Source organism: Mytilus edulis, chromosome 3, assembly GCF_963676685.1.
Source record: "Mytilus edulis chromosome 3, xbMytEdul2.2, whole genome shotgun sequence".
Taxonomy (NCBI): Eukaryota; Metazoa; Mollusca; class Bivalvia; order Mytilida; family Mytilidae; genus Mytilus; species Mytilus edulis.
The window spans coordinates 101,596,197-101,657,144 of NC_092346.1; the positions used below are offsets into that span (position 1 = coordinate 101,596,197).

General features: G+C 33.1%; 3 protein-coding genes and 1 long non-coding RNA gene across 4 annotated transcripts; 2 read left to right on the forward strand and 2 right to left on the reverse strand.

Moving 5' to 3' along the window:
- The first annotated feature begins 6,154 nt into the window (after window positions 1-6,154).
- On the forward strand, window positions 6,155-7,415 carry LOC139518010 (uncharacterized). The gene is made up of 2 exons (XR_011663259.1): window positions 6,155-6,417; window positions 6,793-7,415. It is a non-coding gene; the product is annotated as an uncharacterized lncRNA (long non-coding RNA).
- A 565-nt stretch (window positions 7,416-7,980) lies between these two features.
- LOC139518009 (leucine-rich repeat-containing protein 74A-like) lies at window positions 7,981-9,904 on the reverse strand. The gene has a single exon (XM_071309633.1). The coding sequence runs from the start codon at window positions 9,782-9,784 to the stop codon at window positions 8,198-8,200; it is 1,587 nt and encodes a 528-aa protein (XP_071165734.1). The 5' UTR covers window positions 9,785-9,904; the 3' UTR covers window positions 7,981-8,197.
- Window positions 9,905-15,370: 5,466 nt separating this feature from the next.
- LOC139515543 (uncharacterized) lies at window positions 15,371-31,476 on the reverse strand. The gene is made up of 10 exons (XM_071305120.1): window positions 31,331-31,476; window positions 27,726-27,826; window positions 23,679-23,769; window positions 23,166-23,254; window positions 20,906-20,979; window positions 19,532-19,618; window positions 18,727-19,232; window positions 18,294-18,545; window positions 16,869-16,922; window positions 15,371-15,961 (listed from the first exon to the last, which is right to left on the reverse strand). Exons 1-10 carry the CDS (start codon window positions 31,436-31,438, stop codon window positions 15,401-15,403), a joined length of 1,923 nt encoding a protein of 640 aa, XP_071161221.1. The 5' UTR covers window positions 31,439-31,476; the 3' UTR covers window positions 15,371-15,400.
- A 2,815-nt stretch (window positions 31,477-34,291) lies between these two features.
- Window positions 34,292-60,720, forward strand: LOC139518011 (uncharacterized). Its single transcript, XM_071309634.1, has 19 exons — window positions 34,292-34,391; window positions 35,903-36,129; window positions 39,832-39,991; window positions 40,962-41,064; window positions 41,600-41,721; window positions 41,986-42,106; window positions 44,401-44,470; window positions 46,396-46,599; window positions 48,888-49,023; window positions 49,466-49,597; window positions 51,573-51,713; window positions 52,521-52,595; window positions 53,148-53,282; window positions 54,497-54,733; window positions 55,340-55,462; window positions 55,887-56,159; window positions 58,541-58,783; window positions 59,399-59,515; window positions 60,122-60,720. Exons 2-19 carry the CDS (start codon window positions 36,091-36,093, stop codon window positions 60,232-60,234), a joined length of 2,544 nt encoding a protein of 847 aa, XP_071165735.1. The 5' UTR covers window positions 34,292-34,391; window positions 35,903-36,090; the 3' UTR covers window positions 60,235-60,720.
- Window positions 60,721-60,948: the final 228 nt, after the last annotated feature.

Here is a 60,948-nt window from a genome sequence, read left to right on the forward strand (position 1 = left end):
ATTTCATATTATCGAGCCCAAGCCATGTAAATTGTTTATTTTAGATTTTCATAATTTGGATATACGTTTAAATATGTCATAAACCAAAAAAGAGAATTTAAGTCAAATCGGTGAACATGAATTTGACAGCTAGTGCCCCTTTATTAGTAATACTAATCAAGAACTGAGAAATAATGTTTATAGCAACGTAAGGGAAATATAGTTTAAATGACTTAGATTTTTTTGTAATTACTGTAACTTGTTGTAGATGTACAAACATCCCCGAATTTGATTTAATACAGTTGTTTCTGTGTTTGAGTTACTTTATTATAAGTTCGTATAAAAAAAAATCAACATTTTAATTGATTCGAATATCATACATGGATCATGTTAGCAACATTTGAATTTTTAATAAATGTTCTTTGGAAGAATTTAGTTAAATATTTTTTGTGTTTTTGAGTTATGTATGTCTCATTTAAGTGTTCCTAAACGACGTTCTATTATAAAAAAATATATATATATATTGAAATGAAGAAAGCATTTCAACGAGGTGAAATATTTTTTTTTATTCTGAACTCATATTTTATGAATTCTTATCAATCAAAAATTGATATGTTATAAAAACAGCAAAACGCAAACATATTTTTCATGTGCAGTGAATGTCAAAAACGTCAATTTTACCGGATGATTGACACTTTGGTAGACCACTATGTGACCTCTTTATTTTGGTGACTTTTACATCAATCTTTATTTTACATATATTGAAATGTTCCTATAGTACAAAGGAATTTGAGGATATCGTTATTTTTTTCTAACGACTGATGTAGTTTTCACTGTATTTTATGATTAAAAAAAATAAAATCTTAAATAATTCAACGAAAAAACGAATACTGTTAACATTTTTACATTTCGGTAGGCACACTCTCAAAGCCGATCGATATGCGATACAAATCGATAACAATCAAATTAATCGCATGAAACTTTTTTTTCTTTATTTGAAATTAATCATACTTGCTTCATTTTATCCATTCTAAAATGCATAACATATTAATTTGAATTGTTTTCTATAATCAATACCATTAGTTTTTACTTTTGTTAAAAGTTGTTAGAGCCCTGTTTGGGATTCATATATACATGTAGTTTGTATTTTTTTTCTTCAAATGTTCTAGATAAGGAGGCATGCTATATTTTCTGACTAGATTTTTTGCAAAGTTTTACTCAATATTAATTATTCCTTATATAACAGCTTTTATATAAACGTTGTTGTGACAGTGTAGGAAGGGCTGGGTTTCGTATAATGAGTCTCATAGCTTTATACTATTCTTATACTATTGAGTCCCATAGGTGTATACTATTGAGTCTCATAGTTTTATACTATTCTTATACTATTGAGTCTCATAGGTTTATACTATACTTATACTATTGAGTCCCATAGGTGTATACTATTGAGTCCCATAGCTTTATACTATTCTTATACTATTGAGTCTCATAGGTGTATACTATTGAGTCCCATAGCTTTATACTATTCTTATACTATTGAGTCCCATAGCTTTATACTATTCTTATACTATTGAGTCTCATAGCTTTATACTATACTTATACTATTGAGTCCCATAGGTGTATACTATACTTATACTATTGAGTCCCATAGCTTTATACTATTCTTATACTATTGAGTCTCATAGCTTTATACTATTCTTATACTATTGAGTCCAATAGGTTTATACTATGCTTATACTATTGAGTCCCATAGCTTTATACTATTCTTATACTATTGAGTCTCATAGCTTTATACTATTCTTATACTATTGAGTCTCATAGCTTTATACTATTCTTATACTATTGAGTCTCATAGCTTTATACTATTCTTATGCTATTGAGTCTCATAGCTTTATACTATTCTTATACTATTGAGTCTCATAGCTTTATACTATTCTTATGCTATTGAGTCTCATAGCTTTATACTATTCTTATACTATTGAGTCTCATAGCTTTATACTATTCTTATACTATTGAGTCTCATAGCTTTATACTATTCTTATACTATTAAGTCTCATAGCTTTATACTATTCTTATACTATTGAGTCTCATAGCTTTATACTATTCTTATACTATTGAGTCTCATAGCTTTATACTATACTTATACTATTGAGTCTTATAGCTTTATACTAATATACTTATACTATTGAGTCCAATAGGTTTATACTACTTTTATACTATTGAGTCTCATAGCTTTATACTATTCTTATACTATTGAGTCTCATAGCTTTATACTATTCTTATACTATTGAGTCCCATCTTATTTTATCTTAAATTGAAGAAAGATAAAAAGTGTCTTTGTATGCCCCACCCACGATAGTAGAGGGGCATTATGTTTTCTGGTCTGTGCGTCCGTTCGTCCGTCCGTCTGTTCGTCCGTCTGTCCCGCTTCAGGTTAAAGTTTTTGGTCAAGGTAGTTTTTGATGAAGTTAAAGTCCAATCAACTTGAAACTTAGTATACATGTTCCTTATGATATGATCTTTCTAATTTTAAAGCCAAATTAAACTTTTGACCCCAATTACACGGTCCAATGAACATAGAAAATGAAAGTGCACGTTTCAGGTTAAAGTTTTTGGTCAAGGTAGTTTTTGATGAAGTTGAAGTCCAATCAACTTGAAACTTAGTACACATGTTCCCTATGATATTATCTTTCTAATTTTAATGCCTTATTATATTTTTTATCCAATTTCACGGTCCATTGAACATGGAAAATGATAGTGCGAGTGGGGCATCCGTGTACTTTGGACACATTCTTGTTCTCATCTATCATAATCCTGCCCAACATTCAAACTGGAACCACGTAAATTGAACACTTTTCATTTTGTTAACTTGGGTTTACACTCTAATAACTGTGTTTTTACACTCTGATAACTTTGTTTTTATGTTTTTACATTGTGATAACTTTGTGGCTTACACTCTGATAACATGGGTTTTACTCTGATAACTTGGGTTTTACTCTGATAACTTGGGTTTTACACTGTGATAACTGGGTTTTACACTGTGATAACTGGGTTTTACACTGTGATAACTTGGGTTTTACACTGTGATAACTGGGTTTTACACTGTGATAACTGGGTTTTACACTGTGATAACTTGTGTTTTACACTCTGATAACTGGGTTTTACACTGTGATAACTTGTGTTTTACTCTCTGATAACTTGTGTTTTACTCTCTGATAACTTGGGTTTTACTCTGATAACTTGGGTTTTTACACTCTGACGGTAACTTTACACTCTGATAACTGTGTATTTACACACTGATAACTTTGTTTTACACTGTGATAACTTTGTGGCTTACACTCTGATAACTTGGGTTTTACTCTGATAACTTGGGTTTACACTCTGATAACTGTGTTTTTACACTCTGATAACTTTATTTTACACTGTGATAACTTTGTGACTTACACTCTGATAACTTGAACACTTTTCATTTTGTTAACTTGGGTTTACACTCTAATAACTGTGTTTTTACACTCTGATAACTTTGTTTTTATGTTTTTACATTGTGATAACTTTGTGGCTTACACTCTGATAACATGGGTTTTACTCTGATAACTTGGGTTTTACTCTGATAACTTGGGTTTTACACTGTGATAACTGGGTTTTACACTGTGATAACTGGGTTTTACACTGTGATAACTTGGGTTTTACACTGTGATAACTGGGTTTTACACTGTGATAACTGGGTTTTACACTGTGATAACTTGTGTTTTACACTCTGATAACTGGGTTATACACTGTGATAACTTGTGTTTTACTCTCTGATAACTTGTGTTTTACTCTCTGATAACTTGGGTTTTACTCTGATAACTTGGGTTTTTACACTCTGACGGTAACTTTACACTCTGATAACTGTGTATTTACACACTGATAACTTTGTTTTACACTGTGATAACTTTGTGGCTTACACTCTGATAACTTGGGTTTTACTCTGATAACTTGGGTTTACACTCTGATAACTGTGTTTTTACACTCTGATAACTTTATTTTACACTGTGATAACTTTGTGACTTACACTCTGATAACTTGGGTTTTACTCTGATAACTTGGGTTTTACACTCTGACAACTTGGTCTGATACTAGTAACTTCGGTTTTACACTCCGATAACTTGTGTTTTACACTCTGATAACTTGTGTTTTACTCTGATAACTTAAGAGATAACTGTATTGTATTTGAAGCTTTAAGGACGTCCATCGGTAGTTTTACTGTCGCAAATTTAGTTTACCTGGCGACGCGGAGCGGAGACAGGTAAACGGGTATTTGCGACAGTAAAACTACCGATGGACGTCCGCAAAGCTTCAAATACAATACAGTTATCTCTATTCTAATGCAAAACAAGTTCATAATTAAATTTCAATCATAATTTCAGTGTAAAATCTTCATTAAAAAAAATTCCGCGAAAAAATGTTATCTTCTTTGGTCCCTGCACTACGTGACGTCATAGGTATGCTTCCGGCGTAAAACATAAACAACGGGCGTTTTCTGGCTTCTGTGCCGCTTTAGAATGTAATAAAATTTGATAAAAAGAAGATTTTTAGGCGCAAGAAGTGAGTTTATTGTTTATTATTGTAGAAATAACATGTCAATACATTCCGAAATTCAAAATGTCGGCTTCCTTAGTTACAGACAAGGAGATAGAGAATTTTACGCTTGCTGTCATCCAATCAGAACAATTGTTACAAAATAATTGCATTAGAATTGTGTTTTTACACTCTGATTACTTTGTTTTTATTTTCTGAGTAACGTTACACTCTGATAACTGTGTTTTTACACTCTGATAACTTTGTTTTACACTGTGATAACTTTGTGGCTTACACTCTGATAACTTGGGTTTTACACTCTGATAACTTGGTCTGATAACTACACTCTGATAACTTTGTTTTTACTTTCTGATAACTTGGGGTTTTCACTGTGATAACTTTGATTTTACACTCTGATAACTTGGGGTTTTCACTCTGGTAATTATTTTTTATACTTATTTCTTGGGTTTTTACATTCTGATAACTTTGTTTTGATAACTTGGGGTTTTACACTCTGATAACTTGGGGTTTTACACTCTGATAACTTGGGGTTTTACAATATGATAACTTGGGGTTTTACACTCTGATAACTTGGGGTTTTACACTAACTTGGGGTTTTACACTATGATAACTTGGGGTTTTACACTCTGATAACTTGGGGTTTTACACTCTGATAACTTGGGGTTTTACACTATGATTACTTTGTTTTTATACTCTGAGTAACTTTGTTTTTAAACTCTGAGTATTTCTTTTTATTCTGATAACCTTATTTTTTATTTCAATTTGTTTTCATTATTTATAGAATTACTAGTCGAAGAATTCAAATAGAGAAAAATAGTCAACCAATGACCGAACAACACATTAATTCACGAATGCGCGTCACGTAGCGCATGAGTTTAAATTATCAGTGTTGGTCGGTCACGAGTTGATTTTTATTCGATATCGATTAGTTACTCTTTATTTTATTACATTGGCAAATGTTTTTTTCTGAAATTAAAGTAGAAAATTTAAGCCTTCACAATTTGATTTGCAATAAATGTGCTGCACGTGTAAGACATAAAAGTGTCCTGTGAAAAAGTGTCCATGAGTTGAGAGAAGAGAAGAAAGGGGGGGGGGGGCTAAAAAAAAAGGTAGGATGAGACACCTGCAAAAAAAAAGTCAGGATGACAATTTAGGTAAAAAAAGTCAGGATAAACTAAAAAAAAAAAAAGGCAGGACCGAATAGAGTGAAAAATAAAAAGGCAGGACAGAGATTACAACTAAAAAAAATGCAGGACAAAAATTTTCATCCTAGCCCCCCCCCCCCCCCCCCCCCCCCCACCCCCCCCTTTGAGGACATATTTTCATAGGAAATTGTGTCCAGTACACATTTAAATAATTAAATATTGTCCATGGACAGTTTTTACTATGAAAATGTGTCCAGTGGACATTTTTTCATGGGGGACATTATTAAATCACGTAGAATTGTTCTAATTTTTCGAGTTTGTAAGGGTGATTTTTTTTGTCACTTGATTCATCACTACTATACGCGTACATCACATGATGTGAGGTGATTTGTAATACATGTTTTAAGGCTATGGTTCATATACACGTTTCCCACATTAGGTATGTTGGAAAGTCATTTCCTGTTCACCCCAGTCGTTAGAACAAAGCATTGCTCCGGTTCAAACCACGCATACTTATCACTTATGTAGAATTATATATTTGACAGTTTTATACTAAAGAATTTGCTGATGTCATATGACTTTTGACATTAATATCAATTATCATGTGTAATTAATAACTTTGTTGACTTGCGTTTTTGTTGTTAAATAAATCTTCTATGAAAACATAATGTTTTTTTAATTTTGTTTACTTTCTCTGTACGAAAGCAAAATGGTAAGTCATAACTGATTTGTCCAATATCTGTTTTGGATAAATTTTGCTTTGAAATCATGTAGAATATCTACTGTGTATTTCCTGCGAGATAATATATATCTGTCTTTGTCCTTGGAATTTCTTATTGAAGAAAAGATTTCTTGAAAATCACATAAGCATAAAACATCTAGACAGCTATAACTTGCGGTTTTCTGTTTTAAAGGAAACGGAAAACAATAGAAACAAAGAAAATAGCAACGTGTACTCAAACAAAATAATGTAAGCTTATTTTATAAAATGTTTTAAAAATTTATTTTGCTACATATCTGAAAAAAAGCCACCATGATTTAACTTTTGTGACATTGATATTATATTTTATCCTCTATCTTATTTCAGAAGACGGTATATTGTGTTTTACCTCTTTTATTGACTTTAATGGTAGTATCAGGGAGATGGACCAGTAATAGTTATGTAGCAGTATGGCACGAGTGTAGACGTGAATGTATCAGTATAACTTTGATCTGTGAGTGGCCATGCCGTATTTACTCACAAACTAGAATGGACTTTAAATATTGTGCACTGGAATGTAAATTGGACAGACTCGTTTGTATGGATGAGTGTGGTCGTTATGTCAGGAGATCACCCGTGCGGCGTAGAAACACGAGGAACTTTCAGTCAAATCGTAGAAAAAACTACGCCACAGAAAACGAAGAAAATGAAGAGTCTTCGCCAAAGTATAATTTATACCAATATCTACTTTCAAGCTTGGAATCATAAAAATATATACAGATACAAACTACTAATGCAGGTTTCATTTTGGTGTTTGAAGTTGCGTATTGAAAGTAAGAGTCTTAAAATATGACATTCTCAATTACTCTGAACAATTGTGAAATTTGAACTTTACTTCCTAGTCTATTATAGTGAAAATCTTTGCAAAAGGATGATACATTTCGTTTGTATTTTGATTTGTGTTCATAAGCTAAAAAATGGTCTCATAAAAACAAATACTTTACTTGTTACTTGTGTTTCATCCTTTTTTTTAGTTTCTGAATAATAAAATAGGTTAGATAGTTAGTTCTCTATTCTAGCCGAATACATCAGGCCTTGAAGGCATAAAACTTTGCTCAGTGCTCGGAACACAAAAATCATGCTCGAAACATGAAATCCAGCAATTTGATTGGTTGATTTTCGAGTCTGAGTACAAAAATCATGCTCGAAAGTTTTATGACCGTGAGGCCTGTTCCTACTCCAAAACGTTGCGTGTTTGACGACAACAAATACCAATTTCTAAGTCTGTAATCTGATTCATTAGGAAATGAATTCACGACTTCCAACTTCTGGGACAAGCGCTCTACCACGAAATCACGAGGCGTAAAAAACGTTAAAAAAAGAGAAAATCTGGCAAAGACAAATGTTACCTTTTTTTCTTAAGAGGTATTGCCCAAATCTAGTCCGAAATATAGGAATAATTGCGTCTCAATGTCGATTTTCGACCATTTTGCGAAATTTGTACATTTTTGGTGAAGCATCATTCGAAACTGTAGTAGATGGAAAATGTAATCAGCAAAGTAAGTTATATAAGAATTGTACATGTATATACATTTATGCGTTGCTGCAATCTAATTAAAATACACATATGGAGTATAACGAAATTAAAGTTCTAAGATTAGACTAAAACGAAATCAGAGTTCTATATATATATGTTCTGTTCTGTTCTGTTCTATGGGGCTCTATATGGAAGATAAAGAGAATCTTCACGCCAACGTAAAGTAATTCTCGTATTTTTCAATACGTAATTGTTTTAATCCAAGAAAATGCTGACATCAATTGAGGTTTGGTCAGTACATTCTTCAAGTAAGATATTGAGAAGTTTAGTCTGATCTTCGGTCAGTAAAAGTCCAGCTGATTTCAAACAGGATAAAAACACAGGAATTTCTACTTTCTTTTTCTCGTCACATTTTCCTTCTAAGAACTCGTGCACCTCTACGTTGTTCTTGATACAGTAATTATATACCAGATCTAAAATGTTTGAAGGGTTGACAGTTTCCTTCGGAACATCAAAATACAGAGCATCGTCCTCGGATCTCATCCTCTTCTTAATAATAAACTTTGACAAGATTGGCCCATGTATAACTTTGACGGGTCGTATTTTAACCAGTTCTTTCGTCATATTTAAGAATTCTTTGTCAACTTCAACACAACTTAAGTCAAGTTCTTCAACGATCGAATTAGCAGAGCTGATCCCCTGTAATATAGCCTTTGCACCCTCAACACCAAATTTGTTATGTCCTATTTTGAATGTTTTTAACACATCATTAACCTCTAAAGCCTTTCCAATTACCAATGCCCCAGGATCTGATATTCTGTTATAACTAACGTCCAGAATTAAAAGTGTGTGATGTTTCTTAATAATGTCAGAAATAGCAAATGCAACATCGTCATCAAAGCCATTCATTGATAAGTTAACTTTTCGAAGGCCCATGTTTTCCGAAATTCCCTCACATAGCTTTATTGCACTGGTGCGTCTAAAATGATTCCAACTTAAATTCAAATTGTCAATAGTCTCGTTTTCTGAAACGGCTGGTCCGATGATACTACCAGCTTTTTCAGAAAATTCGTTGTGACTTAAGTTTAAATGTCTGATACGGTTATTTTCGTTTATTGCGTCCGCCATAATTTTAGCATCATGGTCTGAAATTTCATTTCCGGACAAATTTATATTTTGAATTACAGTGTTTTGCATAAGCATGCTGCAGACAGATTCTATACCTCTGCTTCCTAGACGATTATCGGACAAGTCAACATCGGAAATGTAACAATTCTCCAATAACATCGAAGCAATTGCGTCACCGCCTTCAGCTTCCAACCAATTATCATGAAGATCTAGGATGAGGGTTGATGTATTGCTCTGCATAGGCAAGGCTATTGCTTTTGCGCCTAGTTTTCCTAGACCATGATGCCTCAATTTCAATTCTTTATCATTCAAATGCCGTAAGAAATAAGAACAGGGTACAACACCCAAATGTTTGCATGCGCACATATAAATTCCTCGCATATCTGAATCAAACTCTGACTTTTCTTCTTCAATTTCTAAGTCCGTATCAGGATCCTGGTCTTCTTTTTTCTTAACTTCCCTTTCTCCTTCAGTCTCTTCATCTTCACTGTCATCGTTTTCATCTTCACTGTCATCGTTTTCATCTACACTATCCTCGTTTTCGTCTACAATATCCTCGTTTTCATCTTCGTTTTCTTGTTCACCAGTATGCCCTTCATTTTCTTGATCTGTGATGCTTTTTACTTCTTCTAAACCATGTTGCACATCTGTTACGCTTTCCTCTTCCAAAACTGGCATCATTTGATTTGCCTCATCGCTGCTAGTAGTCGCCATGTTGTTGAATTTTGATAAACTGGTTGCCCCAAAAACTGTCTTGCAGAAACAACGGTGTTAACGTTGTGAGTCTATTTAGTTGCTAGGTGAGATTTGACGTCTGTGGCGTCATAATGCGTAGCTCCTTGTAGCTCCTTGTAGCTTTTCTTAATTTGTTTTAAAATTACATAGACATTTCTTTGGTCAGTTGACCGTCTATGTTTTCACTTTTGTATACTCTCTCCTGTATTTTGTTAAGCCAGATTATTAATTGCCATCCTGTCTTGACCAAATATGATTCTTTTTTGGTTTTCAACAGAGCAGAACATATATTTTTAAATAAACGTTTCCGCCTTCCAAAATTAATTTCAAACTATTAAATTAACTGTATTTTGTCTTATTTTTTTCGCGATTTAAGAGCAAAGCACCTTTTCGTCGCTGGTTTAAATTTTGCGTTTTTGTCATCTACTGGTCGATGATTTAACGGAGAGACTAAGCCCTTTGAACAAGCATATTAACATCGCAGTTTTTGTATGTGCATTTCCTTATCAGATCTTATCAGGAACATCGTTATAAAGTTGTCGTATGTTATATCTTACTGTTTTTCGTTATTTGGAGAATTGGAATAATGATAGATCTATAATTATTTTGGATTAATTTATCGAAACAATTTATATTAGAACCTATACGATTTAAAGCATGGCCCCTGAATATTCTACAGAAGATTACTATTTATTGTTAAAGAATGTATGATGACCTAGAGACCTGTGTCTTCTGATTATATTTTGTCGGATGCATAGACGTTTGCTCAACATTTCTTATTATTCATACATACAAAACTCGAGATTTTCGTTGAAAAAGAGCCTGAGGAGGGAGGGGGCGGGCGGATCAAGATAAACAAAACTGAGGAGTGAATGTTAACTAGCTGCCACTTTTAAATTTAGATAAACCATTCGCCAAATAATTATATTGAACTTAGACAAGAGTGGCCCATGTATATACCTTTGACGGGTCGTATCTTGTACAGTTTGTTCACCATGCCAAAAAATTAGCATAGCAAGATAAACAGAAGCAAGACATTTAGTCTAGTGCAATTTATGGGATGGTAAACAAGATAATAGATTGCAGATGTCGTTAAACTACACATGATTATAAAACAAGAGTGCACACGCTGAAATGTCTCGTCTTCTTTACTAATCATTGATTTTATGTTGATAGTTCTAAATATAAAGCTTTACTACAACTATCACAAACACTATTCATGATTCAAGAAAATGAGACATGAGGACCTTACAAGTTACACACATACCAAATATAGTTATCCTATTACTCATAACAAGAGAGAAATTAACATTACCATAAATTACAACTTTTTTTCAAGTAGTCGCTGAACCATGAAAATGAAGTCAAGGACAATGGACCTGTGGCAGACGGTAACATCGTAACACCAGGCATCTATATACAAAGTATGAAACATTCAGGTCTTCCACCTTTTAAAATATTAAGCTTTTATGAAGTTAGCTAACACCGCCGCCGCTGCTGGATCACTCTCCCTATGTCGAGCTTTCTGTGACATAAGTCGCAGGCTCGACAAAAACTGTTAACACATACACGTTTGATAGGCCTGACAATTTGTTTGTGGATATTGATTTGCTGATCATTTGTGAAGAAGTTGACTAACAATTTGAGTATGTTGACTTATCTTGTTAATCATTTTTGCTATTTAAAGTTTCTATCTATCTAATTGAATAGAATAGAGTATTTTTTATTTCCCAAATGAAAGGGTCCATAAAGGGCATATAATCAGTTACAATTGATTACCATTATAAGTTATATGGTTCGCTACTGACCCCCTACAGATCCATAGAGGGTTAGTAAAATCCATAGGTGGTGAGGCCGAAGGTGAAACTAATAGTAATCACATGTTTACTTTGAAAAAAGTCAGCCTGTAACACTGTAGTTGTCATGGTAATAGCTTTAGACTTGGACAACAAATGAACAAATGACCATACAATCTTAAGAAATTAACCATTTTAGTATCTTATCCTATATAAATTGCTCTGCCGGGCGCAGCTGGATACGACCGCAGAGGTCTTACCCTGAACAGTTGGGGCAAACATGGACACAATATTCGCACTTATACAGGTCTGAATTTGGATTGTAATTAAATATTTGACAAATGATAGGTTTCTGACACAGATTAACTGTTTTCAAAAAACTTAGAATTGGTTATATGATTTGAATTTATATTCAATTTTTTGCTTTTGTGCAACACACTGTGCCTGTGTCAATTGATCCCTCCCAAAAAACACAAAAAAAAATAACCCAAATATTTTTGCTTTTGTGCAATACACTATGCTGTTGCATATTCAACCCCAACCCCCCTATAATTTATGAAGAAATTTTGTTAAATTCTGAAAAAATTGCCCCCCCCCCCTTTTTCCCACAAAAAAATATATCATTTCCCTCAAGATAAGGTCATAATCTCAAATCAAATTTCATATGGAGTTTGCAACCACAATTACCCATTTAATACATAATAAAAGTCTTAAATAGAGGATTTAAAAGCAGTGTAAGGGAGGTAATCCAACATTTTTACAACATTGTACCATTTTTTTTTTTATTATCTCCCTTTCTCTGCTTTTAAATTGTCCATTAACCAGAAAACCCAGAGTTTTTAGCCCTTTTTTGCCCCTAATTCCAGAACGGTTTGAGCCATAACCCCCCAAAGCAAATCCTAACCACACCTTTGTTGTATGGAAACTTGTGGTGTAATTTTATAGAGATCCATACACTTAAACACAAGTTATTGTCTGGAAACTAGAAGAATGCCTTTTTGGCCCTAAATTCCTAAATTGTTAGGACCATAACCCCCAAAATCAATCCAAGCCTTCCTTTTGTGGTTATAAACCTTGTATTTAAATTTCATAGATTTCTATTTACTTATACTAAAGTTATTGTCTGGATGACTACGTGGTACCAATATACGACCACAAATTTTTTTTTGCGATTGTATAAAAACCAGTACTAATTTCAATAACTGCAAATCGTGAGTTTTTTTTAAATGCATATTCTACTTGATATGAAACAAAATACATAACAAATCTGTTCAATTGGAAATTTGCTTTGAATGAGTAGAAGAAATAAGAAAGATTACTCATAGTTTTCACTGCAAATGAAGAAAATATTAAATATTTAGAAGTGATATGAAATATTTCCTTTTATAACCACTAGATTATATAGTTCCAACATGGATCACCATCTCCAACACTAGGTTCATCTCACAAGTCTCTCTGTGAAACAACAAGATCAATAGATATATTCTTTTGATGTGTTTGAGCTTTTGATTTTGCCCTTTGATTAAAACTTTTATCTAGAAATTGAATATGAGGGTCGGTTGAAAACATAACTTTACAACAAAGAATGGTGAAGTTGTGATCATCACTTCGTAAATATTATGGACGCCATCAAAAGTTGGTTGACCGTTATGGAATATTCGTTATACAGATGATATCGGATATGTTTCTTAAATAAGACTATTTACAAGAATTGTAACAACATGAGCAACACCACGGGTGCCACATTTGAAGCCGGATCTGCATCCCCTTCCAGTGCACATATAGTTGCCCATAGTTTTTGGTTGAGTCCGTGTTGTTTTTGTTCCCCTTTTTGTGACATTTTGTTCACGCATCATTTTTGTCAATATAATGGAAATTGATGCGACTGTCGTACAAGTGAGAGGTTTAGCACTATAAAACCAGGTTCAATTCACCATTTTCTACATTTGAAAATGCCTGTACCAAGTCAGGAATATGACAGTTGTAAGTTGTCCATTCGTTTGATGTGTTTTATCATTTAATTTTGCCATTTGATTAGGGACTTTCAGTTTTCAATTTTCCTCAGAGTTCAGTATTTTTGTGATTTTACTTTTTTTTTTTATGTCTGCAGGATGTTTTATCCACAATTAAAGAACCTTAGTGAGCACGCCCACAAACCCCACGTCCCCACATTGTCATTGGAGAAATAAAATATGTGTAAGAAAAAAAAATTGTATAAGAAAAAAAAATTGAGTCATAATTTCCTGTCAATATGCACATAGTTTGTCCTTATTATCTACAAAGTTTTTATGAAATTATGTTGTGTGGTTTCAGAGGAGTTGCGATGACAAACTGTTGCAGAAGTATATTGAAACAAATAAGTTCAAAGGGGTGCAACTCCTAGAAAAAAATTTGAATCATAATTTCCTGTCGATATGCACATCTACAAAGTATGTCCTTATTATCTGAAAAGGTTTCATGAAATACTGTTGTGTGGTTTGAGAGGAGTTGCGATGACAAAAGGTTGCAGTAGTATATTGGGCAAATATGTTCAAAGGGGCGTAACTCCTGGAAAAAAATTGAATCGTAATTTCCTGTCGATATGCACATCTGCGTAGTATGTCCTTATTATCTGAAAAGGTTTCATGAAATTCTGTTGTGTGGTTTGAGAGGAGTTGCGATGACAAACTGTTGCAGTAGTACATTAAAGTAAATAAGTTCAAAGGGGCGTAACTCCTAGAAAAAAAATTGAATCGCAATTTCCTGTCGATATGCACATCTACGTAGTATGTCCTTATTATCTGAAAAGGTTTCATGAAATTCTGTTGTGTGGTTTGAGAGGAGTTGCGATGACAAACTGTTGCAGTAGTACATTAAAGTAAATAAGTTCAAAGGGGCGTAACTCCTAGAAAAAAAATTGAATCGCAATTTCCCGTCGATATGCACAACTACATAGTATGTCCTTATTATATGAAAAGGTTTCGTGAAATTCTGTTGTGTGGTTTGAGAGGAGTTGCGATGACAAGAAACAGGACTGACGGACTGACGGACGGGTCAAAAACATTATACCCTCCGCAACCCGTTGCGTGGGGTATAATAATGAATGCAAATTTATATACATTTAATTTGTACGAACTAATGAAAAAAACAGTTATTGTGATTTAAAACTAGCCTACTATCATCATATAGATCCCACATCAGGAAAAACACCATCACACTTTGACAAAGAACATGACATCTGAGAGTCCGTCATATTTACTAATTTACATGTGACCTCAAACAACCTTGAACCAAAACTTTAACTTTATACATGTACTGGAATGATGGACCCACAGAACAGAAAACATATAATTGGCCCTCTACTTTTGTCAATGGAGCATAAAAACAGACCCACAGAACAGAAAACATATAATTGGCCCTCTACTTTTGTCAATGGAGCATAAAAACAGACCCACAGAACAGAAAACATATAATTGGCCCTCTACTTTTGTCAATGGAGCATAAAAACAGACCCACAGAACAGAAAACATATAATTGGCCCTCTACTTTTGTCAATGGAGCATAAAAACAGACCCACAGAACAGAAAACATATAATTGGCCCTCTACTTTTGTCAATGGAGCATAAAAACAGACCCACAGAACAGAAAACATATAATTGGCCCTCTACTTTTGTCAATGGAGCATAAAAACACTTTACTACAGATTATTTGGTCAAAGGGGTGTTGATTACAATAATGTTATGCTTTGCTTTTATTTAGTCACCTGTTTCAAATATATCATTAAAACAAATAAGCTTGAATTTTATTCATCAAGAATAATTCATGAACAAACACTTCTTTGATATAAATCATAATGAGAATCATCAGTGTTATTGGAACAATTTTCCCCTATACATAATCCAGAACTCATCTGTGAATCCCCAAACAGTTCTGCATGATCACTACTGGCTATCACTGGGATATTATAAACTTTTTCAGCATTTGCATCTACCTGTTTGGAACAGTTTGTATTTTCATTGTTAGTTTCAACACCTTTTTCAATAAGTTCATCTTTTGTATGTCTATTCAAAATGTCAATATTGATAATGCTTTCATTGAGTAGAAGTCCTTCATTGTTTTTACTGATTTTTAAATTTACAGTCTTTCTTCCTGGCAATTGTTGTTCATGTACACCAGCCTTAGATATACAGAGATGAGATTCTGTCAAATATTGCACACTTCCTGTCACATGACCTGTCTGTTTCTGTTCTTCCTCATGAGCACTCTCTGCTTCTGATAAACAAATGCGATCTTCAATTGATTCACATTTAATTAATTTAGGATCGATTCCAGTAACTGATGCAGCACAGCTTTTCTTTTTTACTCCTTTTCTACTTTTTTTCTGAAAAAGATTTTTCTTTTGTAATCTTTGTCAACAAAATATGCATTAAAAGGACTAGGTTTACATTTTCCCAAACTTTGGTCTTGAACTTGACTTTAATTATTTCTTTTATTAAAACTGATGGAGATTATATTCTTTAATATAACTAATAGTGGAGGTACTCCTATTCCAGGAGAAATATATAGAAGAACAAGATGAAATTCATGAAAATTTTGCAGACTGATTCAAGGATGATTCATGCAAATTTTACGTTTTAAAGAAATTAAAAAGAGTTATCAAATGGTTTAATGCAGGTGTGGGTTTTCAATGAGTATCATTCAAGTATTTTAGATTAATATTGTTTAGAAACAAATTAACTGATGCCCTGTCTTAGATTATTAACTTTTGGCCTACAGTGATTTTTTATGACTCTGATTAATTTCTAGAAATTTTTAATGTATTTCACAATGAAATTTTGCTATCTGGACCTTAAAAGGCTCATAAAACAAGATAGTTGAAAACAAAAAACAATTCTGAAATGCTTAGTAATTTGATTACCAGGGCGGGTCATCAACAAATCTCAGGTGAGCTGTTTAATCCCTGGATTAGGCTGGCAAAAATTAATGTCAGTCGACAGGTATAAAAAAAAAATGAAAAAAATTTGTCACAATAATAATTCTGGAAGAACCATAAATTCAAAAAGAAAATGAACAGAATTGAAAACACAAAACAATTTGGTAATCTTAAATGACTACTGTTTATGTTTGACCCTGTGTTTTTCATTTACTGTTAGCAAGTTTTGTGGTCAAGTTATGATGGACACTCGGGACTATGCAGGTGATGTGTTCCTTGTTTTTGACCTATGTTAAACTAAAAACAGAACCTATCCTAATTTTCAAGATCCCCAATCTCACAACTCTATACTAACCTTAGGAAGTGTGCCTTTTATTTGGTGTAGGAGGGTGTGTTTCTGACACTTTTGCTGAAATACAAAATCAAATTATTTGTCATAACAGTCTGTTTTAAGAGGATATAGATATCTCATTTTTGTGTGTTTAAGAAATCATCTTTTTATAAGAATGTTTCATAATTTGACAAGTTCAATGAGTAGGTTTCTTTCTTTTTTTTTTCTTTTTATAATTTCCACATTAGCTTTCTATATCATCTCTGACAACATAACACTTTTTTTTTTAAATATAAAGCTTGAAACATTGAACCATTTTATATCTAATGATTTTCAATGAATTCATTTGAATAGTGACAATAACAAAAATAAAGTTAGAGAACAGAAATGGAATATTCAGTAATTTTTCCATTTGCAAAGGGGCATAACTCTAGAATGATAAAAGTGACGCAATCAAAATTCTAACTTGATCTGTGTTTTGTGGTAATAAATACTGTGGATTCATTTATTTTTGCTGGTAGCGATTTTCGTGGATTGACGAAAATTTGCATTTTTGTGGATATTTGATTTGGTGGTTTTGCCAATTTCTGCATACAAAGCATATATAAAAATTGTAAATTGTTGAACATTTAAATTCGTGGTTAACCTGTACCCATGGAATCCACGAAAATTGGTATCCAACGAATATTAATGAATCTCCAGTTAGCATTGTGTATAAGTTTCATAACATTTTGATGAGGCAAGCTAAAGTAAGAAAATGGAAACCAAAAATTTAGCAATTTTTTCATTTGAAAAGGAGCATAACTCTTAAACAGTTAAAGTGATGACACCAAAATTCAAGCTTGATTTGTGTTTTGTGTAATAAGCATTATGTATAAGTTTCATAACATTTAAGTGAGGCAAATATAAATAAAGAGATTGGAAACCAATTTTGGGAAGTATGTACCAACAAGGGTAAAACTGAATGCCCCCTATGCTATAGTGGGGGGCATAAAAAGAATTCAACCACAAACAGTGCTTACTTTAGTGGAGGTTCTATCGCAGCCTTCGTATTGACAACAGAATCTGTGTCCTTCATGATAAGATTTGATGTGAGCTGTTAAATTCTTCTGTTCTAGATAAGTTCTACCACAGTTAGGTCTAGGACATACAGTACTTACTTTAGTGGAGAAGTTTCTATCACAGCCTTTTCGTATTGACAAGAGAATCTGTGTCCTTCATGATAAGATTTGATGTGAGCTGTTAAATTCTTCTGTTCTAGATAAGTTCTACTCTACCACAGTTAGGTCTAGGACATACCATACTTACTTTAGTGGAGAAGGTTCTCTCGCAGCCTTCATATTGACAAGAGAATCTGTGTCCTTCATGATAAGATTTGATGTGAGCTGTTAAATTCTTCTGTTCTAGATAATTTCTACCACAGTTAGGTCTAGGACATACAGTACTTACTTTAGTGGAGAAGTTTCTATCACAGCCTTCATATTGACAAGAGAATCTGTGTCCTTCATGATAAGATTTGATGTGAGCTGTTAAATTCTTCTGTTCTAGATAAGTTCTACCACAGTTAGGTCTAGGACATACCGTACTTACTTTAGTGGAGAAGGTTCTATCGCAGCCTTCATATTGACAAGAGAATCTGTGTCCTTCATGATAAGATTTGATGTGAGCTGTTAAATTCTTCTGTTCTAGATAAGTTCTACTCTACCACAGTTAGGTCTAGGACATACCGTACTTACTTTAGTGGAGAAGGTTCTATCGCAGCCTTCATATTGACAAGAGAATCTGTGTCCTTCATGATAAGATTTGATGTGAGCTGTTAAATTCTTCTGTTCTAGATAAGTTCTACTCTACCACAGTTAGGTCTAGGACATACCATACTTACTTTAGTGGAGAAGTTTCTATCACAGCCTTCATATTGACAAGAGAATCTGTGTCCTTCATGATAAGATTTGATGTGAGCTGTTAAATTCTTCTGTTCTAGATAAGTTCTACCACAGTTAGGTCTAGGACATACAGTACTTACTTTAGTGGAGAAGTTTCTATCACAGCCTTCGTATTGACAAGAGAATCTGTGTCCTTCATGATAAGATTTGATGTGAGCTGTTAAATTCTTCTGTTCTAGATAAGTTCTACCACAGTTAGGTCTAGGACATACAGTACTTACTTTAGTGGAGAAGTTTCTATCACAGCCTTCGTATTGACAAGAGAATCTGTGTCCTTCATGATAAGATTTGATGTGAGCTGTTAAATTCTTCTGTTCTAGATAAGTTCTACCACAGTTAGGTCTAGGACATGTGTAGACTTCCCTCTCTTCACAATGACTTTTCAGGTGTTGTTGTAAAGCATTCTTCTTTGTGAATGTCTTGTCACATTCTGTACATATGTGCACTAAAATTAAATAAAAAGTCCTTGGAGTCATACATGTAGGATGCTGTAAATTGGTTGTTTGAGCAAGTTAAGGAATTGCTCGTGTATTTACTTTTAAGAACTTATTTTATGGACTTATTTTTACATACTTTAGGATATTATATATATATATATCTGGTCTCATCCAGCTTCAGAAGGAGCTCAGGATTTCAAAATTTTATAAACTTATTTTTACATGTAGGATGCTCCAGATATCTGCTGTTTCAGAAAAATTAAGAAGATGTACAGGAGTTAATGTTTATGATTTTATATTTACGTACATGTAGGATGGTGTAGATATCTGTGTTGTCTGAGTTGAGTCCAGGTGTCAAATACTTCTGCACATCCATCATGATTACATTGATATCCTAAAATAAGCCAAAAACACTTGTATACATAAAGGTTTGTAAAAAAGACTGCATTGAAATAATAAATTCTTTGCGTTTACTTTTCTACATTGGCTAGAGGTATAGGGGGAGGGTTGAGATCTCATAAACATGTTTAACCCTGCCGCAATTTTGCGCCTGTCCCAAGTCAGGAGCCTCTGGCCTTTGTCTTGTATGATTTTTAATTTTAGTTTCTTGTGTATAATTCGGAGTTTAGTATGACGTCCATTATCACGGTACTAGTATACATATTTTAGGGGCCAGCTGAAGGACACCTACAGGTGCAGGAATTCTCGCTACATTGAAGACCTATTGGTGGCCTTCGGCTGTTGTCTGCTCTATGGTCGGGTTGTTGTCGCTTTGACACACTCCCCATTTCCTTTCTCAATTTTATTATATTTAAAATCAGTTAGTTACAATAAACTAATCTTCCCTGAGGCCCTCACATACAAATTACAATACAATCAAAACAGATAATTACACATAGTTAATTTACAGTCATGTAGTTCAATGTATTGTTATTAACATAAGATATAGTGTTGTTTAAGATGTACATGTAGTCAAAAAATCAAATAAAATAAAAAATATACAAATACATTGTAGAAAACATTTCTTATCAAGATTGTGTTAGGTACTCCTTGGTACTTTGCTTAAAAGTAAAAGTGTTTTGAGCTTTATGCATTTTGTGTGGTAGTCCATTCCATAACACTGATTCAGAATAAGGAAAGGATTTCTTAAATAGTTCAGCTTTTGGCTTAGGAACTATCAGATTACCTTGAGTCTTAATTATAAGGAGTAAGGATTATTATCTGATTTCAGTTTAAACTTTTGAACTTGGTACATTGGTGCTTCCAAATGGAAATTTACAGACTTTATTTTGGATACATTACAAATATCTCATAAGTCATACATATTTTATAGTTTACAAATAGTAAGTTAACATTAACAGAGAAATTATTATTGTGTTATACTTTGAAAAATATTAAACAAATTAATCTGAATTGTAAATTAATTCACATTTTTTTGCCACAACTTTGCATAGATATAAATAAGATAAAACTGCAAAATCAAACATGTTTGTTTTTAAGATATTTGTGAAATGTACAGTAAAAAGTAATTGCACATGTTAAACAAATTTCCAATCAATTCCTTTTAGCCTCACACAAATGTGGTTCTCAATTTAAATCTAGATTTTATTCGGAACACAGAGACAGTAGTTCACTACCGTATGTGAGAGAATTGTTGGAGGAAGAATACATATGTACATACCTGAATGAACTTTTATGTGTTGTTTTAGTTTACTTGGTAACAAAAAACGTTTCTCACAATCTTTAAAAATACACCTGTGGAAAGTATGTAAATTATACTTCAGTATACATTTTCTTAGGCAGACAAGCAGTTTCTCTCTAATTTTATTTTTGTTGTTTAATTATGAGAAAAATCAAATGTGTACCTTATATTAGTAATAAAATGTAGGTAAATATTCAATCTATCAATTATTTTCAATTGTTATAACTTAAGCAATATTTATTTCCCTTTTTCACCAAGTTCCAGGTCTATGTGCAAAAATGGTTAAGGACGACATCAAAAGTTTAATGTAAGATAAAAAACTTAATTCACATTGTTCCTTCACTGACCGTCCACTTAATTATCATGTGACTTAACTTACTTAAATGGTTTGACATCTGTATGTTGGTACTTATGTATTGTCAGGTGTTGATGCTAACTTACTTAAATGGTTTGACATCTGTATGTTGGTACTTATGTATTGTCGGGTGTTGATGCTAACTTACTTAAATGGTTTGACATCTGTATGTTGGTACTTATGTATTGTCAGGTGTTGATGTTAACTTACTTAAATGGTTTGACATCTGTATGTTGGTACTTATGTATTGTCAGGTGTTGATGCTAACTTACTTAAATGGTTTGACATCTGTATGTTGGTACTTATGTATTGTCAGGTGTTGATGCTAACTTACTTAAATGGTTTGACATCTGTATGTTGGTACTTATGTATTGTCAGGTGTTGATGCTAACTTACTTAAATGGTTTGACATCTGTATGTTGGTACTTATGTATTGTCAGGTGTTGATGCTAACTTACTTAAATGGTTTGACATCTGTATGTTGGTACTTATGTATTGTCAGGTGTTGATGCTAACTTACTTAAATGGTTTGACATCTGTATGTTGGTATTCATGTATTGTCAGGTGTTGATGCTAACTTACTTAAATGGTTTGACATCTGTATGTTGGTACTTATGTATTGTCAGGTGTTGATGCTAACTTACTTAAATAGTTTGACATCTGTATGTTGGTATTCATGTATTGTCAGGTGTTGATGCTAACTTACTTAAATGGTTTGACATCTGTATGTTGGTACTTATGTATTGTCAGGTGTTGATGCTAACTTACTTAAATAGTTTGACATCTGTATGTTGGTACTTATGTATTGTCAGGTGTTGATGCTAACTTACTTAAATGGTTTGACATCTGTATGTTGGTATTTATGTATTGTCAGGTGTTGATGCTAACTTACTTAAATGGTTTGACATCTGTATGTTGGTACTTATGTATTGTCAGGTGTTGATGCTAACTTACTTAAATGGTTTGACATCTGTATGTTGGTACTTATGTATTGTCAGGTGTTGATGCTAACTTACTTAAATGGTTTGACATCTGTATGTTGGTATTCATGTATTGTCAGGTGTTGATGCTAACTTACTTAAATGGTTTGACATCTGTATGTTGGTACTTATGTATTGTCAGGTGTTGATGCTAACTTACTTAAATAGTTTGACATCTGTATGTTGGTATTCATGTATTGTCAGGTGTTGATGCTAACTTACTTAAATGGTTTGACATCTGTATGTTGGTACTTATGTATTGTCAGGTGTTGATGCTAACTTACTTAAATGGTTTGACATCTGTATGTTGGTACTTATGTATTGTCAGGTGTTGATGCTAACTTACTTAAATGGTTTGACATCTGTATGTTGGTACTTATGTATTGTCAGGTGTTGATGCTAACTTACTTAAATAGTTTGACATCTGTATGTTGGTATTCATGTATTGTCAGGTGTTGATGCTAACTTACTTAAATGGTTTGACATCTGTATGTTGGTACTTATGTATTGTCAGGTGTTGATGCTAACTTACTTAAATGGTTTGACATCTGTATGTTGGTACTTATGTATTGTCAGGTGTTGATGCTAACTTACTTAAATGGTTTGACATCTGTATGTTGGTACTTATGTATTGTCAGGTGTTGATGCTAACTTACTTAAATGGTTTGACATCTGTATGTTGGTACTTATGTATTGTCAGGTGTTGATGCTAACTTACTTAAATGGTTTGACATCTGTATGTTGGTACTTAGGTATTGTCAGGTGTTGATGCTAACTTACTTAAATGGTTTGACATCTGTATGTTGGTACTTATGTATTGTCAGGTGTTGATGCTAACTTACTTAAATGGTTTGACATCTGTATGTTGGTACTTATGTATACTCAGGTGTTGATGCTAACTTACTTAAATGGTTTGACATCTGTATGTTCGTACTCGTGTATACTCAGGTGTTGATGCTTGTGGAAATATCTCGTACAGCCTTTAAATGTACACTGAAATAAAAAAATAAAAAAAACAATTTAACAAAAAATAAATGTCTAGAAATGAATTTGAGATGTCATATCTAGTCTTATTTTATGCCACTTGTCTTAAACATGCATGAAATATTTGCCATTGGACATTAAGCAACCAACAATCAACATTAAAGCCACATATCTCAATGTCTAGTTGGTTTTTATCTTGCTTTTTTAAACAAGAGATACTGCAAGCAAAGGTTCACAAAGCTGGATAAACAGATGGATTGATATCACAAACTGTACACTTCAGGAAGATCAGGTTTTAACAATTACTAAGATGTAAATCTTAAATCTGACATGGATTTGACTGGTGCCTGAAATCTAGCCATTATTTGTCTTACATGTAGTTTGCTTGGCCATAACTATTCAAATACAACTTGTATTTATAGGTTTATATTACCTCATACAGTTTCTTTTCATGCCTCCTTTTTATATGTTTATTCAGAGCTTGTTTTGATGAGAATGTCTGGTTACAGCCTTCTTCCTCACACCTATAAATAATACACAACTTTTTATATGTTTATTCAGAGCTTGTTTTGATGAGAATGTCTGGTTACAGCCTTCTTCCTCACACCTATAAATAATACACAACTTTTTATATGTTTATTCAGAGCTTGTTTTGTTGAGAATGTCTGGTTACAGCCTTCTTCCTCACACCTATAAATAATACACAACTTTTTATATGTTTATTCAGAGCTTGTTTTGATGAGAATGTCTGGTTACAGCCTTCTTCCTCACACCTATAAATAATACACAACTTTTTATATGTTTATTCAGAGCTTGTTTTGATGAGAATGTCTGGTTACAGCCTTCTTCCTCACACCTATAAATAATACACAACTTTTTATATGTTTATTCAGAGCTTGTTTTGATGAGAATGTCTGGTTACAGCCTTCTTTCTCACACCTATAAATAATACACAACTTTTTATATGTTTATTCAGAGCTTGTTTTGATGAGAATGTCTGGTTACAGCCTTCTTCCTCACACCTATAAATAATACACAACTTTTTATATGTTTATTCAGAGCTTGTTTTAATGAGAATGTCTGGTTACAGCCTTCTTTTTCACACCTATAAATATTAAATACACAACTTTTTATATGTTTATTCAGAGCTTGTTTTGATGAGAATGTCTGGTTACAGCCTTCTTCCTCACACCTATAAATGGATGATAATAGGCATCAGTTAGCATAACCAGGACTTGACCCAATGACACACAGGTTCATGATAATATTGTGGGTTCAGACAGATAATCATGTGTCATGTGAACTGGCTTCAACTAGATCCCTGATAATAGTTATTTATATAATCAAATATTTACCGCTTGATTTTGTGATCTTGAATACTGTAAACCAACTAAATTTACGTAAACCAATTTTTGCAATTTTCGCGAGAAGAAAAAAAATAATGCGAATATATATAAATCTTCGTGAACATTTAAAAATTGGCTCTCCCTTGTTTAATAAGATCAAGTAAATTTGCAAACTGTAACCAGGTGCTCCGCAGGGCGCAGCTTTATACGACCGCAGAGGTCGAACCCTGAACAGTTGGGGCAAGTATGGACAAAACATTCTAGCGTGATACAGCTCTGAATTTGGATTGTGATCAAATTTTTGACATTACATGGTTTTTTTTTTACACAAAACAAATGTCAAGATTTTACAAATTTTACAATTAAAGATTTCTTCTTCAAACTTTCTAAATCTAAAATGAAATAGTTGACACAGCATAGGTTTCTGACACAGAATGAATGTGGTCTAATGAACTTAAAAGTTTATTTTTGCCTTTTAGCAATTCACTATGCTGTTGAATATTAATCCTCTCAAAAAAATGTTTGAAGAAATTTTCTTTTTATTTATGAAATCTGAAATGAGAAAAATTTAACCCCCCCCCCTTTTTTCACATCCCTGTTTCCCTTTTTCCAAAACTGATATCAATTCAAATTTCTAATGGAGTTTGCAACAATAACTACTCTTTTAAATACATCATAAAATATTAAAATGTAATATAAAGTGCTTGTTATCACTGAATGGTAAAGATTGGTTGGTAGTAAAAGTGAATATACATTGTTTATTGTATAAAACAATAAAAAAAACTTCATCAGCAACATTTTATATTATGCAAATTTCCAATGAAGTTATTTACATAAAGTTATTGGCAAATAAAAATAGAAAATGACATCATAGTCATGTCTGGCAAATGTCCAACATACATTATCTAAAAACATTTTAGATAAGATAAGGAAATAAGATGTAAAAAAAACTGCTTGTTATCACTGAATGGTGAAGATTATTTTAATTTATCAGTTGGTAGTAAAAAGTGAATATACATTGTATATTGTATATAACAAAGATTTAAGTTGATTCTGGACAAAGAAAGATAACTCCAATTAAAAAAAATCTTGCTATTGCACAATATTTTGCAATTAGATATTTCTTGCTTACTATTCTGGACAAAGAAAGATAACTCTAATTAAAAAAAAATTTGCTATTTCACAATATTGTGCAATTAGATATTTCTTGCCATTGCGCAATACTGTGCAATTGAAAAGACTTGCTATTGCACAATACTTAATATGATAATTTTAGATCCTGATTTGGACCAACTTGAAAACTGGGCCAATAATAAAAAATCTAAGTACATTTTTGGATTCAGCATATCAAAGAACCCCAAGATTTCAATTTTTGTTAAAATCAGACTAAGTTTAATTTTGGACCCTTTGGACTTTAGTGTAGACCAATTTGAAAACAGGACCAAAAATGAAGAATCTTCATACACAGTTAGATTTGGTATATCAAAGAACACCATTTATTCAATTTTTGATGAAATCAAACAAAGTTTAATTTTGGACCCCGATTTGGACCAACTTGAAAACTGGGCCAATAATCAAGAATCTAAGTACATTTTTAGATTCAGCATATCAAAGAACCTAACTGATTCATTTTTTGTCAAAATCAAACTAAGTTTAATTTTGGACCCTTTGGACCTTATTAATGTAGACCAATTTGAAAACGGGACCAAAAGTTAAGAATCTACATACACAGTAATGACAATTAGATTCGGCATATCAAAGAACCCCAATTATTCAATTTTGATGAAATCAAACAAAGTTTAATTTTGGACCCTTTGGGCCCCTTATTCTGTTGGGACCAAAACTCCCAAAATCAATACCAACCTTCCTTTTATGGTCATAAACCTTGTGTTTAAATTTCATAGATTTCTATTTACTTATACTAACGTTATGGTGCGAAAACCAAGAAAAATGCTTATTTGGGTCCCTTTTTGGCCCCTAATTCCTAAACTGTTGGGACCTAAACTCCCAAAATCAATACCAACCTTCCTTTTGTAGTCATTAACATTGTGTTTAAATTTCATTGATTTCTATTTACTTAAACTAAAGTTATTGTGCGAAAACCAAGAATAATGCTTATTTGGGCCCTTTTTTGGCCCCTAATTCGTAAACTGTTGAAACCTAAACTCCCAAAATCAATCCCAACCGTTCTTTTGTGGTCATAAACCTTGTGTCAAAATTTCATAGATTTCTATTAACTTAAACTAAAGTTATAGTGCGAAAACCAAGAAAATGCTTATTTGGGCCCTTTTTGGCCCCTAATTCCTAAAATGTTGGGACCAAAACTCCCAAAATCAATACCAACCTTCCTTTTGTGGTCATAAACCTTGTGTTAAAATTTCATAGATTTCTATTCACTTTTACTAAAGTTAGAGTGCGAAAACTAAAAGTATTCGGACGCCGGACGACGACGACGACGACGACGACGACGCCGACGCCAACGTGATAGCAATATACGACGAAAAATTTTTCAAATTTTGCGGTCGTATAAAAATTAATTCACCATGAATTGCATGAGTTAAAGCTAAATGCGAAATAAAGTATCTACGAAAATAAGTTGGTTTACAGTATCTGTTGTTGATACTACATAAAACCTACCTGTATATCTACCTAGGAGGGCAAAGCCCCATTTCACATACCTTCTTACCTAAACCTTGTTAAAAATACTATACCATAAATAGATTGTATAAATAAAACTAAGTTCAACATTTTTTTGCATACACTTATTATTATTGCAATACTGAAATTATGGGATTATTTTGTGCAATTTCTGTAAATAATGCTTACAAATAATGTTATTAAATTTTTAAATGTAATTTTTTTTATTTTTGCAATGTCTGTTCTGTAACTTACTATATTTTTGCAATAAAAAAGATAGCCAAAATTACTGTATTTAGAGTATATATAATTCATCTACATGCTTTTCCAGCCACTGATTAAAACCAGGACACACGAACCCTTTACATTCTAACTTAAGCTCCAGATTTGTGATCAGTGAGTTAAGAATAAGATGTACGCAATTGTATTGGTATAGACTTATCCCCTGCATTTCTGAACCTTCAAAAGTGTTTATATCAATACTTGTCAATACTTACAACAAAGACTGAACCACTGTAGAACCATGGACGGTTTCCTTGTGCCTGGTCAGGTGAGTTGATCTGGCATAACTTTTACCACATTCACAAAGGTAAGGTCTCTGGAAATAATAGAATAAGGTCAACAATTAATCACAATTCATGTAAATAAATTTAAAGCACTGGCTGCAATTATGTTGAAATGTAACAATAACAAAAAAAATATTGTTACATTCGACACCAATAGACAACTTTCGATTTCAATGCATTTCCGTCAAAAACTCTGGTTTTACTGAACGTCATTAGTGTGTTTAGGGGCGTCGTCACTTCCATTCCAATGTTGAGCGAGTGGTTGGAAAACTATAATTTTATATTGTACTAATAATTCGGCAAATTGAATTCTCAAAATTGACAATCAGTATTGCTGTCATTAGGGAATTGTCATTAAGTACCTACAGAACAACCATTATTTCTAGTTTATCCTGCACAATGACGATCACTAAGACGTTTGATGAACGTAAATAGTGCAGGGATACAGGCGACCCCCTCTATCTGGTAAATGATGTCATAAAGGCGTGTATAATTGACAATTTTTTTCCAGTGACGGATGAACTGGAAAGTGGTCTATTGCTGGAATGCTTGGTTGGGTAAGGAACAGATTAATCACAAAAGTAACAATAATATAGTTGTGTTCATTTCAGTCCATTACTAATGTTGTGTTGTACATGTACATTCAGAAATAAGTGAGAGGTTTTTTAATTAATGCAAATAATGTGACTCTTTAAACATATTGAGTATTGCATAGTCCAAATAGTTATGAAATCTTGAAAGGCTATTTTGTGATATCTTCCTACATTTTGTAGATTGTCATATTAACACTGAAGCCATTTTTTGCGTCTGGTATAGGAGAGAGAATTTTTGGCGGAACATACATATTTTTTCTATAGAAGACAAATCATTGTCTTTCAATGTTGTCATAATTTTATGCTTGACTAACTCATAAATATGCTTGGGTCTTGAAGTTGATCAATTTTGGCAACTTTTCGACTTGTAGCCTGAAGGAGTCCATGCATATTTGCAACTTTTAAAAGCAGGTCAAACATTCTTTGCTTCTGTATCTGTATCTGTATGTATAGGTTGAAGACACCAATTCTTGCTTTTACTCTATGGGAGAGAGAGACACCTATTGACGGTGTTGGAGGGCAGCCTTGAAGCTCTCAACTGTATCTGTGCATACTATACGGTCTTCCAGTTGGTTCCAGTGAAGTATGCTCTTGACAAAGAAAGAGTTCTTGTATGGATCGGTGTTACTAGGAATAGTTTCTAGTGCCTTCATATTATTCTTCATTGAATTTGTCACTATAGTCTATATTTGCACTTAACACTTACTGAAATCATTATTTTGTCTTAAATTAAAGGGAGACAAATTTGGAAACCTACAAATGTAGAATCAAAAGTAGATTAAGCATTATTTATACTTGTGACATGTCTGAGCTCTGACTGTAAGTGTTAGTGTTACAGTTAGTGTTGCCAGTCAGTGGCGTAGCCAGGATTGAAATGATGTGGATGCCAAATTGTCGGCGAGCGTAGCGAGGCGAACAAATTTTGGAGATCTTTTTATGCAGAAAATTATATATTTTTTTGGGACATTTCCTATTTGCATGTATACTCCCCCAGAATCCGACAATTGTTATATTTTTTATGTAATTTCAAAGTACCTACCCATTCATATATTTCCAACATAATTTTATTGTTTTCTCAAAACTACCATCATTCAATTCATAAACATGATAAACATTTGACGTAAAAGTTTCCACAAAATCTTATATTTGACATCTCAAAAACGGATCCATTACAGCGGCAATTCTGTATATGCCGGAATTTCGGAATATAGTGATTATTCTTTCGCTTAACGCGTTGGAGGGGACATGGAAATGTCGGGCGTCCGTCCCTCCGTCTGTTCGGTCTTGTTGGCACTTGCATGTGTATAATTCTTGCCAGATTTTTATGAAACTTAAATCATCAACAATGTCTTTGACACTATCAAAAATAAGTCCTGATCAAATATTTTTAACCGGGTATGCCCCTTTGAAATAAAAATTATAATGGAAATCCCATTGCATTTGCTCTGAAGCTTTTATTTCTCTTTAGATATCATTTTTAGTTATTGTCCTTGCTTCTTGGATAGATAAAAAAAATTGCAATATGGGGGGCATTGGCTCTTCTTTTATTGAAAAATTATTATTTGTATCTAGACGGAAACGGGTATATATAAGCCCATGAATGATCACACACTATTACAAAATTCACGTTTTTATGACGTCGTCTTTCATGTCAGAGGAAACGATATCAGGATATAAATGGTGGTTTAGTTGTTAGTAACGTTGCTACGTCAGATGTAGAAGCCATATCTCCGCTTGGCACTATTTCAGATGAGACATCTCCACGGATCTGCCTGTCATCATCCTCTGTCTGGGCTTGCCGTAGCTGACGACATAGACTTTTCACGAAAAAAGTCAGAAAGTCAGAACAGGTTTCTGCGATTGATACATCTTGTTTACATAAACAAATTGATCATACATAAAAGACCGCTCATACTGCTTTAGAGATGATTGGACGTTATCCTCATATCTCCATTCTTGTTACATTTGAATATATACGAGTTTAACTCCTACGAACACATTTTTTTTTAAATTTTTTTTCCCTCTTTTTTTTTTTTTTTATCAAAATGATGTAGATGCTTGAGCATCTGAGCATACATGCAAGCTACGTCACTGCCAGTGTTGCCTGAGGGAGGGTAGGAGGGGTCCTGATCCCGAAATCCCGGGCTTAAAAACACGGCATCCCGAAATCCCGGGCTTAAAAAACACGAAATCCCGAGGTCCCGAAATTCGAAGAAAGAATTCCCGGATCCCGAAAGGGTCAATCCCGAAATCCCGAGCTTTAAAACACCCGATCCCGGAGTCCTGATAAAGGTCCTATCCCCCCTCTTGCCTGTTGGTGTAAAATTATGTCATTCACATTTATTGTCAAATTATAATATATATACCAGGACAACTCTCCAGGATGTGTCACAAAGCTTCTGGACCAACTTGAATGGGAATCTCTGCAGCACAGACGATGGAAACAGAGTCTTGTGCTGTGTTACAAGACTCAACACCAGATGATTGCCATTGACCCAGCCAAGTACTATGCATCAGGGGACAGTAGAACCAGGGGCAATCACAAATTTAGACAGACAAGAGTGAAGAGAGACGTCTTCTATCACTCTTTCTTCCCGAGAACAACAAGAGAGTGGAACAAACTCCCAGAATCAGTAGTGGAGTCCGGATCACTAGAGGACTTCAGGGCCAGAGTGAACATCATCCCCTGGACCCAACCACACCTCAAATAGACAGCAGGAGAACCAGTGTATATAGTTGTAATTAAGCATATTTTATTGTAAATACCATCCAGATTTTCCTGGACTTTTACTTTTGGCCAGAGAGGAGTGGCCTCCTGTCTGTTTGAGATGCGCCCGAGTCAATTACACTTTTATAGAGTTCGACTCGTAACCGGGAAGAAGAAGAAGAAGAAGATATAAGTGCTGGATTTTTTAAAATTTAAATCCACGAGTCAAAGTATACCTCTCCTGTGTGTGTTCTCAAATGAATAATTAATCTATCTTTCCTTGAAAACGTCTTTTCGCAGCCTTCAAATGAGCACACATGTGCACAGGTTGACATTTGGTACATTTACAGAATAACTTCCCTTTATTGGGATATACTAAAAACCAGAGTTTGGACCTGCTAGGGTACGGAAAGTTTAATTATTTTTTTTAATTGCAAATCTTGTTCCTTTTAATATAATTTCAGTCGGTTGATTTTATTAGAATGAAATTATTTTCTTCTGAATTGTCTGTCCATAGATGGCGTTTTAGGTAAAGTGTTTTGTGTGATTTGACGCCAGACGGTTAAATCATTCGGCACGACAGGGTCTACTCGATAGGTCACGTTAATTTTTACATCCATGATGATGCTTTTTGATATTTTGTATCATGCATTAAGAGATTGATTGATTTACAAATGATTGTGTTTATTGTAATATATATACTCTATGATGACATTTCGATTTGATTCGTAATTTGTATATGATAAATATTATTAAATGGTTGTTATTCAACCAGCCCTCGGCTCTGTCGTGTCACGGGTATTGCAATTTACTCTTTTTTGTTATTTATTAGCATGATTATTATCAGTGGTTGTGATATATGGGTGTTAACGGAAGAAGGATATTAAAAATCTTCTGCAAATCAGATAATGTATTCAAAATATAAAGAAAACAATTAAATGATGTAAATCGAATATCCGATATCGTTAAATAAAAGGATTTACAATTGTCACTAAAATATTTTTAATTGCCTAGAAAAAATATGAATGTTTCGAGGATCACTTCTTTGTTCAGGGATTGTCTTTTGATTTTGACAAAAATCAAAGAACTAATGTACTGTTCACACAGATGAACTCAAGAACTGATGTACTGTTCACACAGATGAACTCAAGAACTGATGTACTGTTCACACAGATGAACTCAAGAACTGATGTACTGTTCACACAGATGAACTCAAGAACTGATGTCCACTTTGATGGCCAGCGAATAAATCATACAGATACCAATCTCCCTGTAGACTGATGCTTCCAGTTTTTATTCTCATGTCGACTTAAAGAAACTTCAAGTTGCTTTCTCAAGCTGAGTGTTAAACATTTCAGACACAATTATTGATGGTCCTATTGTTGTAAATTTCTGTGTCATTTGGTCGCTTGTGGAGAGTAATCGGTTGTTTCATTGGCAATCATACCACATAGATCTTCTTTTTGTTATATAAGGTGAGATTTAAAAAAATCAAGAATTTAAAATTGATCCTATAAATCGAAAGAGGATGAGGTAAGGAACAGAATAAGCTAAAAATATCTATAGGTTATGGACCTCTTTTTGACGATATTTGAGTTTTAAAAATTGCCGGAAAAGACTGGCTCGGACTTTTACCTTATATTTGCATTGGTATTATTTTTGGTCTCAAATCGAAGAAATTGAATCAATAATCTGCTTAAATTTTGGTAAATGACCTTCAACGATCTATCAAAGTCTTCTATGAAAAGAAAATTGTGTGTTATGGGCAAAATATTTTATCGTAGGAAAAAAACGGATTAAAAAATCTGACACAAATTCCAAAACCTCACCTAAGTACATTCTTAAGGCGATAACATATACTTATGATTTTAATTTACATGCAATCAATTGGCAAGATTCCATCAAATATCATTTACCAAACAATAAGCAGATTCTAGATTTTTTTCTTTCGATTTGAGACCCAAATAATATCAATGCGGCCTTTCCCCGCAAAGGAGCTCCCAATCACCTATCTATATTTTTAGCTTATTTTGTTCCGCAATTAATTCTCTTCTGACTTAAAGTATCAATTTCAAACTTTAATAGATTTTTATTAAAACTTCACCAAAATGCACCCTTAATTTTAAAACTGCAAGACCGTAAGTTCTGAATCATGCCAAGATCACACATATTTCAAATTAAACACATATACTATTAGCTATAACATCATGCAAACCGAAGCAGACTCTAGAATCAAGGCGTAAAACAAGTAGATTAACCATGTTTAACATAGCACCCAATGGTGAAGCAGCAGTAAACATACCATGTATATATTTACTGATAGATCACCCATCTGAGCAAGAAACTGCCATCCATAGACATTTAACAAGACAAGTAACTTCTTGAACGTCTACAAGTATTGCTATACATCACACACTATTATCGACTGGAATAGCATAGCTGCCTCCTTTTGAGCATCCCAAGATACGTTTATTGAGTGCTGCACGTAGCACATACAGATACTACATGTAAAAATATAAAAAAAACCCAGCTTTTATCACTTTTAGTTACATTTAATGAATAGCTATTATTTATTTTGAATTTATTGAACCATAAAACTAATTTTTGACTCTTCACATTGAATAATCCGCGAAGCGGATTATGTAAAATGTGAAGAGTCAAAAATTAGTTTTATGGTTCAATAAAATCAAAATAAATTATTTGCCATTCATTATAAATAAATTTCTATCAAAAATAAGACTCAAAGAACTTTTTATATTATATATTAACAATAACAACGTACACACTTGATGGCGTATGAATACACAACGCCAGAGTGGGCGTGTCGCCATCAAAATTGACAACATTGAAAATAAAACTAATAATTTTAACCAATCAGAAGACAGTAAATACACCAAATTTATTTATTTACAAATATCGAGCACCACAGTATCTGCGTTATCGATTTCCACTAAAGCTAAAAAAGTTTCAACAAAAATACCGAACTTCAACTCTAGACTTTATCAGCCAACAAAACTAAAGAAAAACAATTGTAATATTCATAACTTGGTACAGGCATTTTCGGGAGAAAATAAAGCCGAACATAAATTTTGGTGTAGAAGATAAAAGATGCTGCTGAAATCGACAATACAAACATTACCAGTAAGATACGTATAAGATATAACAAAATAGACCAACATTTTCTAAAGCTTTTTACAGAGTGACGCACAGAATGTTGCCTATTCATAAGATTTGCCAAGACGGAGTCGGGAAAACAGGATAGAAAAAAATCTAGGTGCCAAAAGGAAGCTTTCTAAGGTAGGCACAGCTGCCGCACGCCCGAGAAGAAAAATCTGAAACAACAATCCTAATAGATTTCACTAAGTCTCCTTGAAAAGACATCCGAAATGGGCAATGTTTGTTTTTATTTTAGCAAACAGTTGAAGCTTGGACTGAGTCGGGTGTGTCTATTCTGTGTTGGTCTTTGCATTATGTATTCGTGTTTGTTTTCTGTAATGAGTTAATATACTTCAGTTTCATTATGTATATCTGTTATATTCATTTGATAAAATTTACTGTTTGCAATAGCATTAATTAATTGTTCTAAATAAAAAGGATGTTCTTATCCCAAACATAAAAACATAGCCGTATTTGACACAGCCTTTTTCAACTTTTGATCTTCAGTGCTGTACAACTTTGTACTTTTTTTCGCTTTCGATCTTTTATATCTGGGCGTCACTGGTGAGTATTGTGTGGAAGAGGCGCGTTTTTGACGTATTGAATTTTAAACCTGATGCTTTTTGTTATTCATTAATCATGTGTTTCTTTGTCTAATACGTTCTCCTATTTATTTGTATTGTAGTCCTGTAATATTATGTTGTCATTTCAATGTTATATTTAACATTGTCATTAAAGTGCGAGGTTTGGCATGCCACAAAACCAGGTTCTACCCACCATTTTTCCTTTAAAAATGTCCTGTACCAAGTCAGGAATATGGCCATTGTTATATTATTGTTCGTTTCTGTGTGTCATTTTAACGTTGCGTCGTTTGTTTTCTCTTATTTTTGAGTGTAATTTCACATTGCGATAAGACGTGTCACGGTACTTGTCTATACCAAATTCATGTATTTGGTTTTGATGTTATATTTGTTATTCTCGTGGGATTTTTGTCTGATGCTTCGTTTCTGTGTGTGTTACATTTTAGTGTTGTGTCGTTGTTCTCCTCTTATATATTTTAATGCGTTTCCCTCGGTTTTAGTTTGTTACCCCGATTTTGTTTTTTGTCCATGGATTTATGAGTTTTGAACAGCGGTATACTACTGTTGCCTTTATTTAGTAAACATGACAGGGGTGAGAAGCGGATGATACTGTCACACATTATTTTGTTTGACGTATTATTCAATTATTCGTAACTGGCAAAGGGTTATCGAAACTGACAATTACATCCGGGTGGATTTTCGCTAATTAGCACGAGCACATATATTTGAGCTTTTTATTTATTTCTATTTCTATTCTAAAAGAGGGGCGAAAGATACACCAGAGAGAGCGGAAGATACCAGAGTTACTCATAAATCGAAAAAAAAATTACAACGCCATGGCTAAAAGCATAAAATACTAAAGACTGAGCAACACGAACCCCATCATAATTTGGGGGGGGGGGGGGTCTACAATGGACAATGTTCACTGTACTTAGTGGTTGCATAACACTTTGTCTGTTGCACAAGTTTCCTCGTGTATATCGGAAGTGCAGTGACAAAGCGTTCAAAGTTCTATCAAAATGTACTCTTATATCAATTGTACACTAAATCGATTTTTTTATTTTCGAATAGGGCATGCCTCACAAAGTATCATTTTATTTAACTAACTATAAAAGACTTGAACTTAACTACATCCGAGATACTTGTGACACTTATTAGCATTGTTTCCGGTAGAAAAGATGTCAGTCACTCCACCTACCATAATATATCCATAATAAAGTCCAGTCTGGATATTAAAGTGCTATAGTTCTACCAGTAAGATGAAGGATTTTATAGTTTTCATGTTTTCGCTATTGACAGTAAGTATAGATACATCGGTTAGGTACAGATAAATCAGCCATAATTGAACAATTAATTTCAGAACTTGAGAATGGCATATTCTTTTCTCCAAATTCAATAAACTCTAAATGATCTTAATAATATTCTTGGTTTACAACAGTATACACATGTATGTTTCGGATTTCTGATCTTATTCTTGGTTTACAACTACATATCCATGTATGATTCGGTTTCTGTCAGGTTCATGTTTGTATACTGAGGTCTGATTTAGTCCAGATATAATTAAGCCTTTCTTAACATAAAGGAGTCAAAAAGTAAACTTACATGACTTTATTTGTAGATAGTTATATATGCTATTTTTTCAAATAAATGCATATATTATGCATGCACGGGCCTTTCATTTAAGAATCATTTGATATATTTAGATATAAAAAGAACCAGATAAGTCTTTCCTAAACATATACATCATACGACAACATTTAATCAAATACTAGATTTACAGCCCTTTTTTGTTGTTGTACCCACAGGTGGCACAGTAGTTCAGGTTTTTTTTTTTAAATAATAGAAATCTGCAAAAGAACATAAGAAGTATATATAGAGAGAAATATGTACATATCATCCAATTAAAGTTATGATTGAAACACTTATTCTAAGTTACAAGTTGGTTATAGAGGTTCTAAGTGTTTTTGTTTCTATGAATATTATTGTAAGCACATGTCTTGTTAATTTGTCTACGGTGCGAAAGTTTTTACTACATCAACATTTATATGCTTGTAAGATAACGGAGAAAATGGTGTTTCATTTTCGAATCTCCATTTTTTTTTAAATTCCAAGAATAATTAAAGTAAAGACAAATGCTGTTCCAAAGGCATACACATGGTTAATTCAAAGGAAAGTTTATGTAACTAATCGTCTAACACGAAAGGAAATGCATATTGATTGTTCTAAAATGTCCACAAAAATAGAGTGCTGAGCGACTGTCATACACGTGTGAGGTTTACAACAATGTAACTTGTTAACAAAAACAGAGTGCTGAGCGACTGTCATACACGTAGGAGGTTTAGCTACAATGTAGCTAGTTAAAAAAAATCAGGTTTAATCGTAAGGACCCGTACCAAGTCAGGAACATGACAATTTTTCGTTTGATGTGTTTGAGCTTTTGAGTTTGCCATTTGAGAAGGGCCTTTCTGTTTTGAATTTTCCTTGGAGTTGGACATTTTTGTAATTTCACTTTTTGCATTTCCTTCAATTGACATTTCATTTGAGCCAAACATTTATTTTTATTTACACCACAAAACGTATTTCATTGCGGCCTCAACTTTATATAAAGTCTTTCATATGCAACAACAATTCGAGAAAGTTATATATCCGAGTCATTAGTGGTGAATATACGAGAGATATCAAAATTGGGAAAGTAATTTATTTCTTTTAATAACTATTATTTATTTTTTGGAGGCTATTTCAAAATGGCCGCCCAGAGCAGCCATTTTGATTTTCTGAATTGGGTCCATAGCTATAGGTGTCAGACCACCAAAATTTCCTACTTTGACACAAAATAGTGCTTTTGATGTCATTGTTTACTTAAACTAACCAACAAATTTGCAGAAATGAAACTTTTGGTGAAAGGGAAATATATTTAGACCATTTTGAGCCAAAATTCACTTGTCTATGAGTTTGCATTAAAAATTCATGATTAATGCGCTACATAGTACACTAATTTAAGATTTCCAGAAAACCGGGAGTTATTTTGGTAGTACCTGTCTTTTCAAAATCAGAAATTTGTTACAAGACTTTAAACATTGGTTGAAAATTGGCATGCAGGAAGGTGATACATGTACCATTCGGGATATACCTGGTTTCCTTGAAGTTAAACTTAACGTAAAATATTTAGAAAGCTGTGAAAATTGCAAAATTTGGTTGAACAGATAGGGATTTTTAATTGGTGGTCTGACACCTATAAATGTTACTAATGACCTCAACTAAGACTGCAAAAGTTGATGCTTTTACCACAATCCGAACAATTGTTTCAGAAATCGACTGGACTAATGGGATAAATGATAGTTATACAAATCCTTGGCTAAATTAATAATTAAATATATATATTTATTTATATTTTTACTTGTATCAATATCTTTCATTCGATAGAATTATATGTTCAGACGCTAAAAGAAGGGAAACATGTTTGTCCCTATATCTGTGTAGACAGTGTTTCTTCTTTGCATCTTATAATAAAATAAGTTATATTCTTCAATACACTGGATAATCAGCACGTTGTGTACTGTGGTGTTGCCGAAAAAACAACCGGTCGTATTTCCGTTTGTCTCGGGTAGAAATATGTCCATCTTGTTAACTCTTAATGTGGACATTGTACAATTTAATGCCCTAGTGACTTTCAATTATGTATTGGAAATGAGAACAAGCTCGCTTACATATTCAAGGGTACTCATCATCAATTCATCATTGATACCAGGATTGAAATTTAGCTATTAACGCAAGACGCGCCTTTCGTCTATAAAAGACAACATTTCTTATACAAGGGTTTTCTACAAAATTTCTCATACGAATATTTGGAATAAAACTTTGGAAATTGAAGTCTTTTTTTTTTACCTGGAAAATGGCGCAAAATTAGTAATTATTTTTTGGGGCAATGAAATGTAACCTTGTGGTGCAAATGTCGGTAATGAAATACTGTATTTGTTTTTAAAATTGGCGCATATTCAATGCACCTAGTTGCAAGTAGTTGGTTAAAGAAATTCCAATTAGAAAAGAAATAGATATTCATTATGTGCACTAACTCTTACTCTAGCAACGAGTTTAATTTTTTTTATCAGTCTTTCAATTTGAAGAGACAAGTTCAAACTGGAACATGTTATGTTTTGTCAATGCATCAAAACAACGGTCAACGTTTTCTGTGTTGTCGAGTGCAGGAGCAGCATCGAGTCAAAACTAATAACACTCAGAACCCTGAATTTTGAAATGAATATTTTCCGACATAATCTCGTCTTTGACTATCTACTGAAACTTTGTGTTCTTTAGTTGCATGCTTATTGACGTATATAGATATAAGAAGATGTGATATGAGTGCCAAAATGAGAGACATTTCCAATCAAGTCACAATTTTTAAAAGTGAACAATTATAGGTGAAAATACATTCTTTTATTCTTCTATTTATAATAGATTAGCAGCTAAGATAATCTCCCACTTAGTATTCTGTATGGTGACGTCATTAAATCTATGCTTATACCTTTACATTTATATCTTTATTGGATTCTGACGTTTATGGTTACACTTACAATTCTTTTAATAGTTCATGTCAGTCAATTCAAACAAAGGTATTAGGAAACTTTCATCAAGTGAAGTAAATAATTGAAAATATGACGTCTTGCTCAACGGAAATAACCACAATGCTAATTGTATTGACACTTATATTCCTTGTATATACATGTAATATAATTTTCTAACATAATTGATTTATGCAATTTTTATGAACACTTGTAAGAATATTTCAATTCTTGGAGAAGTAGTCTTAAGACTATTTCCGGTATGTGAGTGTTGCATATATTTAGGAAATGTAGTCTATACTCTGACAGTCTCCACTTCTATAAGAGAAACGTAAAGAAATTGCAAATCACATGGAAAGGTTACGTACTCTTATTATATACATCATAAAGGAATAAACACAATTTTGATTATTCAAAAATGTTAAAATACTTGATCTATAGGTTTCTGTCTTTTGGAATTCCTGTAATGGACAGTCAATGGCAGAATTAAGGAAAGCCAATATTACTGGTGTCAGACCTACAGATATAAACAGCCCAGAAGCTCACACAGGACTCAGCATAGACCAAATCATTCTTAGAGCAATGGGCGGCGGAATTGAAGGTAAAGTCCAAATTCACAACATAATCTAATACATGTAACTCCACTTTCAAATATGTGTAAGAAATAAAAATATCATGATAAGGTATGAAAGTTGGTTTACTTTATGAACTGTTCATTGCTGTTGGTAATGCTTGGATGTCACCATGGAAGTATTATATTGACAATATTAAACTTCCATGGTGTAACTTCAACAGCAACAATTTCAACGGTCGTGTGAATATAGATAACACAGTCGGTAAATAAGTAGGAATAGTTTCGTTTTTAATGTTGATTACAAGAATAATAAAGATGCATAAAAGAACTTGTATAATGAAAGACAAAGGCATAAGTAAAAGCAAAGCAACAATAAACTTTAATACAGTATTACTGTTTGCTCGGGGTTACTGTAAACTAGACCAAAGTACTTAACCTGCTGAAATGAAACCTAAAATCAGCGGCTGCACATCATATTTCATTTATTGTTAATCATACAAATGTTTTGCATAATGGCTCACACAAATTTACAGAACAAAATATTTGTGTAAGCTATATAAATTATAACAAGCATACCTAATTTCCTTAATTGCTCTGTATGTAGCTGAATTTTATTAAGTATATGGTGGTCTGGACTGGCATGAACCAAAAGTGTATACATTACTCTAAGCTGAAATTGCACAAAACAAACAACTGGTGCAAGGTTTTTCAGTCAATACGTTCATATTTGAATCAATCTACAAGCGAACAACTCTTTACAACATGGGTTTATTGTAAGTTTACCTTAAAATGAACAGAAAAGGAAACAAACCAAAGGGATCCTAAGTTCAACGAAAGGGAACATAGCAAGGCGAAATATTTATAAAAGTTGTATAATCCGATCAAAAAGGGTATTTGCATACGCCCTCTATCATCTATGCATCTATGCACCAACATGAATCCACCCCACCATTGCCTAACTCTGAATGACTCAACTTAACTTGATTTCTTCCAATAGTTGCAGCACAAAGTATGGTATCCCCTGATGGAATGATCTTAGCGGAACTAGACATGCTGTTGACAGAGGAACAATTTAGTACTTTATATGAGCCACCAGAATAGTAAGTTCACTTTTAACTGGTCATTATCCACTTAGAAATATTTTACTTTATATGAGCCACCAGAACAATAAGTCAACTTTCAACTACTCATTAATTAGAGGTACACGACTTCATATGATCCTGTGGAAAAGTATGTTTACATTTAACTTGACACAGATATTTTGTGAGGAGAAATAAAGAACTGAAGAAGGCCAATGGCCGAAACGTCTCAAAAAATTGGTTTATTGATACAATTACAGAAAATTTGGACAAATGTCAATGCCACCGAGACTATGTCTCAACAACACATTCTTTCCATTACGACTGATTATGCAAATGGTAAGGTAAATATTTCTTCAACTTTCTCAATGAGTTTTGACATAAAACTCAATTGTAACGGTAAACCATTCCTTTTTTTTTTTTAATTTTGCTTGAATCATGAAGTCGAAATACTAACCCTTTACGTGTTTTTAAAACGGTAATCAAAAAGTCATATCTGGAACCAAATCTTTTTTTTTATATTTTGTTATATAAAAGCATTAGTTTTATTTCCTAGTGGTGACCTTCGTGAGATGCCTTTCTTTGAACACAGAAGAAAGAGAAGGAAAGCCGTAAGACAATTAGACCTGAGGTGGGCGGAAGGCGTTATGCCTTATTATTTTGCTGATGGTCATTTTTGTAAGTACTTAATAGATTCTAGTATCAGTGAATCTTTTGTCTACAGTAGAGGTTAAATATACATGTAATGAATTTAACATTTCAGTTTTAAAACATGTTACATTTGACATTATATAAAATGAGTATGACATTCCTTGATTATGATTAAATTCATTTCATAAAATTGAATTCACAGAAATATTAGAAATATGAATAAATATAAGTATGCATATAAACATAAATCTATTGTATTGTATTACTAATCCATATACTATTTCATTCCAGCGGACAAAGAGAAATACCTAATCAAAGTAGCAATGCGTGAGTGGGAAAAATACTCTTGTGTTAAGTTTAGGGAGAAAACCCGTAGCGACCGGAACTATGTTAGATTTCAGAATGGAATGGGGTAGGTATCTATCCGTTGTGGACCTAGCACTACATATTTTGCATTTATGTTAATTTTAAAAAAGCATGTTGCAGTCTACCATTGAAGCAGAAATTGCGTTTCATCTCGGTGAAAACATTGATCTTTAATTGTAAGCGAGGTTCGGGCAGATTACCCTCTGGTTTTCTGTGTAACGTTGTTCAGACATTTATTTGTATTTGCATTTGTCCTTTTGATATTGTTTTTTTTTGTTAACTTACGATGCTTCATTAACTTTATAATGTTCTAACCTTTTCATTGACCGGTACAATGCTATATTCAGAATATAAATGGGTAAGTATAGTATATCTTTACTGATAAACGCTTGGAAAATTTCAGACAAATATCCATACCATAAAGACATCAGTAGTTACCGCTGTTCAAAGGTAATAACCTGATTAAGAGAAAACAAATTCGGGTTTCAAACTAAGACCGAGGGAAACATATCAACTATAAGAGTAAAAAAACACAACAACAGAAAAAGTGCAGCACTCGCCAATGCAACATACATAGAAACGAACTTTAGATAACAACTGCCATATTCCTGACCTGTTAAGAAAAAATGGTGCGTTGAACCTGGTTTTATTGCTAGCCTAAACTCTCGCTTTCATGACAATGTTACAAATACCGCTACAATGACAACATTACGTGACAGGAAAAAATAACTTGGGCTTTATCAAATACCAAAAATGGTAAGATATTTTCTAGCGATCTTAGCTTTGTTAGATATCAGAAGGGAATGTTAACATATTCACACAACTAGCGACCATAGTTTTGTTAAATATAAAAAGAGAATGGTCAGATATTCATACAATTAGCGACAAGAGCTTTGTAAGATATCAGAAGGGAACTGTCAGATTTTTATACAACTAGCGATCAGTGCTGAGTTAGATATAAGAAGGGAATGGTCAGATATTGATACAACTAGCGATCAGTGCTGAGTTAGATATAAGAAGGGAATGGTCAGATATTGATACAACTAGCGATCAGTGCTTTGTTGGATATCAGAAAGGAATGGTCAGATATTGATACAACTAGCAACCAGTGCTTTGTTGGATATCAGAAAGGAATGGTCAGATATTGATACAACTAGCGATCAGTGCTGAGTTGGATATAAGAAAGGAATAGTCAGATATAGATACAACTAGCGATCAGTGCTGAGTTGGATATAAGAAGGAGTTGGTCAGATATTCATACAACTAGCGACCAGTGCTTTATTGGATATAAGAAGGGAATGGTCAGATATTGATACAACTAGCGATCAGTGCTGAGTTGGATATAAGAAGGGAATGGTCAGATATTGATACAACTAGCGATCAGAGCTGTGCGAGGTATCAGAAAGGAATGGTCAGATATTGATACAACTAGCGATCAATGCTGAGTTGGATATAAGAAGTGAATGGTCAGATATTGATACAACTAGCGATCAGTGCTGAGTTGGATATAAGAAGGGAATAGTCAGATATTGATACAACTAGCGATCAGTGCTGAGTTGGATATAAGAAGGGAATGGTCAGATACTCATACAACTAGTAATCAGTGCTGAGTTGGATATAAGAAGGGAATGGTCAGATATTGATCCAACTAGCGATCAGAGTTGTGTGAGGTATAAGAAGGGAATGGTCGGATATTGATACAACTAGCGATCAGTGCTGAGTTGGATATAAGAAGGGAATGGTCAGATATTGATACAACTAGCGATCAGAGCTGTGTGAGGTATCAGAAAGGAATGGTCAGATATTGATACAACTAGCGATCAGTGCTGAGTTGGATATAAGAAGGGAATGGTCAGATATTGATACAACTAGCGATCAGTGCTTTGTTGGATATAAGAAGGGAATGGTCAAATATTCATACAACTAGCGATCAGAACTGTGTGAGGTATCAGATGGGAATGGTCAGATATTCACAAAACTGGCAACTAGAGCTTTGTTAGATATCAGAAGGGACTGGTCAGATATTCATACAACGTGTGACTGTAGTACCAGGATCGAATTGATAGATAAGCATATACTTTATGACTGGAGCTATATGCAAATAAGATTTCAGATGCTCGTGGTGTGTATTTATTAAAGATGTGATAGCAAGCCGTTTGGTTTATGCAGTTTACTTAGATTTGTACTCTAATTGCATAAAAATAACATAGTGGAGTTTTCTATTTTATAAATATATAATTAAAGAAGAAGAGAGGAAGAATGATAAGACACGGTCAGCTTATTTCATTTATATATTTGTACATAACTTGTCAAGTTAGAATAGTTTTATTTTAACTTCAGATGTAATTCTCAGCTTGGAATGGTTGGCGGAATGCAAGTTCTCAATCTTGACGTTAATGGGTGCAGATGGGTATTTATGAGAGAGAACAATTCTAATAAAAGTTAAATGTTTTGCTTGCCTTTCTGATTTTTACTGAGTTGTGTACATTAAAAAGAAAGGATAATAGAACATTTAATTTAAATTAGATTTTAAAAACAGCATGTTATCCGTTAAAATAGTTATTTTTGAGGATTATTGTGTATCCCATATTCTTTTAATATGTTTTTGGTGGTGTGCTTGGTTTATATGACATTTTGTGCTTCTTTGTTATTTATTTGTTTGTTTTTATAGTGATTCAGATTATAACACAATGTTGACTGCTGTATCCCTATTTTTGACATTTTTGCCTATTGTGTCTGTTGTTTGTTTGTTTTGTTCACAAATCGTTGTGAATACTATGGAACTTGATGCGACTGTCATACAAGTGAGAGGTTTAGCTAGCTTTCAAACCAGGTTAAATCCACCAATATCTACATAAGCATGTACCAAGTCAGGAATATAACAATTGTTATCCATTCGTTTGATGTGTTTGAGCTTTAGATTTTGCCATTTGATTAGGGACTTTCCTTTTTAAATTTTCCTCCGAGTTCAGTGTTTTCGTGATTTTACTTTTTTCTTTTATTTATATGGTTATTTTATATCAAGTTCTTGTTCATGCCTTTAAAAAGCACTTAAAAAGATTAAAAATTGAGGAAGCAAAGTGAATTAATGGATCCAATTTTTTTCTATTCCCCAACATAAGACATTTTCTTATTGTCTATACACATATGAATACGATTATGGTATAATTCGATATCTAATTAAAAAAGTACAAACATTTTGAACTTTTTTGTATGATACATTTTGAACTTCACCCATCACTAGTGAACCCATTTTGATCTTCAAAGACTGATCAATAATTTTTCAAATTATTTACAGTCTTTCAGTAAGTTGTGAGATTTAGTCACTGCGATTAATTTAGTCCTGTTCAGACAAATAACCTGAAGTCATTAAGATCTGTTCAATAGCTGTTATTACCTGTACACACCAACAGTACTGTATTGACCGAAAGCAAAAAACTGAACATGACTGAATAATTTAATGTTCAAGCTTTTCATGTGATGATAAGATGAAAATGCCCGTTTCAGACTCATTGCTATTGCATGCATACTTTTTAAGATTGTTCGAATCGGCGTGTCCATACTCAAGTGTGATTAAAAGTCGAACATCGTTTATCATCGGTCAAATTTTATAGTGATCCAATATATAAACCTGAGTAATTGAGGTATAGCAAACCAAGCTATAGTCCACATTAAAGACTATGTATTATATGACCTGAAATTATCAGACAATACATCTGGCTCTTTGAGAAAGATACCTGAAATTTTCAGACAATATACCCGACTAATTTAGAAAAAAATATCAAAGTGAGGCAGCAGTCAACAAATAAGTTTCCTCCCTGATAATAAATCAGAAGTTAAATAGGGGGAATGAAAAATAATAATTCGAAGAAGGATATACTATATTCAAATTAAAAAGACAAAAAGACGATTAAAGGTCCATAAAAATTTCTCAGAAAAGTAAAACAATCAGCAACACGAATCAAATAAAAACCGAAGAACAATACGTATGCTCTATATAAGTAGCTATTCCAGGTTCACCTCTGTCTGATCCGTTATTTAACTCATTTTGAAAACCCTTTAACTATATGTGGTGATCACGATACTAGACCAAAGAAACGTTTGCTGTATAACTGAATACATAAATAATTTTGAATAGAATCGGTAAATGTACTGAAAAAAATTTCCATCGAGAAAAATAAAATGTTCAGATTTCTAGACCATGGAAACTAAATGAAATATAGAACAGCATACATTGATCATTTTCGTCTGAACATAACAAACAAGCCTACATACTTACATTTGGGATATTTGAATGAAATTAAAGCACATCTGATACTGTTTATCTATTTACAGAAAGGATTATATCTGCATGAAATTGGACATGCGTTAGGTCTGGTACACGAGCACCAGCTTCCAAACAGAGATGAATATATAGAAATTATGTACTCCAATGTCGAACCGAGTATGCGTATCTGGTTTAATAAATATTCGGGACAAGAAGTCAACCAATATGATGTCACTTATGAATATTCTTCAGTTATGCATTATGGGATTACGGTAATAATCTTATTCTTATATCAGGCAAAGTCTGAATTTTATCACTACTTATAATTATATAACAAAATATTTTATAATAAAACGGTGGATTTCCGTATTTAAAGCATCAAGGTAAATGGTAAATACACTAATCTGGCGTGCACATTCTGTATATGCCTGGCCAAAGTCAGGAGCCAGTAATTCACCGTTTATCGTTAGTTGCTGTATGTCATATTTGTTTATCATTCATTGCTTTGTACATAAATATGGCCGTTAGTTTTCTCGTTTAAAATATTCCACATTTGTTATTTCGATCCCTTTATTAGCTGACTATGCGATATGGGTTGTGCTCAATGTCGTATGGTGATCTTTAAATGGTAACTTCTGTTATTTTGTCTCTGGTGGTGAGTTGTTTCCTTGGCAATCATACCGCATCTTCTAATTTTTATACTCAAAGTACATCGAATTAAGATAGCACCGTCTTATAAACCATATATTGAAAAAAAAATCCAGTAAAAATAACGTTGACGTAAAGACATATCTTCGCAAATGTAATTAACATTGTAGCAGAGACATTCATCATTTCAAGCTAGTACAGTAGTCAATTTTAATCGCTATCTATGTCTAGATTATACATAAATTGATGCCATTGCTAGTATTATTATTTCCTATATTTTCATGTAATATTTTGTTATAAGAGATACAATTTATGTGATACTGCTGAAAATTTGAGAAATCAGAAATCAGAAATCAGTCATCCTTGATTTTATAAATATTATAACCAACGAATATAACACAACCGTTAAAAAAAGAAAAAAAAGAATGTGCACATGATGTTGTTGGGCTGTGGTAACTTTTTATATTATTTTCTTTCATGTTTGCTTATGTGCTTTGTCTATATGTAATTTTGTTTTTTCTTTTTGATACATTGTTTGTTTTTATGGTGATTAAGATTGTAACACAATGTTGACCGGTGTGTGTTGCATTGTCTTTTGTTTTTTTGTTGCACTTCAGTGTTTCTGTTGTTTCGTTGTTTTCCTCTTAAAGTTGATGTGTTTCCCTCGGTTTAAGTTTGTAACCCGTATTTGTTTTCTTTGAATTGATTTATGACTTTTGAACAGCGGTATACTACTGTTGCCTTTATTTGTACCCCTATTTTTGATATTTTTACTTATTATCTCTGTTTGTTGTCAATTTAATAGAATTTTATGCGACTGTCATACATTTTCTACAAAAGGACATGTCTGTACCAAGTCACGAATATAACAGTTGTTTTCCATTCGTTTGGTGTATATCAGTTTTTGATTTTGCCATTTGATAAGGGACTTTCCGATTTGGATTTTCCTTGGACTTTTGGTATTTTTGTTATTTTACGGTTTATGATAATAGTTATTAAAGGTACAACATGTACTAGGCTTATAATTTAATACACCAGACGCGCATTTCGTATACATAAGACTCATCAGTGATGCTCAGATCAAATAGTTATAAAGTCAAACAAGTACAAAGTTGAAGAGCATTGAGGATCAAAAATTCCAAAAAGTTGTGTCAAATATGGCTAAGGTAATCAATCAAAAAGTAAAATAACAAAAATACTGAACTTAGAGGAAAACCAATTCGGAAAGTCCATAATCACATGACGAGAACTGTCATATTCCTGACTTGGTACAGGCATTTTCAAATGTAGAAAATGGTGCATTAAACCTGGTTTTATAGCGCTAACCCTCTCACTTTGATGACAGTCTCATCAATTTCCGTTATATTTACATTGATGCGTTAACTAAACAGACACAATAAATAAAATAGTCAGAATGTGGGTACATCAGTCATCATCGTATACCAATTTTAAAAGGAACAATTTAACAGAACACAAAAACATCTATCTACAAACACATTCATTGATTTGTGTGTCTGACGTCAGAAAATTTTCTTCGATTGGAAAATCGATTTCGAATTTTCTTCGATTGGAAAATCCTTAGTTTTTCGAAAAATTCACACTTTTGTAAACTGGAAATTTATATAAAAAAGACCGTGTAATTGATATTCATGTCAATACCGAAGTGCTGACTACTGGGCTGGTGATACCCTCATGGACGTAGCAGTTGTATCGACCCAGTGGTGTAAATAGTTATCAAAGGTACCAGTCTTATGAAGCTGTTCGTTAGAGATTAAATAGTTTTTCTAATGTTATTCCATTTTTATCAGTTATATTAACGAATAGCAGAATAACATCTGCTTTTTTGTGTTTTTTATGGCACCTTGAAGTTCCTTCACTCATTTATAAGAAAATAATATAATATTCTTGAAAGGCTTTTTCCAGTGACGGCAAATCCCAGACCATCAGAGCTAAGGACAAATCTAAAGAGGAGACCATCGGAAAGGTTTGGCGTAAAGAATTGTCCTTCAGTGATGTCAAGGCGATCAACAGATTATACAGATGTGGTGGTAATGTTATGTGATTCATTAAAATGTAATAGGTAACAAAATGACTTCACACAATTAAACACCCGAAGGGTCAACTTCAGAAATCAAGGAATTTACTTAGATATACTGTATAGCCTAGACATCTTAGTTCAAACATCCATACAACCGATTTTAAGAATAAACTAAATCTGAACCATTTGCAATCTAATTGAAATTGCGTGATAGACAAGATATAATAGACATAAGTGAAAGATCTGACCGTATTCGGATTGCAGCACAGAAACAGGGTGGTAATCCAGCCTGGTATCTATGATGAATGTATTTGTCATTTTAAATTAATTTATGAAACTATGTGAACAGATAGATCATACATTATGAAAACAAGTTCTCGAATAAATTTGTGAAACTAAATGACCAAGCTGGTCGTAGTAACAAATTATTACAGAGTCTTGGTTTGTTTCAGAAAGATGTCCTTCAAACATTCGTTGTCGTGATGGAGGTTTTGTTGACCAGAATTGTAGATGTATCTGTCCAGATGGATCACAGAACTGTCAGGAAGGACAACCTGCAACTGGAACTGATGCTGAACAGGACGGTACTAAACTGAAATGAGCAAAAAGATAAACAAATTCAATAGTACTATATATTCGTAGTCCGTTTCAAGTCCAAAGGAATCCGATGTTAAATTCAATCTAGACAATCATTCAAATGCCAATGGAAGCATGTTTTGCTTTTATCGTGTACCACTGACCAAGATTGCAATATAGAATTTTAAGTGCTAACCAAATACAATATATAAAAAGAAGATGTGGTATGATTGCCAACTAGACAACTTTTCACAAGAGATCAAATGACACAGAAATTAACAACTATAGGTCACCGTACGGCCTTCAACAATCCACAAAACCCATATCACAGAGACAACTATAAAAGGCCCTGAAATGACAAATGTGAAACAACTCAAACGAGAAAAAATAACAGTCTAATTTATGTACAAAATAATAAACGAAAAATAAATATGTTACACAGCAACAAACGACAACCTCTGATTTACAGGCTCCTGACTTGGGCCAGGCACATATATAATATGGCGGGATTAAACAAGTTTATTGGCGCCAAACCCTCCCACTAACCCGAAACAGCGACATGACGGCACAATACAAAAGCAAACTTTACAAATAAATAAACGAAAAACGAATATGAAAAACAGCAATAAACGACAACCACTAAATTACAGGATGCTTTCTTTTTGTATCTATTTCGTCTGCAAACAATTTTAAAGGGAGTATCTATGATGAGTTTAATTGCAACCACTGGGTCGATGTTACTATTAGTTGAGAGGTTTACTCCTCGATGGAATAACCTAGCAAAGTAGTCAGCACGTTTAATTTGACAGGAACTATCATTGATGTGGTCATAATTATAAATTAATTGTTTAAAAAACAGAATTTTTCGAAATTCTAAGTATTTGTCCCCCATGTATAGAGTACTTTATAGCTGTATTTGACAGAACCTTTTAGAATAATGAGTCCTCAATGCATATCAACTTCGTACTTAATTTTGGTTCGAGCGGAACTGATGAGTCTTTGTAGACGAAATGCACATCTACTGTATATCATTTTAATTCTTGTATCAATGAGAAGTTCATTTTACCATTGGTCAATATTGTGATGGAGAGGAACAACTATACTTTATCACTGGTGTCTGTCATAAACCTAGTCAGAGATGATCTAAAATTATACGTCAATGTTTTTATTTTGTTGTCATCTGATGTAAATGTCATATAATCAATAGAGACTATCCAGTGTATAAAACTGTTTAATAAACTCTGGATTATCTTTCGGTTTATATACAAAACATCTCTTGTCAATTCATCACCAATTGTTATATTATTTAGTGTACATGCTTTGGATTTATATAGAAAGCTAGAAGCAAATCTTTGGTAAGCAAACACTTGTATGCATCCATAGTAAGAATAGTTATCGAAGGTACCAGGCTTATAATTTGATACGCATGGCGACCGTTTTGTTTACACAAGACTCATCAGTGAAGCTCAGAACAAAATAGTTAGAAAACCTAACAAGATAAAATTGAAGAGCATTGAGGATCCAAAGTTCCAAAAAGCTGTGCCAAATACGGCTAAGGTTTACTATGTCTGGGATAAGAAAATCTTTAGTATTTCGAATAATTCATACTTTTGCAAACAGTTAATATGGAAACGACCATATGATTGATATACATGGCAAGACCGATGTGATGACTATGGGCTGGTGATACCCTCGGGGACGAAACGTCCACCAGAAGTGGCATCGACCCAGTGTAAGAAACAAAGCATGGAATGCTGGAGTTGTGACGAAAATTGTTAACAGCAAGTAATACATTGTTCAATAAAAAATGAAAAAAAAAGCGAATCCATATAAAACATAATATACATTTAGGGCGGACCAGCCAAAACCAATTTACAAAACTTATCAATATGTAGGTCTATAATCATAGCAAGTACAAAGACTACTGACGAGGTTACACTGCACCAAGGAATTAACTTCAATTATGAAGGGAACATTTTTCAGATACTTGTACAAATATGTATGACGAATGGGCCTGTAATGTTTGGGCATCACAAGGTGAATGTAAAGCAAACAAGAAGTTCATGCTGACCTCCTGCAGGAAAGCTTGTAAACTGTGTGGCGAAGATGCCGAAAGCGACGAGGGTATGATTATGCTGGTATTTTAGTAAACATACATAACATTTCAAAAAGATATAGTAGCTAAAATAATGAAGAAATATCTATGTAGTAATAATTTTGAACATAAACGATATAATTATATATTACGAATTACAAATGTGTCGAGGTTTGTGACTGGATAGCAACACAGAGATGTCAGTATATATTCAGGAAACTGCCGGGGTATATACGACGTTTTTATCCCCAACTGGAACCTCAAAAACGTCATCATAACACCGGTTACTATGTGACGTAGTCAAAAGCTATAAGACTGTCAGAGACTCACAGAGGGAAAATAATGACGTGCTTCAGTCAATAATACATTTTTGATACAAAATCACGCATTTTACACTTTTAATACTTAAATTTAATGTTCGCCTTCGGCTCAGGGGATATAAACTCTAAGCCGGGAATGTCACAGTATATACCCTGTCTGAGACCTGAATAACATATAATATAGTCCATACTCGCCATCAATAAGCCATTACACATGTGATAAGATGTCGTTAAGAAACCTTCAAACTATCATTCAATTTTAATATAACTACATAATACAATGGTATCAATAAACATAATTTATTCTCTAAACACAATCTAATAATGTTAGAATAATCTACTTGATAGTCCTATGAAAAGTTATCAGAAGTTTCAAGCTTGGATCTTTCTAAAACCAAAATTTATCTTAAGTCCCGATTGTCGTGTTCTATGAATATTTTGTATTTTGATTGATTTATCAATCTTTTAGTTGATATAGTATGTACCTTGAATATGTTTATAATATTTAACTTTCAGGAGATCATGTGATGACATGGGCGTGGATGTGGCTTGGAACATTTGCAAACTTATTTCCAAGGAACTGGTCAATAGGTATTTTTTAAATAACATTCTTCATACAGCTTTAAGTGACTATAGAGTCGTAGGCTTTTTTTATCACTTCTTGCAAATGACGGTATCTCTATAGTATTCTGTTAAACATTGTTATATTCTGTTGTCTTTTTCAAATTTAATCCCTGAACAGGTAATTGTAAAACCACCTGGAAAGTAAACAACATATACATACTAGTATGTTGTATGTATTATACCAGACCCTAAACGATTTTTTTTTAATGCGGTGAGTACCGGTAAAGATTCATGTAAAAGTTATTTAAACATTATGATTTTGATGCTTTCGAATGCCTTTTCTGGATTTGCCTTCACAAGGAACCGTAAAAACCGGAAAAGGTAAGCCAAGAATGTATTAATATTTGAAAATTAGAAAAACTATACGACAATCAAAGACCTAAAATTCGAACCGAAACATGAGGTAAGCTCTGCCTAAGGAGTTGGAACCTTAGTCGCCGAATGATTTCTAACTTTAAGAAGGTTATGTTATAAATCAGTATGTAAAATGAATTTATTTATTATATTTATTATATAAAGCTGAATGCACAGACAAGTTTCCTCCAGCAAAATGCCAAAAATGGGAGAGTCTTGGTGATTGTGTAACAAGTGAGGAATGGATGACTGAAAATTGTAGAAAAACCTGCAATATGTGTAGTAAAAGGCAAGCAGAATGTAAGATATTACAGTTTTAAAACTTAGTCATGGGTTAATATTTATATTGTATATTTGAAATGTTGTGTTGTCATTTTAATGTTATATTTCACATGGCCATAAAAGAGGGAGGTTTGGCATGCCACAAAACCAGGTTCAACCCACCATTTTTTCCTTTAAAAATGTCCTGTACCAAGTCAGGAATATGGCCATTGTTATATTATAGTTCGTTTCTGTGTGTGTTACATTTTAACGTTGTGTTTCCGTTGTGTCGTTTGTTTTCTCTTATTTTTGAGTTTGAATTCACATTACTATAAGACGTGTCACGGTACTTATCTATCCCAAATTCATGTATTTGGTTTTGATGTTATGTTTGTTATTCTCATAGGATTTTGTCGAATGCTTAGTCCGTTTCCGTGTGTGTTACATTTTAATGTTGTGTCGTTGTTCTCCTCTTATATTTAATGCGTTTCCCTCAGTTTTAGTTTGTTATCCCGATTTTGGTTTTTTTTCCATGGATTTATAAGTTTTGAACAGCGGTATACTACTGTTGCCTTTATTTAATACTAAATTATTATAAAAGAACTCATTTCTATCAATCAAAGATCGTATATTGGTCTAAAAATGTAAAGACAATAGACATTGTAATATACAGCCATTGCAATGACAGATACATTCTATAAAAATTGTATGTCAACAGGACGCCTACTGAATAAAATTACAATGTCACGAAGAGGTCAAGACGCAGTTCTTAACTGTTAAAACTGTTTAGACAGTCGCTTGCAGATAATTAAGACATGTTTTTATATATTTTCTTGCAGATTATTTAGACATGTTTGAGACATTTGCTTGCAGACAATTAATATATGTTTCAGCTATTTTTCTTGTTTTATATGAGTCCGAAAATAATTACTTCATTTTGATAAAATATCATAAATCAACTCAAATCCATCTTTGAAATCATTTTAAGATGAAAATCATCGTTAAAAACTAAAATATAATATTCCCTTATGAATAATGGTCATTTGAGAATGCATTATTCAATATATGCAATTATTTAGTACAGGAAATAAGGACATTCAATATAATTGTTCTTATTTTATATAATTTATGATTTTATGATTTCAAGATTGTATTTGAATACTTATGCACAGATACATATATATTGTATTTAAGTAGAAAAATGCACGACACCAAACCTACTAACTTTTCATTTCGAGAATACTTTGATTCAGTTGATGCGACTACAAACTGTAGGAATTTATACGAAAACAGTGAGAAATGTGACGGGTGGGCGAAAAAGGGAGAATGTGGAATTAACCCGTTCTGGATGACTGAGAATTGTAGAAAATCTTGTCGTCTCTGTCATAAACTGACGACAGAGCAGCCACCACAAAAAGACGACTCCGGAGATAACAATGATGACGAAGACACAGAAGAAGAAGAGGAAGATAGAAGTGGTAGAACAGCCAGTAAGATGGACATTTCTAAATGTTTTATGTTTCAGGGATGTTAAAGGACATTGTAATGTTGGTAATTCAGAGTAGGACAAAAACATGAACGGTACCAAATATTCTACACCAGATACTCATTTCGTCAATCAATGTCTCTTCAGTGAGGCTCGAGGCCAAAATATTTGTAAATCCAAAGCTAATTAAAAAGATGAAGAGCTATAAACCAAAAAGGACAAACAAGTATAACCAAAGTCGGGCAATTAATCAAACTTTGCACGAGGCAGACAAACATTGTATCAAAGCTTATAGAGTTTACAATGAATACTACATTGATATATTGATGACAGAAGAAATGCATATGACAAAAAATATCACGATTCATAAAAAGAGCTACCAATCCAGGATGTAGACAACACTACTTTGCACACTTATTTATAGCTATAAGTTTTAAATACGACAGTATTTATAGGATTTTGAAAGTCTGAAGACATCTTATCAGTTTAAATAAAACTTTTAAACATTACTTTGTTTCTTCTTTATTGATCATTGGGCAAAGCTAGAACTTCATCTGCTAGTTTTGCAGAGGAGTGCAAATTGCTTTACTGATGTCATTTGTCATTACAGGAAGCTGCCGCGATCTACATGATACGAGAAAATGTAAAAAATGGGCGGACCAAAACGAATGTGCTGTCAACCCTGATTGGATGATTCCTAATTGTAGAAAATCATGTGATAGATGCGTTGGAGGTAAACGTATTTTTTTTTATCACAAAACAAACAATGTTTAAGTGTTTTAAGTCAGACCGTTAATTTCTTGTAATAACTTTAGTGAAAATTGAATAAATACCAGTAAAAGGTGCAATAAAAGAAACATAGTTAGCCCATAATCATGAAACCAATCCTGACAGAAAAGGAAAAAATACACAAAAATAAGCACAAAAGTAAAACCACAAAATCTCATCCTTATATTACTGTAATTTTGAATTACAAAGAAAAGGAAAAAAAGAAAGGTTCGAAAATGTAAATAGAAGGTAGCCATGACACTGGGTTTGTGTAAGTGTTCGATATCCATTAGTAAGTCAATTTGTTGTCGTTTTTTTTTAAATCACAGTGTTCAAATTTTTGAAAAGCACCTACTAATTTCTGAACAAAACTTTCGAACGTTATTTAGGTTCCTGTAGAAATCATCATGATGATACAGAATGTGACAGGTGGTCAAGTAGAGCAGAATGCATCAAGAATCCTTCTTGGATGAGGAGAAATTGTGCAAAAGCCTGTCATTCATGTAACGAAATGGACATGGATGTGTTTGATGACGACGAAGAGCAAGACGAAGATGAAGCAAAGGACGATGTTGACACTACTGATACACAAAATGATCGGGACACAAATGTTGGAAGACGACGAGATAATCAGGACGACGAAGACACCGTTACTAGTACTGGTTAGTACAATACACACACTGTATAGACAAAATATATAGGTTAAAAAAACAGAATAATTTGTAATACTTTACTTAACTTAACTTAACTTAATTCTCTTCGTGCGCACTTGCACATGAGGCCACCACCAAAGCCCTCTACTGTTGCCTGTTTTGTGCCTTTCTTTCTGCTTCTCCCCATGTCATTCCTATGATTCTCAGTTCACTCTCTATTGTGCGTCGCCATGTCTCTTTCGGTGTCCCTCTCTTTCTTTTCCCCTCTGCTGGTGTCCAACGAAGAGCTATCCTTGTAATGTCATCTTTGTCTTTTCTTAGAACATGTCCAATCCATTTCCATCGCCTTTCTTTAATTTCTGCTCTGATGTCTCTTAGTAAAGTTAGGTTGTAGAGGTCTTTGTTACTGATGGTTTTTGGCCAGAAGATCTTGCAAATTTTACGAAGACATGTATTATGGAATGATGATAGTTTGTTGAAGTCAGATTTGATAACCCTCCATGACTCTGCACCATATAGCAAAACTGATTTCACATTGCTATTATAGATTTTGATTTTTTTCGGACCTTGATATTGATGTTGTTTTCCAGACTGTCCGTAGTCTACAGAAAGAAGTTCTGGCTTTGTTGATCCTTGCCATTATATCTTTGCTAGTTCCGTTGTCCTGGCTGATATTGGTGCCAAGATAGGTAAAATTTTCAACTTCATCTATTTTATTTCCTATTTGTGTTTTTGGTTGTTTTATATTTTTATCATTTAGGCTTATTATCTTTGTCTTTTGTGTGTTTATCTCTAAACCTACAGATATAGCAGTCTCATGTAGTCTTGGTGTTTTGTTCTGCATGTTTGTTCGATTGTGTTCATCGACCATCTGATTCCAGTTGTTCTATTCCTAAGTGTTCTTCTCATGCACCAGTCGATGACAATGAGGAAAAGAAGGGGAGAGATGATGAATCCTTGTCTTACTCCAGATTGTACATTGAACCAGGTGGATTGGGTTCCATTGTGTAGGACACAGCATCTGTAGTTGTTGTAAAATAATTTGATCATGTTAATTATTTTATCTGGTATTACGTATGTTCTCATTATTTCCCACATGCTGTCTCTGTCCATGCTATCAAAAGACTTTTCAAAGTCCACAAAATTTATAATGATGTTGTGTTGCCATTCTATGCACTGCTCTATGATGTTTCTGAGTGTGAATATGTGGTCACTATACCCTTTATTGGCTCTAAAACCTGCTTGTTCTTTCCGCAGTATGTCATTTAAAGCATCTATTATTCGCTTGGCAATAACTCGAAGGAACATTTTTGCAGGTACAGATAATAAAGATATACCTCTCCAGTTGTTGCAATTCTTCATATCACCTTTTTTGCCAGCTTAACTAGTAGGCCTTCTTCCCAGTCCAAAGGTAGAACTTCTTCCTCCCATATTCTACTAAATATTGTATGTAGTATTGATGCTGTTGTGTCTACATCTGCCTTTAGGAGTTCTGCACTGATATTGTCTACTCCAGCTGATTTACCATTTTTGAGCTTGCATAATGCTTTCACTAAGTTCAATTTTTTCTTCTGATATGTCTATTTCCATTTTTGCTTCGGTGTTATCAAATTAAGCTGGTTTGTCTGGTGGTTCTCTGTTTAAAACTTCCCAAAAGTGCTCTGCCCATCTCTCAAGTTTCTGTGCCTCCGATGTTAAAACCTTTCCATTTTGTAATACTTAGGCAGTTTATAATAAAACAGTATTTCAGCAATGTTTGGTACAAATTTTTACACGATTTGTGTCCCTTGTAAAAGGAATTTATATTGCACATATCTGCATTTTTGCCGGATTGTTTTATTCTGACGTTAAAGTTTTACATTCTAGAAGCATTCTTGCTACATTTTGGTTACTCTGCAGACTTTATTCTGGCAACTCGTGTTTTTATTCTGGTTTTGCTGCAGACTTTAATTTGGCAACTCTTGTCTATGACATGGTATCGCTTCACATTACAATTGCATACACTTTTGCCTCATTCTTATATCGCTGCTACTGGCTAATTTCTGTCAACTCTTAGTCTATACTTTGGTATCACTGCAGACTACATTTTGGAAATAATCTTGCTACATTTTGTAGAATAGATTATGTCAACTCTTAGACTAGTCTTTATCCTAGTATTGGTTCAGACTTCATTCTGGCAATTCTGTTCTATATACTGGTACCGCTTCAGACCACATTTTAGAAGTAATAAATTTTGTGATATAAAAACTGAAACCATAAAAAAAGAAAATGCAAAATAAGGCGGTTGAAAATAATAAAAATCAGAAAAATATAAATCATTTTTTATACTTTGTATACGTTTGCATAATTTTTGAAAGGTGTTCAATCATTCAACTTTCATGACTTTTTAGATGATGCTGAATGCACTGATGAACGTCAGGAATGTGAAGCCTGGGCAAGACATGAACATTGTGACATAAACCCAGACTACATGCTCAAATCATGTAAAAAAGCCTGTGGGGTTTGTCAGAATACCAGAGAAGATACAAATGTCGGGCGGACAACGACGGTTGCTGGCAGAGATGACAGGAGCCATAATGATGACGAGACCATTGTCAATGATGGTGGTTCAAGAGACCGTAATACAAATACAAGTATGATATATATTCTAATAAAACTTTAACATGTAATAAGTTTTACATGTGTGGATTATCGTTTACATTATCGTTTATTGGTCTTCAATGGATAGATGTCTCATTGACAATCATACTACATCTTCCTCTTTAACTATTTAACAGACATATTGCGAATTTGGAGACAAGTTAATATTTTTTTATTTAAAATGTAGCTTCAAACTTCATATATATGGTGCAAGAATGAAAACAACCTGCAAATTATTTTTTTTAAGTACGGGTCATTAATATTTAGAACTCATTATATTATTTAGAAAGGTGTAAATATGTGTAATGTTTGGCTTACATCTATTTTATCCTGAAACTATACAAATAAAATGTCAATGTCGTTTTGTTTATGTCATCAAAGAGACATCACAAGTAAATTTTATAAACAAAAGTGTCCAGTTAAATTCAGTCTGTTTATTTATCAACAAATTATGTGTTGGAAATGGTGCTTATTTTGCACTTTCATCGGCCAAAAAATAGCTGTAATCATACGTTCGCCTGTTGAATATAACTTTTGACCGATCAAAGTTATCACGATGATATTTTGTTTGAACTATTATTCAATTTTGGATGATTATTTCGTTATAGATACTTGTGAAGATGACAACCAGGACTGCGAAAGTTGGAAAAGAAGTGGAGCTTGTGATAGTAATCCTAGCTATGCGTTACGTCATTGTAAAAAATCATGTAATAATTGCAAAGATGGTGAGTATTTATCAGCATGTTATATTCGCAGGTTACCATGCTTTTCGTTAAATATGTTTAAAGCAATTTATTTCTCAATTTTTGGTAAGATACTCATTTGTATCAGATGTATCAACACGATTAACACAAGACAAACGTCTGGTATAAATAACATGCTTGTAGACCACGAATCCGCATGATGAGAGTTTCATTATGGGGGGCTGAGCTATTTCAAATAATGTTCTTAATGATAACCTCTAAAGATTATTATTTACTATAAAAATAAATAAAGATAACATACATCTCTTGTAAGCAATAATTGTTTAAACCCACTACAAAGGCAAAATATATAAAAAAAACCAACTGATGTTGTATCTTGTATCGCGGGTGTAAGATGTCCTGATACAAAGTTTAATACATGTATGAATAAAAGAAACACTTAAACAAATAAAGGCAACAGTAGTATAACGCTATTCATATGTCATAAATCGATTGCGAGAAAACAAATCTGGGCTAATAAAACTGTGGGAAACACATTAACTACAAATAACAGCATTTGATTCTAGAATGGCTGATTATGTTATGTCAATACGACTTTGTTTGTGATCAATCGTTTATCTATTGCAGGTTGTCGTGATGAACATACACTATGTCCTATATGGGGAAGAGGTAAAAGTTGTACATCAAATCCAGGATATATGCTTCGATTTTGTCAAAAAACATGCACTGTATGTCATTGAAAAACACCAAATATTTCACAATCTTGTCATAAATGTATAATTGTAAAGGATGTGACATATGGTTTTTCACCTATATTTTTAATAATCTGTAAAATCGACTTTCAGCAAGGAATATATGATTTGATAATCCAGGATCGCCGACTACTGTTCATTCATTTAGCGAGTAATGCTAGTTGTGATTGCATTCTGGTGTATTTTCGACACAGTAAGTAAGTAAATGGAGATTTCATAGTATATTTACATCTTCTACATTGAAAATGTAATAATCCTTTATATTTTGTACGGTTTTGTTATATATATGTGATGTTAATTAAGAATTCTATGTAATGGTTAGTTAAGATAGTGTTGTTAGTGCTGAATAAAGACTAAGTGTATGTCCAGCAAACAAAATCAATGATATATATTAATAAAGACTAAGTGTATGTCCAGCAAACAAAATCAATGATATATATTAATAAAGACTAAGTGTATGTCCAGCAAACTAAATCAATGATATATATTAATAAAGACTAAGTGTATGTCCAGCAAACAAAATCAATCATATATATTAATAAAGACTAAGTGTATGTCCAGCAAACAAAATCAATGATATATATTAATAAAGACTAAGTGTATGTCCAGCAAACTAAATCAATGATATATATTAATAAAGACTAAGTGTATGTCCAGCAAACAAAATCAATCATATATATTAATAAAGACTAAGTGTATGTC

What these genes read in the sequence shown, in the direction of transcription:
- LOC139518009 (XM_071309633.1), bottom strand. Translation starts at nt 9,784, where the DNA reads ATGGCGACTACTAGCAGCGATGAGGCAAATCAAATGATGCCAGTTTTG.
- LOC139515543 (XM_071305120.1), bottom strand. Translation starts at nt 31,438, where the DNA reads ATGTACCAAATGTCAACCTGTGCACATGTGTGCTCATTTGAAGGCTGC. An exon ending in TGAGAACACACACAGGAGAG is followed by an intron (nt 27,827 to 31,330) that starts GTATACTTTGAC and finishes TATTATTTCCAG; the next exon opens with AGACCTTACCTTTGTGAATG. An exon ending in ACACATAAAAGTTCATTCAG is followed by an intron (nt 19,619 to 20,905) that starts GTATGTACATAT and finishes GGCTTATTTTAG; the next exon opens with GATATCAATGTAATCATGAT.
- LOC139518011 (XM_071309634.1), top strand. Translation starts at nt 36,091, where the DNA reads ATGAAGGATTTTATAGTTTTCATGTTTTCGCTATTGACA. An exon ending in ACGTTAATGGGTGCAGATGG is followed by an intron (nt 44,471 to 46,395) that starts GTATTTATGAGA and finishes ATCTATTTACAG; the next exon opens with AAAGGATTATATCTGCATGA. An exon ending in TAGAAGTGGTAGAACAGCCA is followed by an intron (nt 54,734 to 55,339) that starts GTAAGATGGACA and finishes TTGTCATTACAG; the next exon opens with GAAGCTGCCGCGATCTACAT.